Source organism: Pecten maximus, chromosome 10 (genome assembly GCF_902652985.1).
Source record: "Pecten maximus chromosome 10, xPecMax1.1, whole genome shotgun sequence".
Classification (NCBI taxonomy): domain Eukaryota; kingdom Metazoa; phylum Mollusca; class Bivalvia; order Pectinida; family Pectinidae; genus Pecten; species Pecten maximus.
Genome location: NC_047024.1, coordinates 33,971,843 through 34,043,931, shown reverse-complemented (window position 1 = coordinate 34,043,931; position 72,089 = coordinate 33,971,843). Strand labels below are relative to the sequence as shown.

The following is a 72,089-nucleotide window of genomic DNA, read 5'->3' as shown; positions in this document are numbered from 1 at the left end:
GATAGATTATTTTTAATACATGTGCTGTGCCAGTATGATGAAGCAATGACCAAAGACAATATCATTCGAATTCACGAGAGGAAATATTTAAGATGCTTTTGATATGTGAATTATACTTTTGATCATTAACATATTTTATATAATTGTAAGCTACCACCTTGGGTAATAAAAACCTTCATTTCAGAAATAAAAATGAATCGCACAAATTAGGTTTTTGAGTAATATCGTTATGCTATCTCATATTAAAATTCGAATACAGCAATTATGTTCTGAAGCAGAACTTAACATTTAACAGAGCAAGGGGGACAATTTCATCAGGAACACACAGTTACTTCCCTTTACCAAGATCATACTATATAAGAATACATGAATGTTGATAATAATCAATCCTTACAACGACACTATGGATGACAAAGTAGACAAAGTATATCGTTGGATGAGGGTGGAAAGTATTTGTCACGTTCAGGACCTAACGCCTTAGCTTCATTATTTGGTAGAATAAGATGTTTATATTCCGAGGAAGACTTTACAGGAACCTACTATTCTAAGATATACAAAGTATCTTCCTTTCATTAAATGTGAATAGCTACATGTAGTTTGAAGCTTTTCAATGAAATGATTGTACACAAAAAAAGCCAGACGGACTAATGAATATGTTATCACGTGTTGACATCAAGGACATAACATAATTTAAGTAAACTAATCTGGATTTGTTTAATCCTTAGACATTTTCAAAATACTAATTTTGTTTGGATGGTTATTATGAAGTTATGACCTTGTATAGCTAATATATGACCCAGGCATCCAGGAGAAACCAACAGCAAGTGTTATTCAAGAATGTACATAACCAGGGCTATATTAGTACGGAAGTCAATCGAAACCATTATCAAGAGCTATATAAGGACAGACATCAAGGCGAACCAACATCAAGAGCTATACAATGACCGATGTCAAGGCGAACAAATAATAAGAGCTATACAATGACGGACGTCAAGGCGAACCAACATCAAGAGCTATACAATGACTGAAGTCAAGGCGAACCAACACCAAGAGCTATACAATGGCGAACGTCAAGGCGAACCAACACCAAGAGCTATATCAGGACAGACGTCAAGGCGAACCAACATCAAGAGCTGTACAATGACGGACGTCAAGGCGAACAAACATCAAGAGCTATACAAAGACGGACGTCAAGGCGAACCAAATAATAAGAGCTATACAATGACGGACATCAAGGCGAACCAACACCAAGAGCTATACAATGACGGACGTCAAGGCGAACCAACATCAAGAGCTATACAATGACGGACGTCAAGGCGAACCAACATAAAGAGCTATACAATGACGGACGCCAAGGCGAACCAACATCAAGAGCTATACAATGAAGGATGTCAAGGCGAACCAACATCAGGAGCTATACAATGACGGACCTCAAGGCGACCAAACTCCAAGAGCTAAAAAATGACGGACGTCAAGGCGAACAAATATCAACAGCTATGCAATGACGGATGTCAAGGCGAACAAATAATAAGAGCTATACAATGACGGACATCAAGGTGAACCAACACCAAGAGCTATACAATGACGGACGTCAAGGCGAACCAACATAAAGAGCTATACAATGACGGACGTCAAGGCGAACCAACATCAAGAGCTATACAATGAAGGATGTCAAGGCGAACCAACATCAGGAGCTATACAATGACGGACCTCAAGGCGACCAAACTCCAAGAGCTAAAAAATGACGGACGTCAAGGCGAACAAATATCAACGGCAATGCAATGACGGATGTCAAGGCGAACAAATAATAAGAGCTATACAATGACGGACATCAAGGTGAACCAACACCAAGAGCTATACAATGACGGACGTCAAGGCGAACCAACATAAAGAGCTATACAATGACGGACGTCAAGGCGAACCAACATCAAGAGCTATACAATGACGGACGTCAAGGCGAACCAACATCAAGAGCTATACAATGAAGGATGTCAAGGCGAACCAACATCAGGAGCTATACAATGACGGACCTCAAGGCGACCAAACTCCAAGAGCTAAAAAATGACGGACGTCAAGGCGAACAAATATCAACAGCTATGCAATGACGGATGTCAAGGCGAACAAATAATAAGACCTATACAATGATGGACGTCAAGGCGAACCAACATCAAGAGCTATACAATGACGGACTTCAGGGCGAACCAACATCAAGAGTTATACAATGACGGACGTCAAGGCGAACCAACATCAAGAGTTATACAATGACGGACATCAAGGCGAACCAACACCAAGAGCTATACAACAACGGACTTCAAGCCGAACCAACACCAAGAGCTATACAATAACGGACGTCAAGGCGAACCAACATCAAGAGCTATACAATGACGGACTTCAGGGCGAACCAACATCAAGAGTTATACAATGACGGACGTCAAGGCGAACCAACATCAAGAGTTATACAATGACGGACATCAAGGCGAACCAACACCAAGAGCTATACAACAACGGACTTCAAGCCGAACCAACACCAAGAGCTATACAATAACGGACGTCAAGGCGAACCAACATCAAGAGCTATACAATGACGGACGTCAAGGCGAACCAACATCAAGCGTTATACAATGACGGACGTCATGGCGAACCAACATCAAGAGCTATACAATAACGGACGTCAGGGCGAACAAATATCAAGAGCTATACAATGACGGACGTCAGGGCGAACCAACATCAAGAGCTATACAATGACGGACGTCAAGGCGAACCAACATCAAGAGTTATACAATGACGGACGTCAAGGCGAACCAACATCAAGGGCTATCCAATGACGGACGTCAAGGCGAACCAACACCAAGAGCTATACAATGACGGACGTCAAGCCGAACCAACACCAAGAGCTATACCATGACGGACGTCAAGCCGAACCAACACCAAGAGCTATAACATGACGGACGTCAAGGCGAACCAACACCAAGAGCTATACAATGACGGACGTCAAGGCGAACCAACATCAAGAGCTATACAATGACGGACGTCAAGGCGAACCAACACCAAGAGCTATACAATGACGGACGTCAAGGCGAACAAATAATAAGAGCTATACAATGACGGACATCAAGGCGAACCAACACCAAGAGCTATACAACAACGGACTTCAAGCCGAACCAACACCAAGAGCTATACAATAACGGACGTCAAGGCGAACCAACATCAAGAGCTATACAATGACGGACGTCAAGGCGAACCAACATCAAGCGTTATACAATGACGGACGTCATGGCGAACCAACATCAAGAGCTATACAATAACGGACGTCAGGGCGAACAAATATCAAGAGCTATACAATGACGGACGTCAGGGCGAACCAACATCAAGAGCTATACAATGACGGACGTCAAGGCGAACCAACATCAAGAGTTATACAATGACGGACGTCAAGGCGAACCAACATCAAGGGCTATCCAATGACGGACGTCAAGGCGAACCAACACCAAGAGCTATACAATGACGGACGTCAAGCCGAACCAACACCAAGAGCTATACCATGACGGACGTCAAGCCGAACCAACACCAAGAGCTATAACATGACGGACGTCAAGGCGAACCAACACCAAGAGCTATACAATGACGGACGTCAAGGCGAACCAACATCAAGAGCTATACAATGACGGACGTCAAGGCGAACCAACACCAAGAGCTATACAATGACGGACGTCAAGGCGAACAAATAATAAGAGCTATACAATGACGGATGTCAAGGCGAACCAACATCAAGAGCTATACAATGAAGGACGTCAAGGCGAACCAACACCAAGAGCTATATAATGACGGACGTCGAGGCGAATTAACACCAAGAGCTATACAAAGACGGACGACAAGCCGAACCAACATCAAGACCTATACAATGACGGACGTCAAGTCGAACCAACACCATGAGCTATACAACAACGGACTTCAAGGCGAACCAACACCAAGAGCTATACAATGACGGACGTCAAGGCGAACCAACATCAAGTGTTATACAATGACGGACGTAAAGGCGAACCAACATCAAGAGTTATACAATGACGGACGTCAAGGCGAACCAACATCAAGAGCTATCCAATGACGGACGTCAAGGCGAACCAACACCAAGAGCTATACCACGATGGACGTCAAGGCGAACCAACACCAAGAGCTATACAATGACGGACGTCAAGGCGAACCAACACCAAGTGCTATACAATGACGGACGTCAAGGCGAACAAATAATAAGAGCTATACAATGACGGATGTCAAGGCGAACCAACATCAAGAGCTATACAATGAAGGACGTCAAGGCGAACCAACACCAAGAGCTATATAATGACGGACGTCAAGGCGAATTAACACCAAGAGCTATACGAAGACGGACGACAAGCCGAACCAACACCAAGACCTATACAATGACGGACGTCAAGTCAAACCAACACCAAGAGCTATACAACAACGGACTTCAAGGCGAACCAACACCAAGAGCTATACAAAGACGGACGTCAAGGCGAACCAACACCAAGACCTATACAATGACGGACGTCAAGTCGAACCAACACCAAGAGCTATACAACAACGGACTTCAAGGCGAACCAACACCACGAGCTATACAATGACGGACGTCAAGGCGAACCAACATCAAGAGTTATACAATGACGGACGTCAAGGCGAACCAACATCAAGAGTTATACAATGACGGACGTCAAGGCGAACCAACATCAAGAGCTATCCAATGACGGACGTCAAGGCGAACCAACACCAAGAGCTATACAACGATGGACGTCAAGGCGAACCAACACCAAGAGCTATACCATGACGGACGTCAAGGCGAACCAACACCAAGAGTCATACAATGACGGACGTCAAGGCGAACCAACACCAAGAGCTATACAATGACGGACATCAAGGCGAACCAACATCAAGAGCTATACAATGACGGACGTCAAGGCGAACCAACACCAAGAGCTATACAATGACGGACGTCAAGGCGAACAAATAATAAGAGCTATACAATGACGGATGTCAAGGCGAACCAACATCAAGAGCTAAACAATGAAGGACGTCAAGGCGAACCAACACCAAGAGCTATATAATGACGGACGTCAAGGCGAATTAACACCAAGAGCTATACAAAGACGGACGACAAGCCGAACCAACATCAAGACCTATACAATGACGGACGTCAAGTCGAACCAACACCAAGAGCTATACAACAACGGACTTCAAGGCGAACCAACACCAAGAGCTATACAATGACGGACGTCAAGGCGAACCAACATCAAGTGTTATACAATGACGGACGTAAAGGCGAACCAACATCAAGAGTTATACAATGACGGACGTCAAGGCGAACCAATATCAAGAGCTATACAATGACGGACGTCAAGGCGAACAAATAATAAGAGCTATACACCGACGGACGTCAAGGCGAACCAACATCAAGAGCTATACAATGACGGACCTCAAGGCGAACCAACATCAAGAGCTATACAATGACGGACGTCAAGGCGAACCAACAGAGCCGGAACTATGTACAAACGGCACCACGGAAAAATCAACAACAAGGGTTATATAAGTATTGGCGTAATGGAGAAACAAAGCTCCGTTTAATCTGATCTAACATGACATATTAATGTCGTGGCTGATTAAACATATCTTGGTATGTAAATGATGATTGTAAAACATCATACAAGCAAATCTAAACACCGGCCCATATACATGAGGAAATCAGACGTAATATTGACTCTCATCTGTCCATCAATATGCGAACAAAAACAGCTGACATCTAATCTACTTCTTGGGTTTCAAGAATGTAGTAAGGTCCAAAACAGCAATGGTACCTACCACAAACGCAAGGATTACCACGCCCACGACCCCTACCCCTACAGCGGACGGACGGCTATCGGGAACGCTGATGAATTTCCGAAGGTAAGACGACAGTTCTGTTACGTTTACACCGAGTTCAGCTCGCAGAGCTTTCAACCTCGCAATCAGCTCTTCTCTTGTCATATTAGAGAAGTTCTTACATCTACATTTACATATACCCCCGGAGACCGTTACGTGACTGGACAGGAGTGTGCTGGTCTCTACGGCACTTGTTTGGCCGTCAGGTGATGAAGAAGCTCCTGTGTTCATCGTTGGTTGGTCGGTGACCACAGGCTCAGTCTCTGTCGATGTTTGTTCGGTTGTTGCTGCGGCTGACCAATCTGTCTCTGTAGTTTCTGCTTCTGGGGTTGTAGTTTCTGCTCCTGTTGTGACCTCTGTAGTGTCTGCTGCTGTTGTGACCACTGTAGTTGCTATTGCTGTTGTGACAACTGTAGTTTCTTTTGCTGTTGTGACTACTGTTGTTTCTGCTGTTGTTGTTATTGATGATGTTATTGTTAGCAATCCATTCGCCGTTGTTGTAACTGCTTTCGTTGCTGTTTCTGCTTCTGTTATCGTTTCTGCTTCTGTTGTTTCTTCTACATTTGTTGTTGTTTCTGCTTCTGTTATTGCTTCTGTTGACAATGAACCATCAGAAAAAGGAATTATTTATTAAGATGAAGTCTACCACGATATAAATAATGCAAATTAATAATAACATAATAATACCATAATGAGAAAACATTGGGACAGCAAGATGAAAAACAAATAAGAAAATATGGAAACATGAGTTGTCTTCAGTATATCAAGAGCAATACGTAAGAACATTTATCATGGAAGGCAATATAATTTTAACCCCGGATATACAATAACAACACACTGCAGATAAGGAGTCGACGTTTCAGTCAAATGACTCAGAATCTAAGAAGTTTAGAAAATAAGGTTTAATAACATATAACATATTGGAAAAATAGTAGGATAAAACATGAATGCTAGATACGTTATATCAATATGTAAAGCGAATATTATACGTTGCATTCTTCAACCTTCCAATGCGTGTGTTTATAACTACATGCGTGATACTATATAATTATGTTATAACGAACAGGAAATGTGACTTCTTTCTTTTCATTAATTTAATAACTTCATTCAAAAGCTTAATCTACTCTTATTGCAGGAAGAAATGAAATGACATGATATGGTAATTCCTGATTTAAAAACTGGTGTTCCCCTTAATTTGGTTCCGTTGAATAAAGAACTTGATTTGTTACTTATAGCTTTTTACATTATTGTCATTAAGATATCACAAAGGAACGTAAGACCTAAATCAACTCACCAGACCACCAACCCACAACGGCAAGATAGGGTGCCGAAATAAAAGTTTCTTTGGAATCTGTGAAGAGAAACAATAATACGCCAAACATATGTGAAAGTAAACTTGATAAACAAAACCAACTCGTGATTTAACATCTAGTGATTTATAAATTAAACGTACAGTGTATCAAAACGACTTAAGAAATATGTACTACAGTACCTGACCAAAGAAGCTGAAAAGCATCAATGCTACAAAAATATATATTATGTATAAAAATGCATCAATGTTTTTGACTGGTTAGTTGTATACGTTGTGTTGTGCTCTTTGATTTCATTGGTACAGGTAACTTGATTTTAAATTGTTATGAAAATATCAAAAGCATTACGCTGAGCTGGAATGGAAAAAAAAGATTTTTACACCTAGGCTTATCTCTACATTTCACTGGTAAATTCTAAATTGGGTATGGATACTTGATAGTGTCTACGGTAATAATAAATATGTAATCTCTACTGCGGTTATTATGTGTGCACTGTGAGATACCAAGGTAGAATACACAGAAGTGAAATTTATTATTGCCAACAGTTTAATAAGATATTTTATTTCTTGCATTTTTCCTACTTAGAACTTCCTTTAAAATGACAGAAAACTAACCTAAAGATAATATACTGAAATGAATCACGTCTGTATCCAGATATCTAATGGTCAAATATATACACTTCTGTTATATAATTTGTGATTCCCTTATACAGTGAAATGTAACACTCACTATTTTGATGTTTCACTGGTAAAATATCAGAAAATGAAAAAGAAAGAAAAGAAAAAGAGGAATCCCCAACTTACCAATACGTCTTAGTTTCAGAAGTCCAGCAGTGCCGTTCGAGATATTGTTTATTCCTATCCAGAGACAAGTTGCCTCAATCAGCTCAACGGATTCGTATTTTAACGTAGAAAACTCCTGAAGTCAAGATAACTTGTTACAATGCTACAATAATAGTCTGGAACATTTCTTTAGGGTAATGCAATTAATATTATGATACTTAGGAGTGTGGTGTTTCGATGACTTCACTGTCACACATGTCGGTGATTCTTAACTCTCCCTTTCTATTTAGACATGTAGGTCATTATAAACCCTATCTTTCTATTTAGACATGAAGGTAATTCTAAACCCTACCTTTCTATTTACCCGTGTAGGTAATTCTTATTCCTACTTTTCTCTTAAGATATGGAGGTAATCCTAAACATATCTTTCTATTTAGATATGAAGGTAATTCTAAACCTTACCTTTCTAATTGGACATGAAGTTAATTTTTAACCCTTTCCTTCTATTTACACGTGAAGGTAATTGTAAACCCTTCCTTTCTATTTACACGTGGAGGTAATTGTAAACCATTCCTTTCTATTTACACATGAAGGTAATTGTAAACCCTTCTTTTCTATTAACACGTGAAGGTAATTATAAATCCTACCTTTCTGATTACACGTGTAGGTAATTCTAAATCCTACCTTTCTGATTACACGTGTAAGTAATTCTAAATCCTACCTTTCTTTTTACACATGTGGGTAATTCTAAATTCTACCTTTCTATTTACACGTGTAATTAATTCGAAATCCTACCTTTCTATTTACACGTGTAGGAAATTCTAAAACCTATCTTTCTATTTACACGTGTGGGTAACTCTAAATCCTACCTTTCTATGTACACGTGTGGGTAATTCTAAATCCTACCTTTCTATGTACACGTGTGGGTAATTCTAAACCCTATTTACACGTGTAGGTAATTCTAAATCCTACCTTTCTATTTACACGTGTAGGTAATTCTAAATTCTACCTTTCTATTTACTCGTGTGGGTAGTTCTAAACCCTACCTTTCTGTTTACACGTGTGGGTAATTCTAAATTCTACCTTTCTATTTACACGTGTGGGTAGTTCTAAACCCTACCTTTCTGTTTACACGTGTGGGTAATTCTAAATTCTACCTTTCCATTTACACTTGTGGGTAATTCTAAACCCTACCTTTATATTTATACGTTAAGATGGTTCTTCACCAATCCTTTATATTTAAACCCTTTATAATTTAAATATTACCTTGTAATAAGTCTGTGAGGAGACCATCACGGGTTTAATTTCGCTGATGTCACAAGGGTAGCGTTGTTTGTAGTACAGATAATAGGGAGTATACGCGCTGCTACCTAAGCTTAGGAAGATGTGCGTCATATAAAATGGTAAAGATGCATAACTACCGATGTCCACCTACAGAAAACCAGAGTATTGTAAAAACATATCAATTAATACCATTTGTTTGGATTTCTATCAAATGAAAAAAAAATGTTGGCTTAAACATGGCATCATCAGATACAACTTACATGACATCAAATACCACTTACGTTACCTCAAATACCACTTACGTTACCTCAAATACCACTTACGTGGCATCAAATACCAGTAACATAGCATCATCAGATACCGCTACCGTGATATCAAATATCACTGACATGACATGCAATACCACTAATTTGACCTCAAATACCACTAACATAGCATTATCAGATACCACTAGCGTGATAACAAATACCACTAACATAGCATCATCAGATACCACTAGCGTGATAACAAATACCACTAACATAGCATCATCAGATACCACTAGCGTGATAACAAATACCACTACCTTGACATCAAATAGCGTCAATTTAATTTCTACTAACATGGCATCGAATATATATAGCACTCATGTGATATACACTTGTAACACATAATTAGCATGACAACACCTTATATCACCTATAACTAACATACATGTAGCACATATCACTAATACAACAACATTTTATATGAGCCATTGCGAACCAAAATAAGAAAAAAAAATTGAAAATGGGTCACACAGATTCTCAGATAATGAAAACAAAACTAAGGTTTCTTTCCTCTACAAGCTTTGACGCGATATTTAGAAAATTTCATGAAAATTTATGACGTAAGTTATCGTTTTTCCCTGACGAAGCCAACAGAAGATTTTCCAGGAAATGTCACACTAATGACATGTGCAATAATATTTAATTGGCACATTCATTTTTATTACTAGCCGATTTTACATTGTAAATTGATTATCATAGATTTTTAAGATAAAGTAGTTGTGTATCAGAATATCTTACCGTTTCGCTTTCGAAATATAGAAACGTGATGTCTACGGTCTTTGTCGGTTGTGGAATATCCGGTTCTATGGCAAGTATTGGTGCTAAAAGATTTAACCTCAGTTCAGCTTTATTGACATGACAAAGTATTGGCTGTGTAACAGCGTAATAATACCATTATATACTCAGATTCTTGTAAAGTATAATTGCACCATTGTATACTCAGACTGTTATAGACATATGAAAATTTGTTTTTTAATTAATGGACATGTACAAGTTTGGAGTGATGTATTAATCTGTAAAGTTGCACGGTGTTAATGATTTAAAGACCTAGAATTATATTGACTTATTGATTGACTGACTGACGTATCGAAGTCTTGGCTTTTTTTTTTTATTTCAATAAATATGATAAAATCATTTAACTGTGAACGTGATAAAGAAATATGTCTTCATACAACATATTTTCACACAAAATATCAATTTTTTTCAATATTATTTAATTGAGAAAAATATTTCAAAGTCTTTCAAATTATGTGATGCATTGTTTATGGTTTAATGGTAAATTTACAGTTACAGTTAACATATTCATATACATTACCTAACACTGACATATACACAGCATAGAAGCCGATTAAACCTCCGCACGGATATGTGGTACCGGTACATATGAAGGTGTTACAGAATACCAGGCCCCTGTCAATTGGGTTGAAAACCGACGAATAGTCACCACAAAAACAGTCCTTGTTACGCTGAAACAAATAAGATTTAAGTTAGTTATAACAACACATACATGTCTTTCGCCTTACCAGTAGTTTGACTTGAAGAGTTTCCCATAAAAAAGATATATGTGATAGTTTTAAGTGTTATTTATTTATACAATGTAGCAATATTTGAATTTCGAAATTGTATGTAAGCGCTGCACAGCGGAACCGCTAACATATATGATACATACCTCTATCGCGAACAACTTTGCTGTTGTCCCGTCGCATGCGTCCGCGCATAGATCTAAGCTCATTACTCCCGAATTCACAAAAAACTGCGTCATATTCATATGGAGTGGTGTATAACACCCCTGATAGTGGTAAACACCTTGCACGCCTGAAATAATAATACAACTATTAACGTTAATTCTATATTTTAAGAGTGTGCACGTATTTTTGTGATGAAGAGTTTTATGTAACACCACCTTTTACCAAGATTGCCATGTTTTTGCATCCATTGTGGAGTGATTTTAAGAAATAAGTTTTCATGTAACTTATATGGTGCATGTACCCACATCTAGAGTATCATACAAAATATTTATATATTTACAACAGGGAATTCTATATCTACTTTGATAAATGTATTTAAGTTTATTTGATTATCAATATTTTTCATCAAGGAGTTGGCACATTTCCATGTACACAAAGTTGTTAATTTGAACAATAAAGATTTTGGTTGAATATATTCTCATTTTGAGAGCACACAAACACCTAAAACGCAGAGAGAAAATAAAAACAATTTAAAATTAACATCTAACAGGTAATTAATCATTAGAATGAGTTTTATATACGTACTATAATTAAAATGAGATTATCTAACAAATTACAGACAAAAATAGGTTAAAAACCTTTTCTTAACGGTTTGGCTTCGGTCCTTGGTCTTGGGAAGAGAAACTGAGGGTATTCTGGTGAGGACCGATCATCCCAGATCGACAAATATACATCCGACGTGTCATTGAGGGGGAGGATAGCCATCTGGTGGTTTCGAATACTGTAAGGAAAATAAATATTACAGCAAAAACGTTTACCTGGACCATATAGCTTATCATCACAATTCATTTAACAGGATATTTTGGATAGGATAACATAATTCAAACATTCAAATGGAATCGTAATTCAAGTTCAAAGTCGGAAAAACAAAAAAAAAACAAATCACGAACACAATACAGATTTACTGAGGAATCTTGAAACCGAATGAGTAAAAGCTATCTTTCTGTTTTATCTACCCGCCATGTTAATCTAGTTTAAATCCAAATTGCATATATAAGGCACATTCTCAAAATAATAACTAGGGCAGTAACAGCAGAACCCTAGATTTATAAACACGTATTAGATACGTTGGTCTTCATATCGCAACGCAGAGTATTTCCTAATGATGGCAATCATAAATTCACGAAACCAAGATCTCTCGAAGTGATGTTCATAGCACTTTTATAAGGAGACAGATGATTTTGATCGGCCTATAGGAAAATATTTGAGCCGCACTGTAATACTGCCACCCCTGTCAAGAGTCTCAAGTGAAGATGACTATTTGTGTAAAGGTTTCAGATAAGATTTCTTTTCAAATAAACGAAATGGGAAATTGCATCGCATCTTGTAGTTGGTGAAAACCTTATATAAAATGAAGTGTATCTCCATATTAATTACAAGCAGTAGAATGGACGTCCACTTCTGAATCGTTATAAACGTATTTAGGTTAAGTTTTTATCGCGGCAGGTCGACTGTTTCTATCTGACGTCTACTTATTTCCATGTCTAGCGATGAAGGTCAACGGTCGTCTTTCAGATGTTTACTTAGCTTCCTTGCATATCTTCAGATAGTATACATTTATGTCGACTAGCACGCAAAACAGGGCCGTAAAAAAGTAATCTTCAACAAGGGAAAGCAATAGAGTAACATCATAAAAAGTACATGTAAAAAGAAAAGGCAAAACCAAAAAAAAATAAAGGAGATTACAATATATACCAATATATTATAATTTAAAGTGGAACGAACCCGTGAATCCAAAATTAAGAATAATTGCAGAATATACATTCATCAGTTTTTAGATCAAGTGTATCTACATATCAACTATGTGTATTCCTTAAAATACGTGTACTTCTTAATTGGAAATAGGATGACTAGTGTCGTACTATAGTCCTTTCCGATAACTAGGTTATCTCCCTTAGCGAAACAGGTATCGCTGGTAATCGAGGAACTTCCGGGGGCTGTTGATGATCGATAAAGATGGCGGACAATAGGATTACTGAAGCGTGTGTAAACAATGATTATAGCCTTGAGAGATTTACTGTGTTAGAGTTGAAGGGTTACCTTAGCAGACACGGATAACCAGTATCGGGAAATAAATGTCAGCTCATAGATCGTGTCAGAGGAACAAATCGTCTTGGATTGCCTAGTTTACAGGACGTGTTGGCCAAGGACGAGACCGAATGTGAAAGTAGAAAGTTCACGAAACTTACGACGCCGTTGGGTGAGATTCTCCCACATCCAAGTTTATTGTCTTCATGGAATGATGATTTAGACTGCATGCCAAACATTACAGAAAATGAACTATATAATTACATTGTTTTGAAAATGAATAGTAAAAAGCAACTGAAATCCAAAGTTTTTTATGAGGATGGACATGTACATTCTATTCGGACATGTGAATTGGACGAAAATACAAGCCATTGTTATGTGAAGTGTAAGGTTTTACCATCATTACCATCGGCAAATAAACATGACACCCCTGATTACGATGTATGGATCATGCTTTCAAAGGTATCCGGACTTGTCAACTCTGCAGAATGTAATTGTACAGCAGGGTAAGTTTTTTACGGTTCTACTTTACAAATCTGAATATTAAAATTTGTGCAAGATCGTCGAACGTTTTCACACTCACGGAAATGTGACTTTATTGAAAATAATGTTTTAAGTTGATAAATTATAATGCTTTGAATGTTTGTATTTTTATTTTCAGATGACAATGCATTTAAATTATTAATGAAATTAATTTAATGTGGTGATTAAATTTTCGTGTAGAATCTACTGTACTGTAAAAACTGTTCTTGTCGATTTTAAAACTGTGAAGACTTGATTATTGTAAGCTTATATGAATAATTTAAACATAAAAATTCCTTAGCATTCTTTAGTTGAAACATCAGAAACATGCAGTGGTAAAAATCATGTCTGAACATGGATAGACTCATAAGGTCTAGCTACTAGTAATGAAATAAGCAAAGAAGTGTACACACCTACCGGTACCATCTGTCTATGCAGTAACAAGTGATACTAAACTTTATGTTGCCTTTATTTTTGTTTATGAATGTTCATTTTTTTTATTCAGAGAAGGAGAGGCCTGCAATCACATATCAGCACTATTGTATGCCATGGTCGATATTACCCAGATGAAAAGGGATGGAAAGCTGGCACCAACATCTAAAAAGTGTAAATGGAGCAATCCACGAAAGAGGAAGCTAAGTCCCAAGAAAGCTGAGGAATTACAGTTTAAAAAACATAAATTCAGCAGTAGTAGCGACACATCATCATCAAAGAGTGTTAAATTATTTGACATCAAAAAGTCTACTTTTGATGTGTCACGTTTCAGGGGAAAACTTCATAGTTTTAACTCAAATGCAGGTTGGTTAACCAACTTTTTGAAGGACAGTACCAGTACACCTGTAGAGAAACTTCCATTGCTTCATAGCATAACTTTCAATTATGCAGATCATGTAGACCTGAAGCAACCCTCTTGTGTTTTAGCAATGGATAGTTATTTCAAATCTCTAGAAATGTCGGTTGAGGATTGTTTTACTGTTGAGAAACTAACCCGAGAACAGTCTGGGAGCGAACTGTGGATGTCTGCTAGACAAGAAAGGATAACATCTTCAAACTTTGGGAAGGTTTTTAAGCGAAAGGACTTTAGAGAACCAGATGCATTACTGCGGGATCTGTGTGGCTATACACCATTCTCTAGTAAATATGTTGATTATGGGAAAAAAACATGAGGTGGCAGCCACAAGGACATACATTAAAAGTGTAAAACTAGCTCATCCTGGACTTACCATAAAGAAGTGTGGTTTGTTTTTAAACCCTAAATACCCTTATTTAGGTGCAAGCCCAGATGGACTTGTGTACTGTACATGTACCAATTGTAAGCCCTATGGTCATGGTTTACTGGAGGTGAAGTGTCCAGCATCTATGGCATGGAGGATGCTTACACCTGAAGAATGTGCTAGAGACCCTAAATTTTACTGTTTTTTAAATGATGATGGAAAAGTGATCCTAAAAAGACACCATAACTATTTCTATCAGGTTCAAGGTCAAATGGGAGTTACAGGTAGAAAGTGGTGTGATTTTGTTGTGTGGACATGTAGTGGGAAAGTGTCAGTTGAGAGGATTTGCTGTGCTGCATGCTATTGCGGTCTTTCATTTTCTTTTTCTGTTTTATTTATAAAAATGTTGATTGAACGTTAATGTTTGTTTACATACAAGAAAACAAAACAAACACACACACAATTTAGTGTTAACTGTTCGCTGTCGTAACAATGATAATAAAACCACGCTAGACGACAGTGTGTACCTACCTCCAGTTTACCGTCACATTTGCGCGTGGAAAATAACTCTTCACCATATCCTCAGGTCTTGACAGTGCTGTCAAATTTCTGTCGTTGTTAAGGCTTTGGTTAAAATCTGTCTTCCATATAACGTTGCCTTGCGAATCTAATAGCTGCAGGCTTATCTAATTCGAATAGAGAAAGACAGGTTGTTATGTTCCCTAGAAACTTTACACCATGCTGGTCAAAACGTATATACCAAGCGCAACTCAGACAAAGATGCATCACATGTCCAATAGATATACAAGTGTAAAAGGATATTTCTGCAGTTTCAATAACAAATGGTAATGTTTTTTGTTTGCCTTTTTCTAACCCTCTGACGAGTTTAATGAATTTAAATGACACGGATGTGTCGGAATCACTAGCATTTTTTGCAACCATTTTATCAAAATAGAAATAAAATCTAAAATGGCAATATTCGCAATTGATTTGTCCTTTGGTGGAGAACGATTTTTATAACACTAAGATTTAATGACATCATAATTGAAACAATTTACAGCTTGTCTATCAAGATGTTTTGATACGAGTTTATACTATGGTGTTAACAAAATGTATGTAAACGTGTTAAGAAACCAATAGGTAGTTGGGTTAGAGATTATCAAAATGCGCTGTGTCAGTATTCATGTAAGATTTAAACTAGTGATGTTTGTACACCTATTCCATCACTTACACAATAACGCATACACGGGGGTAAATATAAAATATCAATGAAAAGGCCTACTCTGAAGGCATGTTTTTCTCTACAAATACAATTTCGTCACAATATAAATTAATAATGATAATGTAAGGTATCTTATGATACTGATGACGGGCGTATTCCATGGTAGAACTCAGCAAGAAGTCTCATAGAATTTCTTTAAATCCAGTTTTGATAAAGAGACAGAGAATAAAAGCTTCTACATAAAAAAGTACTTTGAAGAAATGTATGTCTTCTTTTCATTACCAAAACATACATTTCATTTCAATGTGTATCTATTATATTTAAAAACATATGTTATATCGAAATCATTATAAATATTGAATTCAATATTTGAAATACACTGTTGTTATTAATGAAATGTGTTGAAAAAGAAAACTGTAAATTACATCACAAGAAAAGCTAAAATGATCTTGTTCTTAAATAGGATAAGGCAACTAAAACGCCCTGATACATCAAGAGGTTACAACTATATTTCAAATATAGAAATTCAACAGACATGGATGGAATGACAATATACGACATCCCGCCATACAACGAGATATATATACAACAGTTCAATGAGAACCGACACTGGTATATTACTAAAATGTATACCATTGTCAAAAAATAACATTCAATTATCTTATTGTTATATTAGCGGTATACTGTTCATATTGCCACAGAGGAATAAAAATGCCAATTTTGAGAATAATATTTTTTGAAATTATTGTTACTAGCATTTTTATGTCACTTAAAATCGATTTTCAAAGATATAACAATACTCAATTATTCATAAGATTTTTACTGGTTTTAGAAATATAGAGCGAACGTGATTGGATTTATAATCCTCAGAGAAATGATCAAGGACTTTATGCTTAGCCTATGGTAATATACAATATTATCTATTAATGTTGCTTGGAACACTAGACACTGGATTTCCTTTTCAATACGCACTAATATAGTTTTGTAGTAACATTCATTAAAGATGAGACCTGTTACTTGCCTCACCCCGGCCTCCCAAACCTTACCCTCTTACATACTTAACATAAAAAAATCAACCTCTCATTGTGTTATCATTGGAAATGCTGTTAAAATGATTGCTTCTGCGCCTGATCACCATAGTGGTGCGGATTGCCATATTATGTTAGTGTGTCGATAGGCTGACGAATTTAGCTACCTAATTTTAAGTTAATGATATTTTTTATATTGCAAATTAATATCGAATTGATTTTGAATCCGTGTCTCTAATCATAATAACCATGCAATGACATGAATGATACATGGCAATTCTATATTTGCAAATTATGGAAAACCTCAGGGACTAAAATGCCATCATCAGATCTGATAAAATATTCCGTATGATATCTATTAGCTGTATCAAACATTCCCCAGAGACATACATATACCGATTTATGCATATTCAGGGACTCAATATAGACAACACTTAATTACGAAGTCCCGAGTTAATTGCCGGGTGTCTATTTTAAAAATCAATAGTCGATATCATTGTTAAAAAGTTGTGTTTCTTTGTACGCGAGTAAGGTTGATCGATATTTTGTTAACGCAATCAGTAAGGCACTTGAATAGAACAAATTCAAATGCTTTAACTCAAAAAAATGGTGTTACAATACGTCTGGTTGATGTTACTGACACTAGAATATGTCAGTTATACTTCCGCGCGCATCACTGTAGGTGACGAGAGGAGGGGTCACTAAGTACACCAGTATTTATAACGACATCCTTTCTCCCTAGGGTTAAACACGAGATATCAAGTTATAAGATTTCAAGTGAGAATCAAGAGAAAATAATACCTTAAACAAGAGGACGGATAAAGGTCCATTATTCAACTTACTTAACATGATTTAACAAAGACTTTACCTTAAATTTATAAGGTGTGTCATTAATGAAGAAGGGGCGCTTTACCCTTCGGAACACCTGGTGTTATTCTCAAATATATATTTTTTTTATATTTGTTTTATCATCCTTTTATCGATTTTTGGGTTACGGTATCGTATGTTCTCTGTCAAAACAATATTACTCTTACGGATAATGTACTGTGGATTACAGGTTGAATCCACACACTCTACTTAACTAAATTGTTAATATTGGTAATATATAGTGTGTTTGGAATACAATTTAACAGCATGGACTCCTCGATCGTTTCGACATGCATTGAGCTAGACAACCCACTCATGATACACAATTATAATGCCCCTTCATGATCCACAATTATAATACGCACATTCTTGATATACAATTATGATACGCCCATTCACGATAAACAATTATAATACTCAATTCTTAATACACAATTATATTACGCCCATTCATGATACGCAATTATATTACGCCCATTCATGATACACAATTATATTACGCCCATTCATGATACACAATTATAATACGTCAATTCATGATACACAATTTTTATAGGCCCATTCAATCATACAGAGGTTACACAACGAGTGGTTGTGGGATATGGTATTCAGTTTATTCGAGTTAGTTTTTAAATGTGTATATTTACATGTGCTTCGCATTTCCCCATTGACACAATGCTAAGAGGCAGTTGCCACCATACGCCTATAACACCCAGTGCCTCAGGCTATAACACCCACTGGGTCATGTGACATTAAAAAAGGCGGGATTTGTTTTGCTGGTTCAGTTTTTTTCAAAGTTGACGGAAATGATCAGACAATGTAAATATAAGTATTGAACAGTGGTTTTAATGTTGTTGTAGTCGATATGGCAGCAAGATGTATTGTGGGCAAATGGCATGGGAACCCGTTAGGGTTCCCATGCTACATTTGCCCACCATACATCTTGCTTTCATCACACAGAGGCTACACAACGAGTGGTTGTAGGATATTTTTTAATACATGAGTTCGCTGATATATGCAAATAAGGAGTAGAGATATTATAAACTTTAAAAATCTTTGAGGAATATTCAAAATTGGATACTTATAGATAGTTTACTGTTTTCAAATTTATTTAGACAGGAACAGCTATATGACAACCCAATGGTAGTTAGACGTCTTTCGAACTAAGCAATAGTGCACTAATTGAAACTTATTTATGTGTCGAAGTCTGAGACATCTCTGAGAGACTGGCCTGTTGTCAATGTTTATAATAAATGCGCCACTGTTTAGAGGACCAACGTTACCAACAGCTTTTGTGCTTATTTCTAAGGCAATTAAACCTTCAACGGCAAAATCATCGAGAGAATCTTTGTCGGACAGATCGTTACATGGATCATGAATATTATTTAACAGGTTGGGAGAATGTAACAATATCCGATACCCTGACCAATTCTGATTCAGGAGAGGTGTGTACATAAAGTACATAACATCGAAGCGAGTCTTGGTTGCATCAATAAAATATCACGTAACACGATGCACGCGACTGAAAAGCAGTTCGTGTCGAAATTCAAAATATCAACCAATCAAAAAACCGGAAGATCATATACCAATAGTGGTATTTCGTTATATCTGTATTCGCCTGTCAGCAAGTTTACGCAATGGTCCGGCAGAGGAATGGCGGTAGAAACTTATAACCGGAGTTAGTTTAATTAAATAACCATATATGGTCACACTCATTATATGGAGTTACTAACATTTTTATGTTACTAGTCACTTTCGTCCAGGTGTTAATTATAATTTGCCTAACGTTTGCTATTAGATCAACAAGATCTCAATGTTTCAATTGGTAAAATCAGTTCACGTATACTCCTTCCTCCAACTGTTAGTATCCGCTCTTGCCTCGATGTATTACATGTCGTAAAAAATGCAGATTAAAGTTATAAGATATTTATTGTTGTTATGTTTGTATGCCATGATTGAAAGGCGAAATTCCTCTTACAATTCGATGATTTGAACATTATGTACGTGGTTGCTTCAGCATTTTACATACATCTTTTTAATGTATATTGATGATATTGAACGTTTCCCCATTGAATGTACAAAATGTAATATATATAATACATTTTACGAGCATGACGGAATTGAAAAACATTGAAATATTCTGGTATAAGAGAAACCATTTAATTTTCTTTTCATTGCATTTTAAAGCTAAAAAAATAATTTAAAAAAAAACATCGATAATTGATATTGTTAAAGAGTACCGGAATAAGTATCATAATTAATGACGTCAACTTTTTGTGACGTTACTCCACATCAACATGACGGTGTCATATTGAATTTCTTTAACCCAATCAAGTAAGTTATGTAAAATATTGTTATCAATTCACTTTATCAGTAATTATTTCGTGGAGGCTTTTTTAATTATTTTTTATCATAATAATATTTTTTATTGAGGGAAGGAGTGTTATCAATTATTGTTCATTTGAATATGTGTAGAAATCCATAGGTCTTCATAAGATTATATATGTGAATAGATCGTTTGAATTTAAATTAAATATGCTAGATATAGTATTTTACGCCAATTCATAAATATGGGTAAAAAGACCTCTGGATACAATTATGAGTCAATGATGATATTTACTCACTTTCGCCAGTGGTTTGTCAGTTAGGAAATCGACTTCTCGACTCCTGAATACTTCACGCGGAAGGAGTTTATTGATGGGAAGAAAACTCCCGATTCCATCAGTATCCTGAATGCCACCTACAGTGTTCCATTTATCCAGTACATTTCTCTGCTCGCCATTTCGAACCAAAAGGAGAACGTTTTCGGCCAAACCTACAAGAACAAAAATGCAGTTTGTCAGACTGAGAGTGCAATGAGGATTCGCCTTTGTTCATTACTCTTACATGGCAGGAATGATCTGACGTCGTAGGTACGGGAATTATCTAAAATATATAGTATTAATAGTATCAATTATCGGCTCTTAAATGGCAGTCATTAAGGTAATGAATATTTCATACTCATGAACACATTACTACTAATTTTGTCCTGATCTAGTGGTACTAGTCTTATATATTTGGGAGTGATTATACTCCAATGGCCACTGCCTGTAGAAATGTTGCAAAAAGACAGCATCTGAAAGCGCTACGGGGAGTGTAAAATATGTGATGTAATGTATCCTTATAAAATGTATCCGTTTCTGCCAGATAAGACTCAAACTCTCCTTTATCGTTTTGGGAAGAGATTTGCAAAAAAAAAAAAAATGTAGTAAAAACTAAAAACATTAGATGTAAAAACACAATTACTTTACACTTGACATAAAAGGTCATCGGGCTTGATAGAACCTTTTCATAAATATCACATTCATCATAAAAATCGCGCTCCTATTGAAGCTTGTTCCACAGTGTGTGCATTGTATAAAGTAGTTTCAGAAAGGAAATATATCTAAAAATCTGTATTTTACTACTCCAGTCAAAATATTTTCATTTGATGACAGGGACTGTAAGAACGTAAATTCAACATTTGAGTAAAAACCTAGAGAGATCTTACCTTCAAAAAACAAGGTTGATATGTATCCTAGAAGAAATAAAATCTTCATTTTCAAAGGCGTCTCCACACTGTCACCGAGACGATTTGCGATGTGTATCGAACAAGACTGTTTTATACTAGAGCGGAGCAGTCACAATGAATAAAACATAACTTCAGGTGCCAGATACATTAAAGCTGATCAGCAATGACGCGAATTAACAATTTCTGATTGAATTGAACAAGGTACAGGTTCATTATTTCTATGTATCACTGATTAAATTTCATGTAACGCTAGGTTCCAAAAATGTGTAATTCCATAAATTTAGATGGACATGCATTGCCGATATCAATCGTTGAGATGACGAGATAACATAAAAAAATTAAGCTTGCATATAAGGCTAATCAATCCGAAAATGCAGTGCGAAAGCTGACGTTCTGATGTTAAAAAAAGTCGAACGAAAGCGTGCTTGAAGAAAACAGTTTGATAGATATAGAGTCCACAACAAAAACAGAAAACGAATATGACACAGGCAGTATCTCAAGATATCTATAGGAGCTAAAGTTTGTGATTTTGAAGGAGTTACTAATCAAAATTAACTAAAGGTTGATTTTTAAAGGTACTTGAAAATTTTAATTCTGAATATATCAGACATTACGCCACACATTACTTCTTCAACAGCTGATTTTATAGGTCGCCAGTTGGGGAATTATGCTCTTCTCCAGTAGCTCAGTCTGTTATTTCATACAATCCAAACTAATAATCGCGCTTAATTAACCAAGTCTGATCTTCCTCATTCCTTTCTAATACTTCTGTTTGTTGTAAGATGATCTGTTACCATACAAACTGGATCAGTGTTGAAATTTAGCCCATTGACAGCTGTTACCCGAGTAAGAATGTCATGATATGAACAAGACTGTATGAGGAGACGTACATCTCAGCTTACCAGAAGGAATACACCAGTCCGGTAACAGGTGGATATCGTGTAATTTAGGACGTGTAAGGTGTGTTCGGGTTTTCAAAAGATGATTACCCTTAGAACAGCTGATAATGCTCAATTACCTTTCTTAATCTCATTTGTCATCGAGAACATGAATCTAACGCGATAAATTAATCGAATTGTTTATTATAAACATAAACTATTTGGCTTTTCGATAATTAAACTGCGTAAATGAACACCTATCCTGTAACAAATACATCGTGTGTCACATCCCGGCTTGATAATTTTACAAGTGAAATATATACCTTCGCTGACAGGGATTCTGTCTGTCATGAAATATCAAATTTCGTAAAAGCACGTGTTTCCAATGGCTGCAACTTTACATAAATATAAGTCGATGTTGTTGTTTCATAGATATCTTGTCCAAATCCAACATCGTCGTCATTTGCATCTTTAGCACAAGAAAAACTTCCAACCTGATATCAACCTCTTACAAAGACAATTCATCTGAACCGCAAGGCTATTGTGAGTATTTAATATATTAGAGACCATTTAAACATATTAATGTATATTTAATAGAAAACTGAATATGTGATACATATGCCTCAATTTTATAATGAACTCAGTCGGGCGCGGTAGAAATTGGTTTTGTTATTCTTCAGTTTAGATTTTCTTTCCCCACGACGAGCATAATTTATTATTTGACATGTTTTGTTATTACTCTTCATTCTACTTCTACTGACACGCTTCCTGGTAAGTTTTTTATCAATGTGATAACGATAGTCTGTCCTTTATTTCAAAATGTTTATAAAGCTATCGAATCCTTATATTTTGTCATATGTATATATATATATATATATATCATTTACTTTCCCTGTCAACGTGTTTGTGTAATGTATTACACAATATCATCCAAATTTCTACATTTCTGGTTCCGTGTTTAATGTACTTCATGTTACATTTCCCATTGCATATATAAACTAGATACACGCCGAATTGCATTTCTTTTCGTTGACGAGTCAGTGAATGTGATCGTTTCAAACAGTATGTCGATCAAATTGATCATTTGTTCTCAATACATATCTTACTCTCTGTTATCAATAGACAGTTTGTTACTCGAATATGCATCTATGAATCTTTCAATACTCCAGACGTTTAGACCTTCTTCTCTAGAATGGCTTCTATCCTTTGTGTATTCATATTTAAACAGTGCCTTCAAAAAATATTTGTTTGGTTGTGTCAATTCTAATAATTCCATTGAACATTGCTTTCACTGGATGTAACAATGTTACTAGATAGCAACGCCCCTATGCCATTATGTTGGCATGACAACGATCTTCTGATGATAGCGTCATTGACCTCGTGTTTACAATTTTGGGATAACACTCTAGAACCATAAATGATTTGTTCGCGTTAAAATACAAGACACCACGCGACAGGGATTTCAGTAACATTTCAATTCTACATGGTAGGTACATACTGAATATTTCGTTAAGAGCTATCTGGCTCTACAGAAATAATTAACCTAGTTTTCGTCAGCATAGAGGAAATTACGAGCGGCATTTTTCAGGCTGTCCCGTTCCCAGTGGTGACCCAAATTGAGTAGCTGCAAAGGGACAAATATATTTCCATGTCAATATATTACTCTTCTACCAACCGAAATTTAGAAAGGCGTTACGATTTAGTTTTTTTATCACTATCTTAACGATATATCCGGCTCTCAACTTACCCTCTCTCCGTTTCTATTTTCCGTACAACTTGACATTCGCCGGTTCACTCGTGCATTTATATGCTGAATTGTAACTGAGTCAGGTATCTAACGTGTTTTTATGAGTACGATTCGCTAGCCTCTAGACACGTTATATTTTAATCGGTGTATTCTTAACATTTGTTAATCATAATTATCTTTATATTCTCTTTTTATAGGATCGACATGTTCTTAGTCTGCGTATATATTTAGGTTTATATTTTCTTGCCTGCCAAAACTGGACCTTCCTTCTGGAATGATGTATCTGTACCCATAACGCCTCGTTAAGACTTCACAAATCATTCCGAATTACATGTATCCACAATCACAGCAACACATGGAATACATAGAAATATTTCGATGCCCCTACTCGAGATAAACAGGCAGGCATTGCTCGACTCAATACCCAGGTCGCACGTGGTGTACGATTGGTGTATCCACGTGGATAAAAAAAACTGTATGATTTATGAGCTTGATATTTTTTCGGTGTAGAACCTTCTTCTTCGTTCTACAACCTCATTGTTTATCATCCGGGTATGCCTGTTTTTTGTTGTTGTTCTTTTAGAAATAAGGTAATGCAAAAGAAAGCAAGAGAATATTTGAAAATAATAAAGATAATAATTGATATTTTTTTCTATCGGATATGCCACGTGTTTCAATTATCACAGGACATTCTACATTATCGTTATACTATGGTTTGGATGGGGAGATTTCTCAACAACAAATGCAAGATGCTACGTCAAAAACCCTTTGATAGCTTAACGTCAAATTGGTCAGCGGGGCATAAAAACTCAATTATCTACTCCGCTTTATCAATGTGATAGGAACTCTGCCTTATGACACACACTAGCATTTGTTTCTAAAAAGTTTCTAGCCACTAAAATGTCTTCATATTCAAACACCTGAATCACACGTGTACTGCTACGTTTTATTTCTTTATAGTACGATATACACTTCCTTAACTGATTACATCGACATTGATGACAAGATAGTATGGACTGGTTTACATCAATGTATGTAATATTGTCCGTATTGTCAGGAGCAGAGTCAGATGGTACGTAACTTCGCTGTTCTGTATGATATTTCCTTTGTTCAAGTTGTATTTCACACACAAAAAAGTCATAATTAAGATGTGCTGAAGGGTATTATGGGAAGTTTTAGTTTTTCCTGAAAGGCGACCGGTGGAACAATATTGTCGTCAACAATACCTAAACATTTCAGAGTTACAGAGATAACTCCAAGACGAAGTACAAAAATGTACACTGTTAATATAATTGTGAGGATGATCGAATTGCTTTTTGTCGATTCCAATACACATGTACCTGTCGATTAGATTCACATACCCTTCAGATGATGTATCAATTGATTTTTACTGAAACGTCATACGTGATTTCTTACTGGTTGTGCTGTTTTTAACACACATATACTTTAATCAACAGCAGATTTGTTTTTATAAAATAGTAATGTACAATGGTTAGATCATTGCGATAATGTTATTATAACAGTTTTGGTTTTTGTATGTGGCAACCGCTATATATTTCATTATTTGCTTTAGTATTGGTCTAATTACTTAAGTATGTATTTCATAACCAATTTTACACGACATAATTGACATTAAGATGTTCAATCTATATGAATGTAAATACATTTTCTATTTTATCACTGACACAATTTTTCCAAATTAGGCTGACAGACTTATGCAAGTGGTGACGGTTGCAAATTTCAATTTTTATGCGTTCCAAGATTTGACGTTATATTATTTTAGTCAGATAACAACGGTTTGAAAAAAATGAACATATTTCGACTTCGGTTGCTTATTCATGTTTAGGCATATGCTAAAGGTATCAACAAAATGTTACTTGTTTAATATAGAAAAAAGGTGTTAATTACGTAAGTTATTTTACCATCCTACATACCTTGATTCCCAGTGATATTCAAATATGATAAAAATCAATTTTAACAGACGATTGATGTATTCTTTAGTGTCATGTCCAGTCGGTACTTACTATGATGGAAATGACACGTGTATACCATGTCCAAGGGGAACCTACAGTATGTACCGTTCAGTTGACGGTAACATCACAATATCATCACAATGTGAGAACTGTACTGACGGCAAGACGACAGAAGAGGTTGGCAGTATCAGCGTTTACAACTGTTCTATAGGTAGGAAGCCACATAGGTTGTGTCTACATATTCTATAATAACAACACTTCGTAGGTAGGACGCCATTTACTACGTACATCTCTAGGTAGGGAGCCACATCTCTAGGTAGGGAACCACATCTCTAGGTAGGGAGCTACATCTCTAGTTAGGGAGTCACATATATTCTCCCAATTTTCTACTTACATCTCTAGGTAGGGAGCCACATATATTCTCCCAATTGTCTACGTACATCTCTAGGTAGGGAGCCACATATATTCTCCCAATTTTCTACTTACATCTCTAGGTAGGAAGCAACAGGGGTAGTGTCCTTTTTGTCTATGTTGATTTCTAGTTAGTTTCACTCTGTATGGACAAAAGAAGCTACATGAATACTGCAAAACATCGCATGATGTGGTAGACGGATAACGTTATGATATATGTATTAGGAAGTCAGGAGTCAAGATATCCTTGTTTATTTTATTTTTTTACTCGAGGACCGATGTTGATCCCTCATTGATTTGAGTTTTTGAATTTTTGGGGAAAATAATGAAGTGGAATAAAAGTATATTTGTCATGATAATTTCAAATGTTTTAAAGATTGCAGTAAAAACTAATGTCTGTTAACTCTTTTAGTACCGTTGTCGACTATATTCGACATAAAAATGTGCTCCCTCTTCCCCGTTGTCGACTACAGTCTACATAATTCCAAGCTCCCTCTTCCCCACTATCGACTATAGTCTACATGATTCAAAGCTCCCTCTTACCCACTGTCGACTACAGTCTACATAATTCCAAGCTCCCTCTTCCCCAATATCGACTACAGTCTACATAATTCCAAGCTCCCTCTTCCCCACTGTCGACTATAGTCTACATAATTCCAAGCTCCCTCTTTCCAACTGTCGACTAAGCTGGCATTATTTCAGTGTTGATTTGTTGAAAACAGTACCTGACACATACAATTATCTGATACAATGACATATAAAAAGTGCTCAAGACTTTTGTAATACAGATTTTTGTTGATAATTTTGTGTTTATTTCGTTCAGGTTTCGTTTTTGTCCGTTAGGGTAAATTGTGATATTTTCTCAATAGGTTGTTCAAGTAAACAATTTGGCGGCTTGCTACATTTTAATTTTAGATGTCAGTGTTAGGATGTTTCATATTGTTCAATGCGACATCTTGATCTAATTTAGTTAAATATTTCTCAATAATGTACAAAGATAATACTAACCTTTGTGTTTCTGTATAAAAAACAACGAGCCAAAATGCACATGTAGTCTACCATTTTGTGTAAACTTTTGGGGACGAGCCTAATAACTACTTCCGGTACGGAATCCGGAAAGAACACAAAGTACGAAAAGGGTTAATCTTAAACTTATCGACAAATCACTATTATTGATCACCGCTGATATAGGTATGTTTTATTATAAATAAGTATCGCCTATAAAAACCCATGCAGTATACATACGGGACCGCTGTTTCATTTTCGTCCCCGCGAAAAGGAATATAACACTTTTATTTTACTGTATCATTTATTGTCTGTCATTGTTTACAAAACACCTTTCATTCTGATGTGCCTGTACAGATATTTGTTGTACAGGACAGGAACTAAATGACAGCGGTACCTGTGTAAACTGTGGCCACGACTTCTTCCAGGAAATCGAGCGACCGACATCAAAAGACAGGTGTAAACCATGCGATCCTAATGAAACTACAGAGCACACGAACTCAAGTTCCTGTAAACGTGAGTCTTATGTACCAGTATGATGGTTATACAATGTTAAATACCTATTCTTATTTGTATTACGTTCATTATCCTGTATAACATAGATACTGATATAATATTTCCCATGGTTATACCAGATTTTCCTTACTTAAATTACATTACCACCATGTGGTACATATAATGAGTTATGTTAATGTCGGATGATTGGTTGGTGCGGTGTTAAGCCTATTTTAACTTGGCAACAAGGTTCGATTCTGATTTTGATGTTACAATCTATTGGGTAAGACCCCTTACATGCGTCCGTCCACACCAACAAGAGGGATTTTTTATAAGATAAACAAGATAGTATCACTTCGTTCGTAATTATTTAAAGATTAACAGTTTACATGTCATCAAATGTTAAATAACTTATTGGGATCGCGTTATTTTGTGGACGCCTCACCAAAAAATAACATGACTGGAGCAATATTGTATTGTCTTTGTTAAAACTGTGTAATACACTTACATATCAGGCTATTGCGGAGAACCAGGTACGGAGCTGGACTGGGAAGACAAGTGTGTTCCCTGTCCGATAGGGACCTACCGTACCATCGACGGCCGATCGCAGTACTTCACACCCTGTATAAACTGTACCAGGGGCAGAACAACAGAAGGCGAAGGCAGTGTTAGTATCGACAACTGTACTGTGGGTAAGTGCTGTTAATTATCTTACTGTCAATACCACTTTTCCAAGCAGCTGCCATTTCCAACTTCCAAAATTTAGTCTTGTTCTTTCTAAGTCAAGCAATTAAACCCGATATGATGCCCGTCTATACACATGACCTTGCAAATAATACTTAGAATTAGGCCTTTTTTCTTATCTATTTTTTATTTATTTATTTTGAAAGACGCACTGTGATACAATATGATCTTTAACACTACTTCATCATTTCGGGAAAACGACGGATAAATCCAAAACGAAGTGTACTGATGATAAGATTGTGAGGGTGATTGCATTTCTTGTTGACAATGTCTTGGTTATGTTTGATATGTATATACCTATGTAACACATAAATGTTAATTAACAGCAGAAAATGTTTCCTAAAGTGTGACTCTTCATTAACTACATCATTAGGATAATGTTAATATAATAATTGCGGTCTTTGTATGTTGCAACCGCTACATATTTTAACATCTGCTCTAGTATTGGTGTAGCTATTTAAATATATATTGTATAACCCTTTTTATCCTTATTCGAAAGGCATTTGGAAGTACACTGTATATGTATGTAAATACATGTTTATTATATCACTGACGCAATTCCTCAAAATCAGGTAAACAGAATTTTCATAAGACCCAATACAGAAGAGATATATTTAAAATTTACACCCAGATGTTAATACACTTCGATGCAGCTACAAGAAATAAGAAAAGATCCTTACATTTACACTATATCACTATTAATTGTTTTTTAATACGAAATAAAGCTAATTCACATCGTTGGAACAGCCATCATATTAATAGAACAGCCAAATGTAACACAAATTAATAGGAGGCGCTGCCGTATTGTCATTGACAGACAGACAGTTAATAAAAGTAATTCGGAAAGAAAATAATGCAATCAACATCTTTCACAATGTTTAGACATTGCTTTTTATTTTTTTTTGTGTGAATTCAAAATTCATCATTGATATATATTTATTTGATCGTATTGCATAAAATAGTAATTTACCACTACGTAATACTTTGACAAATGCGTATCGAGGCCGCCCGATATTGATGCTCAAGCCTAATCGCCGTGCGTAATTACCGAAAATTAATAACATTGGGCTTGATAAACTTCTTCTAGTAATACTGCAAAGCAAGTGTTAATATATTTGTGTGATATTATTTTTAACCGTCGATTGTATTTAAGGTCAAATAGAATCTGTGTTTATATGTATATAAAGTCAGATCCGGTCAAACCAGTACTCCTGTTGTGTGTTATAGACACCTGTGAGCAGAACGACATGGTTATTTTGTGTAATATATGATACAAATGAGATAATTTTGTCCCATTGAAACATGCATTTTTTGCATGATTTGTTGAAATTCATAAACAGTTGAACAAATTACATATCAACAGCAAAACCCATTATAAGCATATCATACATGCTAACAATTGATCTGTTCAATGACGCCATGGTAGGATATCACTGGATTTACTATTTAGATTATCCTTAAAATCAAACATTAAATAGGGGCCTTAACAATTGTCACGTTGCAAAATTATAACTTTCAACTTTTGATGATATATTTTGATCAGATAACAACGCTTTGAAATTGTATTCAAGTACATGTTCGAAATAACAAAGGATTCCCGGTGATATTCAAATATGATAAAATCTACTTTAACAGACGATTGATTTATTCTTTAGTGTTATGTCCAGTCGGTACTTACTATGATGGAAATGACACGTGTATACCATGTCCAAGGGGGACCTACCGTTCAGTTGACGGTAACATCACAGTATCATCACAATGTGAGAACTGTACTGACGGCAAGACGACAGAAGAGGCTGGCAGTATCAGCGTTTACAACTGTTCTATAGGTAGGAAGTCATAACGGATGTGTTTACATATTCTATGTGTACTATAATATAAAGATAGGAAGCCACAAAGATATTGTCCATAATTTGTACATCACTTGGTATGAAGTCACACCAATATTATCCACACATTCTATCTGTACATACACACATTTCTGGGAAGGAATCCAGAGAGATTTTGTCTACATATTTGATACGAAGAGCAATAGGTAGGTAGGTAGGACGTCGCAGAGAGTGTCCTCATTTTCTATGTACAACTCTGTATAGGAAACCACAGAGAAAATGTCAACATTGTCTATGTTCATTTATATGTAGGAAGTAACAGAGGTAGTGTCCATTCTTCCATGTACAACTCTAGTCAATTCATTAAGTATAAACAATTGTAAATTATACTAGAAAATACCGCATATTGTGGCAGACGGATAGAAAAATGATATCTGTACATATGTAATAGGATGTTGGGAGTCCAAATATTCTTTTCTATTTCGACTAGCAAACCTTTATTATACTTTTTAGCCTCTGTCATTCAAACATTCTATATAGAACGTATCACATAGTATTTTCTAATAATTTTGTACAGATTAACGGGCAAAAGGGGGAGTGGAATATAATATACGTCTATTTTTATCGTGAAGTCACGATTACAATGAAAACTAGTGTCAGTTAACCTAAAACCTATCGAAATGTCACTATTACTGATCACCACTGATATAAGTATTTTCTATTTTAGCTGAGCACCGCCTATGAAACGACTATAATATATACTGGACCACTGTTTCTCAGCGTAAATGAAAAGTTTTATGTTGCTGTATCCTTTCTTGTTTATAAATGTGCATAAAACACCTTTTATTCTGTTGTGCCCCTACAGATATCTGTAGTACAGGACAGGAACTAAATGACAGTGGTACCTGTGTAAACTGTGGCCACGACTTCTTCCAGGAAATCGAACGACCGACATCAAAAGACAGATGTAAACCATGCGGTCCTAATGAAACTACAGAACACACGAACTCAAGTTCCTGTAAACGTGAGTCTTATTTACCAGTGGCATGGGAATCCAATGTTAAATGTCTATTCTCATTGGTATTATGTATAATGTTGATCAAAAGTTATCCATGGTGATACTGTAAACGTGGAAATTTACGCGAGGGGGAAATAAATGCTAATTACGCGGATCCCTTTTGATCGCGAAAATTTCCCCCGCGTGTATTTTAATTGATACTAATTTGAGTAAACTCGAACTACAAACGAAGTTGGCTTGATCGCGAAAATTACCCCCAACGCGTATAGTTTACGTATCGAAATCGCGAAATTAACCACCTGCCAAAATAACCACGTTTACTGGTTGTCTGGTTGTTCTTACTGACATTAAATTACCATCATGTGGTATGTGTAATAATTAACTTATAATAATGATGTATGATTGAGTGGCAGATTGCTAACTTACTCGCCTTTCACTTTGTCGGCTGTGTTCGATTCTGATTTGGATGTGAAAATGTATAAGGGGTCACCTACTCGATCACGTGGGGTTGTTTCCCGGGTACTACGGTTTCATCCCACAGGAATTTACCCACGCTTCCATCCAGACCTACAAGAGAAATTATCATAAGATTAAAAAGATGATGTCATTTATTTTGTGATGGTTTAAAAAGAAAAAGAATTCGCATTATTAAAACTATGTAATACACTTACATATCAGGTTATTGCGGAGAACCAGGTACGGAGCTGGACGGGGAAGACCATTGTGTTCCCTGTCCGATAGGGACCTACCGTACCATCGACGGCCGATCGCAGTACTTCACATCCTGTATAAACTGTACCAGGGGCAGAACAACAGAAGGCGAAGGCAGTGTTAGTATCGACAACTGTACTGTGGGTAAGTACTGTTAATTATCTTACTGTCAATACCACTTTTCCAATCAGCTGCCATTTCCCACTTCCAAAATTTAGTTGTGTTCATCCCAAGTCAGGCTAATGTAGCCGGTATGTCTATACACATGTCCTTGTTAACATTTCGCGCACGTTCGTGTTCAAAACACGGCACGTCCTCAAATGACCATGGCTGTTAATAGAACGTTGAATAAAATAAACCAAAGGTCGTGTTCATCGGAAAACATTTTGTGGCAGATGATGGAATCTTAAGTGTGTGCAGAACCTATTTGTCATATAAATATCTTAGCTATTATCAAGAAACAGCCTGAGCGTTACCATTTAGATATCGATATAGTATAGTAATTACTGAGATACAACCTGAGCGTTACCATTTAGATATCGATATAGTATAGTAATTACTGAGATACAACCTGAGTGTTATCATTTAGATATCGATATAGTATAGTAATTACTGAGATACAACCTGAGCGTTACCATTTAAATATCGATATAGTATAGTAATTACCTAGAAACTGTCTTAACGTTACGATTTAAATATCTAAATAGTATTAGTACTTACCCAGAAGCATCCTGAGCGTTACAATCTAAATATCTATATATTATCATTACTTATCTATAAACAACCTCAGCGTTACCATCTAAATATCTATATAGTATTAGTACATACCTAGAAACAATTTGAGAGTTACCATCTAAATATCTATATGGTATAATAGTACTTATCTAGAAACAGATTGAGCGTTACCATTTAAATAGTATAACTACTTATCTACAAACAACCTGAACTTTACCATCTAAATATCTATATACAGTATAGTACTTACGTAGAAACAGATTGAGCGTTACCATCTAAATAGTATTAGTACTTATCTGCATACTGCCTGAACTTTACCATCTAAATATCTATATATAGTATAGTACTAACCTAGAAACGACCTGAGCGTTACCATGTAAATATCTACATCGTATAGTACTTACCTAGAAACAGATTGAGTGTTACCATTTAAATATCCACCTCATTGATACCGTATGTAGCTAATGTATTTTCTGTTATATGTTGATGAAACAGAAAGTGTCATTCTTTATTTTTTGATACAGGTGTTCCCGTGGTTACCATTGACCGTGACCAATACTTTGTCATCAGACATCATACCGTCATTCTTAGTTGCAAGGTGTTTTCTAACCCAAACCATACTACAGTGTTCTGGCAGCGAACTGACAATGGAAAAACCAGTAAAATCATAATTGATGGCATCAAATACCAGGGAGTAACCGTAAACGCTCCCGATCTCATAATAACAGCAGCGGTTACAGGCGATCAGGCATCTTACACCTGTTCTGCCACCAATACATTAGGGACCGGGACCAGTGAGAAAACAACACTCACAATTACAGGAAGTAAGAAATTCTGCTTAACGAGACATTTTTACCAAGTCTAGAATTGTCGTTTGGTCTATAAAATCATTTTTTCTATTATAATTAATATCGGTTATCAGTTCTATCATCATTTCCAATCTCAAATTAAATATCATAACCAACAAGAAATATCTTTAAAAAAGATAAACGGCATAGTTTTAATGCTGGTGGTTATAATGTAAAACTGCTGGTGAAATAAATTAACGAAATAATTAATAAATGCGCAGTTTCAGCACGGATAACAAAATTATATCGGTTTGAATCATTTTGGTGATAATAAGACTGCATTTGAATCAGGAATAGGATTTTATTAATGTGTCATTTGAATAGATACATCCACTTATTGAGCTTGCATTCAATCTTAATTTTGTTTCGTCTTTAACTGCATATCTGCATTTTGCATTTACCGCTACATTGACCAATCACATACTTCAGCTTGACCAGTAAAGCCACCTTTCGTGTCATATCTGGGGTCAAAAGAAAATATACGGCTATGCCGAAAATTACTATTATGCAACTGAATTCCAAGTCCGCTGCTAACAGCGAATTTGTTATTTGAATCCCAAATAACAAGTAACGAATCCGCTGCTAACTTTAGTCCGCTCGTACTATGTGTAGTGTAACAGGTCTCGTTCTATGTGGAGTGTAACAGGTCTCGTTCTATGTGTAGTGTAACAGGTCTCGTTCTATGTGTAGTGTAACAGGTCTCGTTCTATGTGTAGTGTAACAGGTCTCGTTCTATGTGTAGTGTAACAGGTCTCGTTCTATGTGTAGTGTAACAGGTCTCGTTCTATGTGTAGTGTAACAGGTCTCGTTCTATGTGTAGTGTAACAGGTCTAGTTCTATGTGTAGTGTAACAGGTCTCGTTCTATGTGTAGTGTAACAGGTCTCGTTCTATGTGTAGTGTAACAGGTCTCGTTCTATGTGTAGTGTAACAGGTCTAGTTATATGTGTAATGTAACAGGTCTCGTTCTATGTGTAGTGTGTCAGAGCGCGTTTTATGTTTTGGTATAACAGGATGGGTTTTACGTGAAGTGTTACAGACTGCCTTTTATGTGAAATATAACGGTCAACATTCTATGAGATAAAACAGGATGTGTTCGTTGTAAATTATAACAGGAATCGTTCTATGATTGGGTTTTTTCTGACAGCGTTATATAACAATTGTGACAGGCATCGTTCCCTTTTTGACTGATAAACAATAAACCCATAGTAAGTCTATAACTTAGTATAGACGTTGTAGTAATATATATTTATCACAATGGTATATGTCATACACAGATCTACCTATAGTCACTATCGCCGACACATCCTATACAGTTTTCAAGGGACAAAACGCCACACTGGAATGTAGAGCATCTGCTGATCCACCACTTATCAAAGTTTTCTGGCAGCGAGTCAACAACGGTATAGCTTCCTCAATACTTATAACGGGACAGAAGTATTCGGGATCTACCATCAAATCGCAATCTTTGTTTATCTCCAACACAACGACTTCTGACATCGCCACCTACCTTTGTTCCGCAGGAAATGACGTCGGGACAAGAACCAGTGGTCCAATCAAGCTCAACGTCACAGGGGGTGAGTATTATCTTGATTCGATGTACAAATTAAGTTTAATTTGTTAGTAAGCATGCAGTGTTTGGTATTTGGTAAATTAATATGACTGGCAATAGCAAATTAACTTCTCAATAAAGATAGTTTAGGAAGCAGAACATACCGTAGGTCGAAAATACACGTTTACAGTTAATAACAAATGTTGTTTTATTATTTCTATGAGCACTCCAATCGGACTTGTTTTTGCTTGAAGTTAAAAGGTTTTGAAGTATGTGTTTAATATAACAAAAAATATTATGAGAATACCTTATAATCAGAGGTACATTGGTATATAACCTAATGGATGATGATAATACCTTTCTAATGGATGGTGAGAATACCAGAATACCAGAATATGCCATATTGTTTTTTTTATATTTTTCTTCAGGGAAAGACTATTTTTGCATCATTTATAATAAAATATCGAAAGGAGGTCTTGACAATATTTAGCTTGTGAAGATACATCACACAAAATCAAATCAAACAGCGAAAATGATTTTAAAATTACAATCTTAGAAAGATGATTATTGTTTCAATAAGTTAGATAGCTTGACAAATAATCATTCTTCAGGAGAGAGGGAAAGAACAGCAAATAATCTTTCAGCAAAGCTTTGGGTGAAAAGTTAATGATAAACAATCTTCTGGGTTGGGGAAGGGAGAGCCAATAAATTCGCTTGTTAGCAGTGTCAGAGGGGACTACCATACTTTTAGTAGCTTGACAAATTCTCATTCTTAAACAGGAGTGAGGGAAGGAACAGCAAATTTGGCATCAAACCTTTGTGCCAAAAAATTAATGATACCCACCCTTCTTGACTGGATATGGGAGAGCCAGAAAATAAGACATCTTTATATATGTTCGCTTGCTAAACGTCATAGAGGACTAGGTAATTAATTGTTTTGTATTGTTTTGGAAACAGATATACCTATGGCTAGCATAGCCCCAAGTTCATACACAGTACTCAGAGGAGCCAATGTAACACTTGGATGCACAGTGACTGCCATACCTAGCCATACCCGTGTTTTCTGGCAGAGTATAGACAATGGTGTACCTACCAAGCTTAACATTGACGGAATAAAGTACAAAGGATCAACGGTCAACACTCCATCCTTGACCATCACTAGTGCTAGTTACAATGACAACACAGTCTACACTTGCTCCGCGTCAAATATCGTTGGAACTGGAACTAGTGGTAAAACCACGCTTATAGTCAAAGGTAGTTAGATAAATCATATAATATTAAGAACACTTGATCACCCTGAGATATATCTTAACAGCAGTGTCAAATGCAAACTACTTGTGTCTATATAGATGTGCAACCAATATGTAATGAATAACACTGCATCAATGTCATGCAGCATACATGTATATCTCCGTTACTATAAGAAGTGTTTGCTTCTTACAGCCAAAGTGTTAAAAACATTTTCGAGAATACCTTCCCAGTAACTTCATGAAGCATGATTATTATTGCTGTTTAAATATTCATAGGTGTCCCTTTGGTAGAAACTGCCCGGAATGCGTATACAGTTTTCGAAGGAGAAACAGTCATACTTGGATGTACCGTGACTGCCACACCTACCCATACGAATGTTTTCTGGCAGCGTATATACAAAGGTGTGCTTACTACTCTAACTATTGACGGAACTAAATACTACGGATCAACGGTCAATACTCCATACTTGACCATCACTAAAGCTAATATCAATGACGAAGCATTTTACACCTGTTCAGCTACAAATGCTCTAGGAACTGGAACCAGTGTTCAAATCACACTCGGAGTTACAGGACGTACGTATAGAATATATCAAACTCTTATTTAAATAATGTTCATTTTTGACGGACCATTGTCTAAGATATGAACGGACTTTTCTTAATAGATGGACCATTGATTTTTTTTTAAATGCCCAGTTAAGACATAAATTACATATTTGTCATAATCTAATTTTCTAAATCTAAAAACATTGAACTTGAACTCATTTTCATCTTGTTTTGTAAACCGACATCAATACAGCTATCTTATTAGCGAAATGATAGAATCCCTCCTTAATAAAGACACCTTGGTTCTGGTTGTTATTTTTCATTTCAATAAGGCATTAAGTTTGTTTTGATGTTCGAGGCTATAATCTAAGCCCACATCCCTATGGGTCTATATCTGCCAATACAGGCTTGTCCGGTGATTTTGCGCATCCGGTGATTTTGCGCAGTCGAAAGTTACGCCCATCTGATGTCACATCCGTCAAAAATACTACGATGTTTACGTTTACTATATTCGTGTCAGCTGTAATTTTTTTTCATCAGAAGTGACATTTGTGCAGAAACTAAAATCTGGTGCAGAAGAAACGAGATATTGGTGAGTAATTACTCCCTTCATGCAATAATAATTAAGTAAAACCATCATTAACACATATATATCAACAAGGCCTAAATGTAGATGGTCGCCGCCTCCGGCGAGTTGTAAACATTGCGTCATATCTCATTATATCACAGGAAAATCCTATTTCACAGATTTCTTACCTTATTGCTGCAAACTGATTTCGCTTACGTCCCATATACTTCAATAAACTGGAGCAAATAATCCAAAAATGTGTTTTGTGCAAGCTATAATGCACGTTTGTTACTACCGAGCAGACGACGTTCAGTTGTGCCTGCGATTCATGAATGAAAAATGAGGCCCCGAATCAGCATTGCATTCAAGTGGCGGGAAACTCGTCCAAAATTTTAAAAAAAACTATGGAAGCCCATCAGCTCCAAATCATAACGTAAAATCATAGTCAAAGAACGGATTGAAATCACTGTTTTAAACACATCATCATCAAAATTTACAAATATAAACAAAAAGAAAAAATAATAATATTAAAAAACATGCTGTTGTAGAATAAGTGAAGTAACTAAGATTAAAAAATATTAAAATAAAAAATACAGTACAGTCTTCTTTATTTTCAGAATTTCCGTCAGTATGCCTTCTTCAAAGATAAAAACAACTTATACATATGCAATGATGAAAGAGGCCTATGCTGATGTCAAAACTAAACATCATAAAATCAGAAGTGCAGCAAAAATTCATAACATTCCAGAATCAACTCTAAGGTACAGACTTAAACATCCAGAAGGGACAGATGTAAAAAAAGGCGGCCCTACAATTTTCTCTAGAAAGCAGGAAGAACTTCTTGCAGATCACTGCATTGGAATGGCCCATTTAGGCTATGGATTTACCAGATGGCAAATTATTGAGATGGCAAAGAATATTTGTGAGGTTGTTGGGAAGGAAAATATTGAGCCTACAAAGCATTGGTTTTATGGTTTTCTAGGGCGTTTTCCCGAGTTGTCGATGGTGAAGCCAAAGAAAAGAGAAGTTGCAAGGGACAAGGCAGTGACAAGTGATATGCTGTGCACATATTTTGCTGAGCTGAAGTTGATCCTAGACAAATATCAGATCATGAACAAAGCAGAGCAAATCTGGAACGTTGATGAGTCTGGGATATCTTTAGACCACACTCCACCTAAAGTCCTAGCAAGAGCTGGAACAAATCCATATGCTGTTACTCAAGGCAAATCGGCGAATACGACCCTGATAGCTGCTGGAAGTGCCATTGGTGAGACGATACCACCGTATATCATTTTTAAAGGAGAACGTCTGTCAAAAGAAATGAGATCGAGTGGCATTCAGGGTACTGAATATCGTGTTTCTCCCACTGGATGGTCGAATTCTGTGTTATTTTTTGATTTTTTCAAGAACCACTTCTTGAAACATGTTACAATACGGCCTTGCATTCTTCTTTACGATGGACATTCCACACATATCAATATTGATGTCATTGAGGCAGCAAGAGAAGAGGATGTGCACCTATTTGTACTCCCTCCACACAGCAGTCACTGTTTGCAGCCACTGGATGTTGCTGGTTTTAGCCCTCTAAAATGCAGCCTTAATGCACAGATTCATAAGTTCTTACACAGTAATCCAAATTCTGTCATAACCCCAAAGGATTTGCCCAGTTTAATTGGCACTGCGTACAAAAGTGCATTGACTGTGAGCACCATAATGTCGGGTTTTAGAAAGACTGGAATATTTCCATTCAATCCATCTGCCCCATCAGTTGAACCACCTGTTATCACCAAACAGACAGAGAGCAAAAACATCAACAGAACAGAAAGGCAAGATAACAGAAATGTCAAAATTTTGTTTCAGGAAAAGTCATCTGAATACAGCACGAGGTTGTCAGAGAAAGGAGAAACTAAAAAGAAAAGAAAGGCGTTTGTACCACCTTATGGATGTGCGATTACTGAGGATGAATCCTACCAAAAAAAGAAAGAGATGCAAAAGAGAAGTGGAAATGAAAAGGTTAACATATCAGAAACAGACAACGTAAAACACACTAGTACGGCAAAAAGAAAGTCATTTAAACCACCATTGAAAGAACAAATTTGCAAAGAGAATCAGGGAGAAGATGTAAGTGACCCCAAAAAACCCAAGACTACAACAGGCAAATTGATAGGTAAAGGAAAGGGACCACATAAGAACTCACGAAAAGGAAAAAATCCGTGTAAAAAGACTTCGGGAAAAAAAGAGCAAAGGGCAAATGATAGACATAGTGACACCGAGGAGGAGGACGATGTATGTGTTGTGTGTGGCAAATGGCAGCCTGTTGGTCTACAACTGCAAACTAGCATCAAATTTGTTAACTGGGGCCAATGCACTCGATGTCAAAATTGGGTGCATTTAAAATTTTGTACAGACATTGACAGTCTTTCAGAAAATGACGACTTCCTGTGCCCCAACTGTGCACCTGAGATATAATTATATAGGGTTGAAGTACTTGTGTATCTTTTTATTGTGTTAATTCGTTAGAAAATCACTTTGTTGAACATCTCCACGTTTTTGTAATATAAAAAAATGAAATGACATTTAATGAACATATATCCACTTTAAATGCATCGTTTGTCGCTTGGACAGTAGCTTTTTGATGGTTATGGGCCACCGTAGATACTTTTTCTGTGCTGCCAGACCGGATATAAACGACTGCGCAATATCACCGGACATGTTGACGTTCTCTAAACAAGGGGGGTAAGCACACTCTTCGTTGATTAGTAAGCGTTTGTTCTGTAAATACCATTTTTTTCTTTGACATTCGGAAGGACAAACCATTTTTTATTTAGTATACAGAACTTTTATCGATCATATTCATTTAAAATACAACGAATCAACAACTCTGCTCTTAGATGCGCAAAATCACCGGACAGCATTGTATACTTGATTCGTGCTGCAAATATATACATATAACATAGTAACACAAATGACAAAGGAAGGCGATTTTACGACTCGCTAACTGACAGGGCCCGGAACTCACAAACTACGGCACCTTATCGCCTTGAATCTGAAACATACCCGCAGCTTATACCACTACGCCACATCCATGTTCTTAAAGAATAACGTTTCAATGGCGCAGTGATGGTCGGCCCGATACCCTGATATGATCATAGTGACAAGTCGTTTATCAGATAATCTAAATACCTGAATCGCATTTTATATGCATACATGGGTGCGAATAGTACACATATATAACAACAAAACGACGAAATAAGACATTTTACAGCACGTTCCCTAGCCTTAAATACCTGTACCGTATAGCGCTGTGCCAAATCCACATTGAATGAGTTCAATAATTTGTTTAAGGTTAGTGTCATAAACAATCATTGAGTGAAAATATTACTTAACATAATGTTAGACTCTGTTTATAACATTACTTATATTTATTAGAATATAAGCTTTCAAATTAATTCAAATCACTCGAATGTCGAAGGTATAAAGACAGAATCGTCATAATAGTTTTATTCCACACTTGTCTTATGATATTTATGACATGGTCGGACTGCATGGTAGAACGGGCCAGTTGTTGTGATAAATACGTTAATATTACTTGATATAAAAATAAATATGTGACTTGTCTGATGTCTAACAGTGATGGTGTTGATATCATTGCTTCGGAAGACTCATAGTGCTGGCTACAAATATTTTGTTACTACTGAGAATGGCTTGTGCTTGTACATCTGTCCTTTGTTTTAGATCCCCCCGATGTCAGCATTACCAGAATCAATTACTCCGTTTTTATTGGCTATGATGTCACATTGATGTGCTGGGTTTCATCAAACGCTGCCAACGTTTTCTGGCAGCGCACATCCAGCAATGGTATTACCGATATCCACGTTAATGGGATCAAGTACGAAGGATCAGATGTCATGTTTCCGTCCCTTACCATTTATAGAGCTGAACAAAATGATGAGGGAAATTATATCTGTAACGCTGCTAATAATTGGGGACCTCGTCAAAGTAAAAGAATCTTCCTCCGAGTCACTGTTCGTAAGTGTCAAACCAAACAACAATGTTTCATTTTTATAATTATTATTTTTATTTTTTGAAATAGTCCTTAATCATGTAACGTTCATCTCAATGTAATGGACTTTTTTATTTGGACCTGAAACAACACAGGACGCGTGTAAACAATATACCGGAACGGCATCCTGAGACCCCGGATTTTAATCCCAGCATAATAGCTTCTATCAGGACATCAGTTTGTACAGCTAACACTCACCTCGCATCCATCATCAGTTTGTACAGCTAACATTCACCTTACACATCCATCATTAGTTTGTACAGCTAACACTCACCACACATCCATCATCAGTTTGTACAGCTAACACTCACCTCACATCCATCATCAGTTTGTTCTCGCACATTAATACCACTATGGTTTGTTTGTGATGTCGTCGTTGTAATGTTGTCGTTGTAATGTTGACGTTGTGATGTCGTCGTTGTGTCGTCGTTGTGATGTGGTCGTTGTGATGTGGTCGTTGTGATGTTGACGTTTCGTCGTGTTGATGTCGGTCGTTGTGTTTTGTAATGATGAAGTTGTCCTTTTAAGAAGTTCCTAGAGTATGAGAGAGAGTGTAAGAACAGGCATATTTGTTAAAATGTGAATGAATCTTGCCAACTTTGCTCGGTATATAATGTATTAAGTATATTGGCATTGTATAGACCATGAAATTTACATGATGTCTTGAAATGTGTGATTTTTATACAATTGATATTTACACATATCCTTGAATACATTTGTATAAAACGTTTGCTATGTATACACATTCGTTGTTTAAGTGTGTACCAACGAAATAACCTGAAAGCTCGTATACAGTATATAGTCGTATAATTTATGTTTCACGTATTGCATCCTATCATAAATTTGCGTGATGTTTTTGACTTACAATTTGTACTTTTATGTGTTCACCTCATTGTTATTTTATTTGTTTCTACAATGGACATCAACGTGAAGAGGTAAGAGTAAGTGAAAAAAAACATAACATCAGCATACTTAGTGATTAGTTCAAAATATCCGGATTATATCTATTGTATTTTAGTATTTTCTCTGAATAATTGATGTTAGTACAGATGAATATATATGCTTAGATTGTCTTCGTTTTGATAAATACACATATGTACATAAGTTAATTGGGGACTAAATGGTCAGAACACTGTATTATATTACGTATCAGAACATACTACTTTCAATTTATATAGAAGTCAATTGTGAATATGCAATTGTATATAAAAAAAAAATGTGATAATTTTTTGTAAACAAAAATATCAACATTCTCTTTAGGATATGCACATGTACTCAGTGATATTCAAGTTGATAATTTCAGCAGATGTTTTGTTTTCAGAACTACGGCTCGTGTTCATCATATCGGCAGCATACAATGGACCAAGAGATACAGTAAAGCGCACGATACAGTAAATAACACATGACGTTGGCATTTACCATCATTACTAGGATGACGCTACTTCTCATTTCTAACTAGTTACATGGTCGTCACTTTGTCCTAACTAGTTACATTGTCGTCACTTTATCCTAACTAGTTATATGGTCGTCACTTTATCCTAACTAGTTACATGGTCGTCACTTTATCCTAACTAGTTACATGGTCGTCACTTTAACATAACTAGTTACATAGTCATCGCTTTATCAAAACTTGTTACATGATCGTCACTTTATCAAAACTAGTTATATTGTCGTCACTTTGTCCTAACTAGTTACATAGTCGTCACTTTGTCATAACTAGTTACATTGTCGTCACTTTGTCCTAACTAGTTACATGGTCGTTACTTTGTCCTAACTAGTTATATGGTCGTCACTTTGTCCTAACTAGTTACATTGTCGTCACTTTGTCCTAACTAGTTACATGGTCGTCACTTTGTCCTAACTAGTTACATTGTCGTCATTTTATCCTAGCTAGTTATATGGTCGTCATTTTATCCTAACTAGTTACATGGTCGTCACTTTGTCCTAACTAGTTACATGGTCGTCACTTTGTCCTAACTAGTTACATTGTCGTCATTTTATCCTAGCTAGTTATATGATCGTCACTTTATCCTAACTAGTTTCATGGTCGTCACTTTGTCCTAACTAGTTATATGGCCGTCACTTTGTCCTAACTAGTTACATGGTCGTCACTTTGTCCTAACTAGTTATATGGTCGTCACTTCATCCTAACTAGTTACATTGTCGTCATTTTATCCTAACTAGTTACATGGTCTTCACTTTATTCGTCACTTTATCCTAACTAGTTATATGGTCGTCACTTTGTCCTAACTAGTTACATGGTCGTCACTTTGTCCTAACTAGTTACATTGTCGTCACTTTGTCCTAACTAGTTACATGGTCGTCACTTTGTCCTAACTAGTTACATGGTCGTCACTTTGTCCTAACTAGTTATATGGTCGTCACTTTATCCTAACTAGTTACATGGTCGTTACTTTGTCCTAACTAGTTACATGGTCGTCACTTTGTCCTTACTAGTTATATGGTCGTCACTTTGTCCTAACTAGTTATATGGTCGTCACTTTATCCTAACTAGTTACATGGTCGTTACTTTGTCCTAACTAGTTACATTGTCGTCACTTTGTCCTAACTAGTTATATGGTCGTTACTTTGTCCTAACTAGTTACATTGTCGTCACTTTGTCCTAACTAGTTATATGGTCGTCACTTTGTCCTAACTAGTTACATGGTCGTCACTTTGTCCTAACTAGTTACATTGTCGTCACTTTATCCTAACTAGTTACATGGTCGTTACTTTGTCCTAACTAGTTACATGGTCGTCACTTTGTCCTTACTAGTTATATGGTCGTCACTTTGTCCTAACTAGTTATATGGTCGTCACTTTATCCTAACTAGTTACATGGTCGTTACTTTGTCCTAACTAGTTACATTGTCGTCACTTTGTCCTAACTAGTTACATGGTCGTTACTTTGTCCTAACTAGTTACATGGTCGTCACTTTGTCCTAACTAGTTACATTGTCGTCACTTTGTCCTAACTAGTTACATGGTCGTCACTTTGTCCTAACTAGTTACATTGTCGTCACTTTGTCCTAACTAGTTACATGGTCGTTACTTTGTCCTAACTAGTTACATGGTCGTCACTTTGTCCTAACTAGTTATATGGTCGTCACTTTGTCCTAACTAGTTACATGGTCGTCACTTTATCCTAACTAGTAACATTGTCGTTATGTTATCCTAACTAGTTATATTGTCGTCACTTTGTCCTGACTAGTTAATGGTCGTCACTTTGTCCTAACTAGTTACATTGTCGTCACTTTGTCCTAACTAGTTACATGGTCGTCACTTTATGAAAACTAGTTATATGGCCGTCACTATATCAAAACTAGTTACATGGTCGTCATTTTTTCGAACGTGTAACACTATCATCATTATAACATGAAAACTAATGAAATAGTCATTACATTTTACTGACAGTTCACTAAAAACTAACCTTGACATATTTTTTATTTTGCTTTTCAAAAAGAACCGAATAGGTTTTCGTAAAAATGTGTAGAATTATCGGTGAGAGCGCGGAATCCTAACCACTAGACCACTTGGGATATAAGTATCTAGAGATATTATTTAACTTGGAAGGCTTCACGTAGGGTTTGGCGCTAAGTTGAAATCTTTACAACATTTGTTATAATTGCTCACACATTTCCATTTTCTTTCGAAACATAGATCATTCAGGCATAAGAAGCGAGAAGCAAGCGTCAGAACTTAACATTAATTGGAAGGTGAATGCATCGGTGCCTATTGATTAGATAGTTATGTGTGGGTTGGGCAATACATGTACATTTAGATGTGAAATATATAGTAAAAAAAAAATTTAAACATTCTATTTACAGGTTTCCGAGATGACATTCTTCCAAATTATGGCTAGTGGACCAGTGTTGAAAACTCCATTTAAGCAGGACAGTGGTAAACGTTATAACATTATCGTCTATGGGAAATCGTTTGGTTCCCTGGTTCCTACAGGACACAGCCGTGTACGAGATTCATAACAAGGGAGAGACAGACAAGTATTTGGTGGACCACATACATACCACAGAGGTGATTAGTAACTCGTTATGTTAACGAAATAGCTTCCCTCATATTTGGTATCTTCAAAAGAATACAAACAGCTCTGTAGACAGCTTCTAACATTTATCATGTATCCAAATGACAACAATCGTAATTGAACATAAATCACTCTGTAAGATGGTATACAATGACATATTTGTTACAATCACAGTAATAACTAGATATTTTGTCATCTTGGCATAAAACTTATAAAGTCAGTTACTGATCAATGACGTTAACAACGATTATAAAATTTATGCATATAGCTTATCCAATTTAGATATGGATTGAATGGGTTTTTTTTCATTTTCATGACAGCTATGAATAGCAGTAGCTATCCACATATCCCGTGGTGGTTAACGCCCTCAGAAGATATGTAGATAGTTACTCTATCCATAGCCGCCATGAAAATGAAAAATATCCATTCAAATTCCATTAGGGTTATTTGAAAACAAAACAAACAAACAAAGAGCAGAGTCATTTTTAAATTCAAAACCTTTTATAACTTTATACGAAAAGATGCTAAATTAATGGAACAGCCGGTGATCCCGCCATTGCACCATTGTTTACCGTGTCCTTCCGCTCCGCAACTTCCAATCGATTTTTGTTTGTTTTTGTTTTGCCTTTTATTTCAAACAAAAATACATCAAATGACATCTTATACATTAATTCGTGTTGAATTAGAAATGTTTGATGTGAATAGATGACAAATTGATGGCAAAGTAAACACAATTTACTGAAATGAAACGGGGACTATATATTTCGGGGCGCATTATTGTAATATTTTACTGTAAATCAGCACGTGAAGCGATGTTTCCATACTATATTCACAGTGCTTTCGTGGTCATATGTTTGTTGTTTTCACCTGGTATGTTCATAGAAAGAATTAACACTCAGAATGTAATATTATTTAATAAACACAAGGCGACCTTGACAGCGGGAGCGTAATTTTTAAGGGACCTGTAGGTAATTATAATGAGCTAATTACCAATAATTTTGACCACCAGTTTGTCTTTAGTCACCAAATTTAATCAATCGGGTCAATTGGGTCTGTTTATTTCAGAAGATGTAGAAAGGTTGATATTTATTCAGTCCAAGTCCTATGAAACATACAGATTCAACTCTATAATTTGCAGGTAAAACTTGTAAACAGTGGTGGAGAATTGATTCCTTGGGCCTCCATACCAAACTATATCAGAAGGACTACATGTACGTTATCCTGTAACATGGCTGATAAATGAGGACTCGGTTACCTTATTTAGTCTGGATTTCATTCACCAATGTGTTGACATTGTAATACATTTATAGTTGTCAGATATGAGGAATCAAAGTTTGTAATATTGACATTGACGTGACATTTGCACTTCATTTGAATCAGCCAGGAGCGTAGCTGCCCAGGTAACACATACATGTACATGTATGCCCGGGCTTGCACATCATTTCCCTAAGTTTGTAGATTAAAGTCGAGAAATTTTGATATTTTTCGATGTTTGTTCTTAATTTTTAAACTTTTTTTAGTCATCAGAGTATCAAGTACAGTAGTACATGTTTGATATATATCGACTCATCCGGACAAACATTGTCGGTATAGGGGTTTGGTAAGCTTTCTATGAGAAGTATTATTCAAAAGAAGTTACCGAAACATTATCCAAAACTGCAGTATTAAGACGTAGAAAAAATGGTTGAGAAAGATCACACTGTCAATCTGAGCATAGAAAAAGTAATTTTGACAAATATGTCGGACGACGCATGCATACCAATTCCCCGACAGGTACTGTACAGTGTCTTATACTGATTTGGAGTAAAATACCTTGCATATTCGTCAGATATTCATAGTAAGTTAATAAAGCATATTCATAATTACTTTTTACGTACTCCAGTCCTTTAAATGTATGTATATTACATCAAAGCAAGTAAAACATTTAAGAATGATACATTTGACGATAATTATTTGTATAGAATGTGTAATGACAGCTCACACACTGGTTATCCAACTAAGACCGTATCACCCACGGGGGGCGGTTTGGGGGGGGGGGGGGGGGGCGTACCCCTTCGAACGTCCCTTCGAACGTACGCTCGCAATGGTTGACTCCTCATTCAAGCACCTAAGACTAAACACACTAGTGAAAAACGTTCACAAAAATAAATACACAAAAAACTACACCACAATCTAAAATGGTTAAAAATCTAATCAGTTAATCAAAATATAAACCCCTATGCAAACGAGTTTGTAGTCACCTATCATAATAGATGGTAAAAAAAGAATGACAGCGAAGCTGTGAAAGGCAAACTTTTCATAGTAAGAAATGTTAATAATAATCTACCACGTATTTGTTTTAAATGTAGCCTATCTTCACTCAGCGTACAGTAAAAATATATGGATGATTATACAACAATTGTGAGAACAGTATATAAATAATATTATGCAATGAAATGTAAAGATTAGTTACTTATTGTGATGAAATATATAAAATATTCTGTTTATTTGAGAAGAAAAAATTAGAAAATAAATTATTTCCCAAGCGGGGAATCGAACCCCGGCCGCCGCGGTGAGAGCGCGGAATCCTAACCACTAGACCACTTGGGATATGAGAAACTGTTGGTAGGATTATTTTGCAACTCTGTCGATGGCGGAACAGGACGAGCGAAGACGTTAGGCCACCAAATCAGATGTTTGTACATACTTGCTAACCAAGACAAGTATCGCACAGTACTGAACTCAGCAAAATGCCAACTTCAAATTATTTTTGTTATTTTTTCGTTCAGTACCAATTAAAACAGTGAACACTTCTTGATTATCGTGAAATTGGATGAATAGTTGGAATTGCAAATGAGTCGGTATCTGCCGTGATAAATTGTCGATATCAAATTATCTAAAGGGTTAAGAACTTAAGAGTCAAATGTCTACCTAGTCAGAAATACTCCCCATAGAGATCAGATAACATGTCATATACTGTCTGTCTTTACTTTTTTCCGAAAATCAAGAGATACACGAATTGTTTATGCACTAGCGGATCCCCCCTCCCCCCACGCATAACTTATTCATGTATTCGTATTCATGTTTTGAAAAAAGTCATAGATTGGTTGCAAAAACAAACAAAACTAAACTTTTTATTCAATTAAATTGACAAAATGAAGTAATTTTTTTTTAAATTATCGCTGTTTCGTCAACAATTTGTCTAACTTAGATGAAGTGTGCCAGTCTCTTGCCTAATTTCGCGGAAGTTTTCCATTTTCCTGCATATGCAACGTTGCCAGTGATGGTAATCTTTTCGTTGTCATTTTCACTCTGTACTTGTAGTGGTAGGCATGACTTGAACTATGCGAATTACATGGGGATTAGAAACATTGACGGAATTTGTTTAAGAGACATATATGACTAACTGTAAATCAGGTATTTGTTGTAAATTAGGTATTTGTTGTAAATTAGGTATTTGTGAAATAAAATCACCAATTGTTTACTGATTAAAAGTGAGCAGTATCATACTTTGTCGTCGGTAGGAGAGAACGACGAACACTGTCGTTCTTCAGTTCGCTCTCTGAAATGACGTTTATATAAGGAGGTTTTTATTCGGAAGTTTGAGATTTGCATTGAGATGTGTCGACAGACATAGTACATGTATCAGAAAGACTGGTGTTTTTGTTTTCACTTCCTAAATTGTGATCCCATGGCAGATCAACATGTCCTGCTAACACTAAAAAGTTCGGTAATGTTACGCTCTGTCATCTTGATAGTGTAGCGGGAATAAAAATGTATAACCTGAATATAGGATCGTTCCAACAACAAGAGGCCAAGAGGGCCTGTATCGCTCACTTGAATATTCAAGTGCTTAAATATTGGCAAAATCAATTTAAGTTATTTAACTTTTTGTCGGTCTGTTTCGCTGTATCTGCCAACTTTGTTTTAAAACAAATATGGACCAAACCCACTGTCATTCCTCAAAAATGAAGAAGGAAAAGGATGATGTTTCTGACCATATGTTGTTAAAACCCATTCAGTTATTTGTGACAAGTAACGATTAAAAGGACGTACCTTTATTTCTCCAATTGGGTCCCGTTCCTTCGACTCCAAGGGAGGGGGGGGGGGGGGGGGGGGGGGGGTCAAAGTGTCACCATTTATTCTAAATCTGTTCCATTCTCAAGGATCTCTCTGACCAAATTTGGTTCAAATCCATTCCGTACTTTATGACTACAAATGTAGTAGCAATTTGAATGAATATACCTCTATTTCTCCTATTGCGCCCCACCCCTCCAACTCCAGGGGGTCATGATTCCCATTTATACAAACTCTATTTTTTTCTCTAAGGATTTTTCTGACCAAATTTGGTTCAGATCCACCAAGGACTTTTTGACAATAGTGATTTTAAAGAATTACCTCTATTTCCACGATTGGGCCCCAGCCCTACAGCCCAGGCAGGGTCAGAGGCACCATTTATAATATGTGCAAAATCTGTTCCCCTTTCCACAATGATCTTACTGACTGTATTTGGTTCAAATCCCTTAAGAGCTCTATGACTTACAGCAATTTGGAGCAAATGTTGACGGACGGACGGACGGACGGACGGTTAATAGAATTATCATTATGGGTGAACTGACTTCGAATAAAGAATAATAAAGAATAAAAATTAAAATCATTGTATTAACGTCTGTAAATAAACTTTTTATAAAATAGTTTTGTTATGTTTTCACCCATATGTTTGTATCAATTCACAATGAAAGTTTTTGCCTTCATAGTATTTGGAAGAATTCAATGTAATTCATCTTCTTAATATGCAATTCATAATAGGAAACTAAGCAACATTTGGTTTTATCTGACTCATCCATTTCGTGTTTCATATATGAGGATAGAGTTATGGTAATAAGAATATTGAATGCGACATTTGAGTTAGATTCAGCGTACAAGTTTTATGTCAGGGATTACTGATGGCATTGAAAAAAAATTTTAACTGTACTGTTATACGATGAAATAGATATAATAAAATCAGCATACCATTTACTTAAAAAAAAATCACTTCCCAAGCGGGGAATCGAACCACGGCCGCCGCGGTGAGAGCGCGGAATCCTAACCACTAGACCACTTGGGAGATGCTAGTGTGCAAAGCTCGAAATGTAGAAGACAGGAGGTGAGTACTCTATAAGAGTTACTTCCCTTTAGCTTGACAACTAATTGGGGTGAGAATGTTATCAATGAGTCATATTTAAATAAAATAATACTATTGCGAGAATTACTATACTATTACTTTTATCTGTTATGGCCTTGTTAAAAGGACACCAATAGTCGGACTGTACTGTAGTAGCCGTATTTAAGTCTCTAGACTACGATATCAAAACTACATTACAATCAGGCGCGGATCCAGGTATTTGAAAGGGGGGGTCCAATAATTTAGTGGTAATGCGAGCGCCGCAGCCCCGTACCATTGTGTGGTATAGTTTACTATTGTGAGGTTTAGTTTACTATTGTGAGGTATAGTTTACTATTGAGTGGTATAGTTTACCATTGAGTGGTATAGTTTACTATTGTGTGGTATAGTTAACTATTGTGTGGTATAGTTTACTATTGTGTGGTATAGTTTACTATTGTGAGGTTTAGTTTACTATTGTGAGGTATAGTTTACTATTGAGTGGTATAGTTTACCATTGTGTGGTATAGTTTACCATTGTGTGGTATAGTTTACCATTGTGTGGTATAGTTTACTATTGTGTGGTATAGTTTACTATTGAGTGGTATAGTTTACTATTGTGTGGTATAGTTTACTATTGTGTGGTATAGTTTACTATTGAGTGGTATAGTTTACTATTGTGTGGTATAGTTTACTATTGTGTGGTATAGTTTACTATTGTGTGGTATAGTTTACCATTGTGTGGTATAGTTTACTATTGAGTGGTATAGTTTACTATTGTGTGGTATAGTTTACTATTGTGTGGTATAGTTTACCATTGTGTGGTATAGTTTACTATTGAGTGGTATAGTTTACCATTGTGTGGTATAGTTTACTATTGAGTGGTATAGTTTACTATTGTGAGGTATAGTTTACCATTGTGTGGTATGGTTTACCATTGAGTGGTATAGTTTACTATTGTGAGGTATAGTTTACCATTGTGTGGTATGGTTTACTATTGAGTGGTATAGTTTACTATTGTGTGGTATAGTTTACCATTGTGTGGTATGGTTTACTATCGAGTGGTATTGTCTTCTGCATTCCTAAGATTGTATGTTGTTGTACATGTATATGTATTTCTGTACTATCAACACACCTCAGTCTGGAGTAATTTAAACCGATTATTAGGCAAAGACCTCTTCAGATGTCTGTAGCCTTATTTTTTTTTATCTCGTTAGAAAACCTTATTATTAAGTAGGTAAGAACGCATTTGCAGATTTCTAGGCTATCTTAATGGATGGTAGAACAAGTTCAATCAAATATTTTATTCATTCATTTATTCAATTCTATTTACTTATTGATTAATATAGTTTTTATTTGATATTTATGTTCTTACTTTTGTTCTGTTTTTTTATCAATTGAATCATTAGTGTCAAAATTCATAGATGCAATGGACAATTATATTGTAGTAGCTTCGTGACCTTAATGTTTTCTATACTTTATACATATGAAAGTTTCTCAAGACATGCTTTACTTAATCATGACTAGTATTGGGTCAAGTAGCGACTCGTGAGTGGTCTATACGAGGGTCGGTATATCGTTATATACTTGTATAATATTGTTAACTGTTAAACACCCATATAGTATCAATCAATCCATGACTATTTACGGCCTTTAGGTCAACACTTATGATTTCTTAAAACTAACACCGGGGTTTTCCCTCTACAATGTTTTTTTTAAAAATCGTTTAATTTTTGTCCACAGTGGATTTATATGCATTTGCAGGACGCTTAATCTTACGTGGCATGTATGAGGTAAAGAAAATATATGGCTGTCAATCCGTCTCATATACTCAGAAGGACATTTAAAGTCTAGACGATGACAAAACATTGAGAGTGTAGAGTAGTTCCACATTACCACTGACATGTTCACGATATTTACAAAAGCATTCGCACTTAAAACCCTCGATTAAGACACCACAAGATTAGTTCCACTGTTGATGAGATTAAGTAATGAGGTAATTTGAAAATCACTGGCAGGGGATTCAATATATTGTACTTTATTTGTTAGCCAACGGACGTTAATGTATGAACAATGGAAACATCGGAAGACTTAATTGGACCAGGTGCTTTTAAGAATATCCATACATGCAGAAGCAGCATTCAAAGATTCAAACAGACTCGGCATTCTCAGAGTAATCAGTTCTTAGGACTTTAACGTATCTTCGTGAAGGAAATCAAGATCGATGAGGTGTTGGTAGGTTTGCTTGATTAGCAGTCAATTAACACTTGGTCTGATATGTAACGGTGTTTACACATTAACAAAGACATGTACAATGTATTACGTTTAAATGGCAGTCGATTATACCAACATGGCATCGTTATTTACAAAATAAACTCTCTACATGGGGATAAAAAACAAAGAGGAAAGACGGGAAAGAAAGAATGGGGAAACAAACATAGATAAGATAAAAATGTTATTAAGATAAATAATTATAAAATAATAAACTAGAATTTGTTTTCGAAGAGTCTCCCTTCCCGTCCTTATCGATGATCGAATGTGGTTGATCAATTACAACAATATTTGAGGATAGATTGGGGTAAGGGAGCTCTTGCCATAATTTAAGCTTCAGCTTTAGACTATTTGTTGAATATACAAATATTGAAATACCAGACTATATCACACTTAATTCTATATACAATGTATTGAACTACATATGCACTGTACTGTATCCTATTTGTTTTGTATTATACTTCTTTCGGGAGGAGTGGGGAAAGGCTGCTTACAACTCACTATGGAAGTATAACATTCGCGTACGCAAGTTACCTTACATAGATATGATCATAGAAAATATCTGGTGTAATTGGAATAATAAAGCCTGAACTTTTGTTCAGGTATTAGCAGGTTTAACGGGATTGCAACAGTTGAAGACGTAAAATCTGACAAAAACAAGAAATTACTCCATCATGGACTGGATTAATAGTGACCTCTTCAACACGTCCGAGTTAGATTCCTTAACATTTAAGTATACTACTAGGCATATATATACAAGGTAAGGATTGAACAATAGACACACTTGCTATTATCACCTTTCAAACCAAATCAATTGCTCGATATACATATGTAGTCGAGCCAAAATTTATTTTACTACATCCTACAACTGTTGTGCCCTTCTAGGATACGTCCATGATGGTAGGAACATCCTACAACTGTTGTGTCCTTCTAGGATACGCCCATGATGGTAGGAACATCCTACAACTGTTGTGTCCTTCTAGGATACGCCCATGATGGTAGGAACATCCTACAACTGTTGTGTCCTTCTAGGATACGTCCATGATGATAGGAACATCATACAGCTGTTTCGTATTTCTAAGACGTGATCAAACGAGGCGACCAAAATCTCGAAATAGATAAAATGTCAAAGGAGAACGCACAAGTCGCGGATTTAATTAGTCTGTTAATGCTAACGGACATAATCTATATCCATAAATATGATGATAACACAATACAGAAATAGTGATAATGCTTTATTGAACATAGATATCTTATAACATATAGGAATAATCCTACAAGCATCCCGGTACCAGCTACATGTACCAGATCAAGCAGGATAAAATAATATGATTAAAGTAAAATGACAACAAGCCAGAAAAATATATTTGTAATGATTTCATACAGATAAGCTTAACACTGTGATTTTTTAAAAGGAAATAAACAAAGGTGTGGGCTATAATGTACATATTGTATATGCTAAAATCAAAAGGTATTTTCTTTGTCCTGTATTGGTATGGACATTGTCGATAAATAGATAAATACACAATGACAAGAATAACCTAATATATGTTTAATAATATAGGGTTATTAATCAGCCAATTCCATATTGGGCTGATTATTAGGCCAAGGTCTGTCATACTGGCCCGAGGCCGCAGGCCGTGGGCCAATTTGACAGACCGAGGCCTAATAACAGGGCCAATATGGAATTGGCTAATTAATGACTCTTTTATTAATTAACTACTTGCATATTGGTAAAAATATGAAAAAACGCATATTTTTGCCAAATAACATTTAATGACAACAATACATGTAATAATCAGTTCAACAAATTTAATGACAACAATTAATTCAATAAAAACATTCTAACAAGAATCATTATAATGAGTCAGTTCAATTAATTTAATTTATTCTTGAGAGCTGGATAGAGATCTAGACTGATGGGAATATTTCATTTGTTTCCGTGGCGGCATAAGTGTTTGCACCAGATAAGAGAGAGAAAAGGGCAGATAACCCTGTTCAGAATTTGCAATTGATACTGTACTACTGGATGCTATCGAAAAACTGAGCCAATACGAGAAAACTGGGCCAATATGATATTGGCTCAGATTTGCCCATATTGGCCAAGTTTTCCAGTGATATTGATTGGGCCGTTTTTTCATATTTTTACCAATATGCAATAAGTTAATTAATAATGTATATTATAATGTTCCTTTTTGCTTGAAACAGAAAGACATAAATCGCTTCTACATCTAGTCTTTCCTTTTCTTTGCCAAGCATAAACTTTCTATTGTGCGATGCTAAAAATAGAAAATTCAAAATGAAAATATATTCGTGGTAAATAATAATAAACATGTACTTATCTTTAATTTTAGTTCATTACCGTATTTAACCAGATTAGCACAATATTGAAGTGGCGCGCCTTTGAAAGCAATATACTGCACTTAGGGCAATCATTCTTTAGTGGAGTACTTTCAGCGCGCAAAACAACGCTAAAATATAATACCGCTAAAAATGCACTTTCTGTAAAACAAAAATTACCGATATAATATCTAAATCATTATTCAAACTCAAAATCGGTTAAATGATGCAAAAATAAAAACATAGATTTACATGAAAACTCCTGACAAAGGTCAAGGATAAGACCAGGTGCTCTGGAAGGGTCAAAGGTCAAATAAGGGTTAAGTCACAATAACAAATACGAGTTAGGGTGGCGACAACGGAGCTACTAGGCATATCAAAAAGGATCAAACACGTTTGACTTCTTAACGTATAAGGAATAAGAACCTTTCCAAATGGGATCATGAAAGCAACCATTTAACTTTTCCGTGGTCTACATCAACGTGTGGCTCTCGAAGCCTTACGCTTATGTTGTTAATTTCCTGTCAGTTGTCGATATATCTCTAAGAAATTGTGGCAATGGTAACAAGCCCTTGAATATCGAACCAATAGCAACATGTTAACTCCGTAGATAGAGAATGCAAGTATGTTACTATCTAGAAATGGAAAATTAACGTTTGAAATTGAAACCATCACCCTTATCATACGGCATAGTTACAAGCTGCCCCTGCTACTTCGTTAGTAAAGATAGAGGTAAGTGACTGATGTTAAAGAGTCTGTTGTGTCCCTGATATCAAATTCTTCAGGGCATTTCCGATCGACACGATCAACAAAGTTTTTGTTGCACATGGTCATTATGCCTATAATTGGAATTGAATGAACACTGTTACCTGCTCTTCAATATGATCAAGTTAGTATGAAAAAAGCTTGTTCAGAGTACTTTATATCAAATACCTGGTATACAACAATGAGAAGGAATACGGTTGTTTACAAACTACAATCTGTAGTCGTATACTAATATATATCTAATGGTGGTTGGCACAGTGGCAACACACTTGTTTTTTACCTATGCGGCCGGGGTTCGATTCCTTGATCGGACGTGAAAAGATATGGAGTCATCTGCCCGACCCTGTAGGTACTCCGGTTTCCTCCCGCAGATAGACCCCTTGCGCGCTACCATCTGGGCCAACAAGCGGGATTTATATAATTAAGTTGATATATCTTTCTTTAGAATTTTGTAAAAAAAAATGACGTTTACATCTTATATATTCCACACATTATACGTACTGGTTATCTGAGTATTGTCACTGACTGCACGACAATAACGTATTACTAGTTATAATATATACATATACAACCATCTATTGTTAGTTCATACTAAAACCATTATGTTGTCTCAACCATTGGGTATCATATATGTATGATTGACTATTGCTATTTTGTCCCTTGAAATTTGTAATGTTTATGTCTTGAAGACATAAGTTTACATAAGTTTACATAAGTTTAAGAACTGTGATTGATTCATGATTCAATCTTCAAAATCCATACGTATGCACAGAATGTTCACGCCTGCGATTACTATGCCTAGTAGACGTCAAATTACAAAAGGGTATTTATTTCATCTTTCAACCCTTGAGTTTTTTTGAAACATTTCACCATAAACAGAAAATGACTTGATATTTCCCTGTTTGTAAATTATTATTCCTAAGAAATATTACTGTTGCAGGAGGATCCATCGTTATATAAAAAATCAAACAAAAGTTATTTATATTGTGGTTTCTTCAGAAACTTTGCCCTACCGGTAGAGTATTCCTAATGTACCACTATCATGCATTTGAAACTGTAATGAAAAAAGCAAGACACATTACAACCATCCAGATCATACAAGACACAAATGTGATTTTGTCGAGGGCGTGATTTACGTGTCTCCATGTCACGTGAGGTTGCTCTTCGACTGGTAATGGATGTACTTCCGGTTTTTCATCAAATATACTTATATCTGTGTTCCGAGCCTTCACGTTCATTACTGTAGTAATCTGTCGCCTCCCAGTGACAATTTTCCTGCTTGGAGGAGGTTTCTTTTCCTCTACGTCATCAAACCTGAGGTGAGGAGAGGACAATGTATCTGGGGACGGTGTGACACGTTCCGTCGAATTTCGTTTTCGGTTAGATCCGCAGCTGAGGCAGACGACCACGCGACAAAGCCACATTGGAACAGGTCGATCGTCGATATAGTAGATCCGTAATCCTAGAATGGTAACAATAGACACGACCGAACTCATTATAAGATCACTCAAGAGGAAGTAGCATAAGATTGACATTGGCTGAGACGTCTTTGGCAAGTTATCCCCGACTAACGTCAAGAAAACTGCTATTGCAAGCAAAACTGTGATGGCATAAGATACGCGCTCGCCACTTTCGACTGGTAAAATGAAGACAAGGGAATTCAAAAAGGCCATGAACAGAATAGGCAAAACGATGTTTACGACGAAAAACAAAGGTCGTCTTTTCATTGTTATTTCCACGTTGTAATAAGACAACCCACCCGAGATCACGGATTCAGTTCTAGCTGCTAACAAATCCCAGGTACCATGGGAAGCATAGAACGCGAGATCAGCCTTTTCAGTAGTAGCGAGAAACACCATTTCCGAGCTTGGGGATCCCCATGGCATTATACGCAAAATACATTTCTGTGTGTCAAAAGGGTAATACGTCACGTCAATGTCGCACGCGCTACTCATCACATCACCAGGTGACCAGTAAGCAGCACCATTGAACATGTATCGGATCTCCATGAAATCCTCACCAACTTTACTTACGGAATTAAATGGGTTAACCAGGATGATATTTGGTTTCCAAACTTGATTCCCAAAAAAGGGAAGATAATATGTGTGGTTGTAGGCTGTGGGGTTCCATGTCATACGACTGTCGGTCCACGTGACAGACATAAAAGAAGTCACGGCAAATTTACCAGTCACTTCATCGAAATCTCTTATTCCAACGAGAAAAAATGTGATGTTGACATAGACTGGTTGATAAGTGTCCTCGGCAGGCCGTAAATACTTATTATAGCCTATTAGCAGATCCGTCTGTAGCTTTGTCACGTCGGACAGAGTCGACCCCCGAACTAATGACGTCACGGCCAGCAACGTCAGCACTATGACATTAACAACATTAACACTCTTTGACATGAGAGTCATTTTGTTAGATAAACAAAACTTACAGAATCAGTAACTCTAATCATGCTACACATTAAATTGTATGTGACGAATTGGAGTCCTTCTGTGGTGCTGTTTACCGATAAGGTAACATGGTGCTTTGCTCTCTTCAGTTGTACAATGTACTACACAATATATAGCGCCTCGTCCTTCTCTTGATTCTATTGATATAACAGTAAGTATGTGAGAAACGTCTTCAAATAAAAGCTGGTAAATAAATTACCCGGTCTTTTCCAATTGCAAATACTTTAATTCACTGTATCAACAACATACGTCAATTATTTTACTAGTGATCTTGTTGACCGGATAAAATACACGGATGGCTTGCTGTGTAGTAATACGGGTTCATCGACGGAGTAAAAACGCGAACCTTCTCACGACGAAAGTAGTTAGATCGGTACCATTTGACTCTTTCCTTTGTGTAGGAATACCTTAAGATCAACAGTAAGTAAAAGGTTTTAATATCCAAACCGATAAAGCCGCAAGTAAAACGAGTTCCATTTTAAGCTTCCATGTGTTTAAATTCCTCGTAAGAATTCCAATAACAGTTTCTGTTAAAATAACATTTGTATCTATATCATATGTCCAGATACCATGTACCACTTCACAAATGAGGACATGTATACTTCGAGTATTCTGAATACCAAACGACAATCTGATGGATCGTAATAGTATAAGCCCTAACTGAAGAAATCAGCAATCGGAAAGCTGTGATAGGCCGTTTTCCGGTAGTAAAGCTAAATAGACAGATCAATTTAAGTACGTGGCTCGCCAGTATAGATCAGCCTATCCGATCCTCACTCTGGTAGTGGTATACATAATTTATCTTGACCATTCATCCATTCGGTTAATGGATTGATTATTGATTATGAAAATAGATAAGTCACATTTACTCTCAATCAGAACTGCAGATATTAAGTTAAGTAAACACGCATGATGAACAGTAGACGATGACATTTTACTGAGAACGTTGATGAATGAACATTTACAACACAAAACATATACATGTACAATAAATAAACCATTAATTTACTCGTACCTGGTACCATGACCTCAATTTGAAAATCCATCATCGCAAAACATATTTCTCACAATTATCTTTTCAAATAATCGAAATATGTTACTCTTAATTCCGCTGTTCTATACTCACGATAATTAGATCGACAATGTAAATATCCGCTTAGAAACATAATAAAAAGTTAAAGCACACACAAGGTGTCCATTTCACTTCGCGTCCTGTGTACTTATAGATAGGATTTCTCGATACTACATTTAATTACTGGCTCAAAGCCGTACTTAAGTGTTCTCATTTGACCTACGGACAAGTCCTCCTTTATTGTACATCCCAATACAACTATGGTCCAACTTGTCTCCTAATAGCTTGTGGTCTCCGCATTACCAATTTAGATGCTAAGCTACAAGACCTTTTCATGTAGGGTCTTAATTGTCTCCTTGTATTAAATGTAGGGTCTTAATTATCCCCTTGTATTAAATGCGGGGTCTTAATTATCCCCTTGTATTAAATGTAAGGTCTTAATTATCCCCTTGTATTAAATGTAAGGTCTTAATTATCCCCTTGTATTAAATGCGGGGTCTTAATTATCCCCTTGTATTAAATGTAGGGTCTTAATTATTTCCTTGTATTAAATGTGGGGTCTTAAGAATCCCCTTGTATTAAATGTAGGGTCTTAATTATCCCCTTGTATTAAATGTAGGGTCTTAATTATTTCCTTGTATTAAATGTGGGGTCTTAAGAATCTCCTTGTATTAAATGCGGGGTCTTAATTATCACCTTGTATTAAATGTAGGGTCTTAATTATTTCCTTGTATTAAATGTGGGGTCTTAAAAATCTCCTTGTGTTAAATGTATGGTCTTAATTATCACCTTGTATTAAATGTAGGGTCTTAATTATCACCTTGTATTAAATGTGGGGTCTTAAGTATCTCCTTGTATGAAATGGGAAATGAATTTCGAATGATGCATTGACTACGTGGAGGAATACTCCAGGGAATGAGTGGAACGATAGCATGATGCATTTAACTCACTTTCGGATTGGATTGAATAATTAAATCCCTCATGCTTGAAATGCTATTCAGCAAAATCTGAAGCAAGTCTATATTTATTCTGGTGACAAGGCCCGACTTACCAATATGTATTATATGTATGTGATTATATTTGCAAATAAAGCATCTTGCAGATAAAGCATCAATTTTATTCTTCTCTGAAAATAGTCTAATATTCCCTCCTTGTAAGAAAAAAAATGCAATGTTACACAAATAATATTCAAAGACGAACTACTACGTATCTAAAATATACTTTAAGATCAGTGTTTTTAAAGTACCTGTTGATGAGAATGACGAGTGTCGCCTCGTTATATTCCATTCTAAAAATATAGAAAATTTGCCGATTTGTCTGATTAGAGATCAACCAAAAAGATTTATCAAAATGCTGCTTATCATTGTTTACCTACTACTGTAAACGTGGTTATTTTCGCGGGTGGTTAATTTCGCGAGTTCGATACGTAAACTATACGCGTGGGGGTAATTTTCGCGATTGACCCACCTTCGTTTGTAGTTCGAGTTTACTCAAATTAATATAAAAATAATACACATGGGGGGAATTTTCGCGATCAAAAGGGATCCGCGTAATTAGCGTAAATTCCCCCCTCGCATAAATTTTCACGTTTAAAGTACTTCATGCATTAATGATAGGGGTTGTTAGAATCATATTATGATACTGCATTCCATAAGTGTAATTTACTGCGAGTTTTTGGAGAGTGTTATGTTGTTATTCTTGGTGACTCTTCTATTAAAACCTTTCACTTTCCGACCTTTTTATTTTGTATATAACCATATCACTTTTCAGACTTACGGAAAGCCTGTATTTTATTATGAGAAGCTTCCTTCTTCATGATGACCAAACGTCGATTCAAGTATATGATTGTGAATTATGCTGCAGTTAAATACAAGACTAAAACAAATATAAAATAAATGGATCCCTGGACACGATATTTTCGTGACTTCGATGATCTTCCAACAGACGATTGGCAAACCTATGGGACGACAATTTTGTAGGAAGATGAATCCATCGAGGAACTTCTTAGAACAGGTTACGTATCCTTTGTCAAGCTCCTCAATAACACGTTTGGATATATTGATGATGTGTTGTCTCTAATTAACCAGACTTATTGACTACCGGTATATCGATCAGATTTACTTTCAAGAATTTTTAACCAGTGAACTACACACTCTTTTTATCAGCTTTACCTTCATCTTTCACAACTCAACTGCATGGTATTAATCATTTCAATCTATCGATTGTAACTTTTCCAGTCTGGATATTTGTATTCCATTCAAAGCTTTCATAGTTATTCACTATGTATTCAACGTTTGTATTTGTCAATTTGTTTTAAAATATTCTGTTTTATTAAAACTAATGTATAGTGGTTCCGTTAATTTTCACCACCGTAGCTCTCATTTGAGATTGTTACATAACCTGAATTTGACCTAGATTTGTATGGCATGTGTCGTCGTGACCTAGATTTGTATGGTGGGTGTCGCCGTGACCTAGATTTGTATGACATATGTCGTCGACGAAACAGAAGACGCTAACTATTCCGGAGCACCTGGTCTGATTCGACTGTACTTTTCGCGAGTCTCCAATCAAATCTATATTTTTGTATAAATTTTGCCCTCGATTAATCAAGTTGAGTTTGAATTATGGTTTCGTCATTGTGGTACAATGTAGTAGTTTTTGTGGTTTTACGTCACTAGGATTGACTTTAACTCTTTCTTATCTCAATTCGTTCTGGCGCGAACACTAATAAAATATTTTTATCCAGCGCTATTAAACATAGCGTTGATAGGGATATTAGTATGATATAGCGTGTTAGTTTCCTTTCATTGTGTTTTTCTATGGATGACGTATAATGATAACAGTAATGAATCCTGAAAGGAGTCAATGGCCCCATGGTACAATAAAAATATTATTTGTTTGACTTCCTCGGTCGATTGTTTGAATAGGTGTTTATTTTCTATGAATTATTAATCATATATTGTTTATGTTGAGATGCACAGGATAGAATGCTTACCCTGATCTGTATTTAGTATTTTCCATATCATTTTTAGCTCATGTACACAGAATTTTAATTAATACAGTATTTTATCATTTGATAGTTCTCTTTGTCTTGACGGAATGTAGCAATTTGTTGTGATATTGATATAGCGATTATTGACACGCCATTGTATTTTAGTGACGTCATAACTAATAACGTAATGCTTTTCTTTGAATAGAATTTGAAAAATCGTCAAGGAAAGAATTATTGTCAAATATCTTATTTGAATTGATATACTATTCTTACAGTTTGTAACTGTATTCTTACGACACTGCATTGTCGACACCCATGTCCGTATTATTAATGTAGTTTCATGTTATTAAACAAAAAGAAAACTATAACTAACATCAAGTGTTATTCCAAAAACAATATATAATTGATATTTAGTTGAAAGATCATACTATGGTACCACAAACGACGGTGAAAATACTATGGCGTCGATCTATTAATACTATAGATTTTACTTTAAGATTCGACACAACAATAATCTCTCTTTACATATATGGTTATATTAAACAAACAATTACGAAACAATTGAAGTCAAACAATTTCTCAAATCATTTCTCAATATATAATATGCCAAGTAATTACCGGAAAAGGGTGCATCACTTTTTGTCTTCAAGATTGTTTCACATATCCATTGTGCAATATTTACCTACAGTTTTGAGCTCATAAGTTTCAGCAAATCGTTCTCTTCATACTATAAGATCATTTGACAGCATATGGCATTATTTTGATAGTTTTTTTTTTATAAAAAGTTAACGTTGTTGTACACTTGAAGGGCAATACTTAATAGGCAGCAGCATATGCCCCTGATACCTTTTGATTCTTTTAACATACCTCATGGGTTGTCCCAATGGTTGCTACAAATAACGCCTGTTTTTGGTCAAATTGTTGTGGTTATGCATTGGAGTCGTGTGTGATTAAATTACGTCAATGCGCACCACAGACGGACATATTGATGTTTGGAAGAAGGCTCCGGATTTCGTGTTGGGGGATGTACTCGGCATAGTGACATATTGATCGACGACTAAGGCTATTTCTGTAGAAATGATGTTCGAACTACAACTACAGTAACGTGCCAAAAGTATTCGGTTACGTAATATGTTTTGCTATATATTTCATGCATTTTGACAAATTTTCAATTAACTTTTATGAATCAATATCAATAAATATGTGTTGTGGAATATAATTAGAAAACCATCTTTATTACACGAAACATTAGCCACCACTGGAAGATAAAAGTTAAAAGCGAGTCAAACTTAATACGAATCCATTTGTCAAATAATGGCTATTACAGTATTATTTACGACACAAACCAATTTGTCACTTCCTCTGAACAATGGCTAATCGTTTCCGATTAATAACATGGTGAAACAGCAATTAAATGAAACATTTTATCAATTATATACTGCAAGTGACACCTTGCGATAACCGGGAAACGCAACATACGTGGTATACTGTTTCATCTAAAACCCACCCATAGACCAATGGCAATTGGTGTTACCAAGCGATGCATATGCATATACCTATTTAAAAATAAATTAAATCAATCGACAGTGGCGGCACCTATAAGTGCAAGGACAACAGAAAAATGCTATAACCTACAACAATGCATTTATATATTTAAAATGAGCGGTTCACAATGGAAAAATAAAAAAATAAATATATAATTTTGAGCAATGGATTTAGGGATCAGTATTTCTTTGGTGTCGATTGGCTCCCTGGGATTTAAATGTATAAATATTCAGAATTTTCCACCAGACTTAATCTTCCTTAGAATATTTACATATAATTCACCTTTTTCAATCGTAGTAATATCAATCAGATAAAATCATATCAATACTGTAACAAGAGGGCATAAGCACAAAAGCAACAGACGATACCGACATAATAACAATTATGATTTCAAAATCCATTTAATGAGGGGGGGGGGGGGGGGAATAAATGAAAGATTTGCATGGAGACCCTACAAAATTTGCAAGGAGAATAAGATTATTGTTCCGGAAGTTAAGCGTCTTTCGCTTCATTAATGACAACTGGGTTAAATGACATTCTCAAAATAATACTGGAGTAGTGGGCGCGGAAGCACCAGGCTTGTTAAAAAGCATCGAACGTGCGGGGCTTCATATCTCACAATAAAGTAAATCTATTCAAATGATTATTTGTTTGTTTTTGTTTAACGTCCTATTAACAGCCAGGGTCATTTAAGGACGTGCCAGGTTTTGGAGGTGGAGGAAAGCCGGAGTACCAGGAGAAAAACCACCGGCCTACGGCCAGTAACTGGCAACTGTCCCACGTAGGTTTCGAACTCGCAACCCAGAAGAGGAGGGCTAGTCATAAAGTGTCGGGACGCATTAACCACTAAGCTACCGCGGCCCCTAAAAATGAGAGTATGATGTTGACCATAAAATTGTGTCCTCAATCTATCAATCTTCATCTCTCGAGATATTATGTCGTCCATTGGCTGTCATTTGTCGACATCTTGATAATGAGAAGTCTTTGAATATCGAATGAACTTGAAAACGCAATAACAATATTTAGGGGAAACAGGAATGTTACTATCTAGAAATTGAAACTTAACAATTGGGAAATTGAACTCATCACTGTAACCATACAGATTGGTTGTCCCTTCTGGTAACGTTGTAAGTATAGATCGATGTTAAAAGTTAATGACCTTGATTATAAGTTCCATGAGGTATTTCCAACCGAAATGGTCATCGAAGTTTTTTTGTGATTTTAAGATAACGCATCGTGTATATTCCTATCGGTAAAATTGAAGGACTTTGCAAGGTCTTAGTTAGCATTTCTGATGAGTTCTCATAATCAGCCTCGTGTGAAAACAAAAACAAGGCGGCCACAGAGAGGTACAATTTGTCCCCATGGTTATGCCATTTGTCTGTTCATTGAACTCAACAAAGGTATAGTTGATTAGAAATTCGATTATTTTCTATAGGCCCTAGCCGTATGTTTTACTATTAAAACTAAGAACACTTCTAATCACGAAAAACCCCTTTTGTCGTAGAACCGTTGATACTTTGCTGTCTGCCATAAGAAATCATATCATCATAACTGTTATTTTTTTCATCGCCGTGTATACCCATTGCTAGGTTACAATAAACATTATATATTGAATTTATTGATGTGTTTGGTTTTCTTATTAGAATACGGACCAGGGTCTAAGGGAACTGTTATTTTTTTCAAAGTATCTCCCGATCATCAATGGAGAAACCAATTACTTCGCTAGTCATTATCATAAAGAATAAATTGGAATGTATTCTTAGTGAAGTATTTGATATCGATAGTGATGTCTGGTTTGTCGTCTTAATTTTGTGAACTGACCGCAAATAACCTTCGAGTCAATAAAATTTGGCTTCATCCATGTTAATTATCACACGGGGAGGATCAGGCTGGGGTAACCTTTCACCTTAACACTTGACAACAATACATACGTACTTCCTCCCATAGATTATATTGATAAGTGAGAAGTGGCTGAGGCTTTTCACCCCTATCCGAGTCGGTAGTAAGGGACTTTTAACAAGGTAGACTATTCCTTTGATTAACCAACACTTCCACAAGCAATAAGTTCCCATCCCGATTTTCCCAGTATCAAAAGGGTGCCTGTAGGAGCAAGGGAAAACTAGAATAATCAGGCCTTCTATTTAGAAATCTTAATTAAATTAACTATAGAAATTCTCCTTCCATTCGTTTGTCGTAATAATTGATATCGTATATCACTGTTGGTGGTGTGGAGAAAGGGGATTGAGACATCTCTACCTTAATCAACGCCATATCTGAAACCATTCTTTAGATCAATTAATATCTTGCTTACTAATGATTGATGACCCTACCACTACACCATGACCGACTATTGACGAAATGACCCTATTAACTATAAAGGATATACCGTATTTCACACCAAAGCCTTATATCCCAGAGACTGACGGATATAAACAGGAAATTATCAAAGATTATCCTCGTCACGATAATCTGAAAATAATTAATATTGACATATATTCACACACACTCTGACAATAGCAATATTGATAGTATGGCTCGAACGAACAATGAGCGGGTAAGTCGTGTTTTATTAGGACCACTGGTGAAGTGAAAGGAATAGATTGATCTCGTTAACAGGTAACGAGATTCATTGTGTATTTAACATCGTGTTTATTGTGGTTATAGATGTATCGGTAATGATGATGAATTAGGCAAACTTCGGTCGGATGAAAGAATTATTCAGTCTGATCAGAGAGTATAATCATAACCTTGCTGATCCTAATGGGTTAGTGATTATAAATCATCGGATTATTCTGAGAACCTGTTATAAGCCATAATTTATTTACAACAAATCGTAATGGAAGTGGTCTGTTATATATCAGTAAAATCATTATCCGGTCTTCAAAACCGTACTACTTTTATCTTAATCAAAGGTCAACAATATCTAAGACATGGTAAACGTAGTATCAGATAATGATTTCTTCGCCTTATCTTCACCTCTGACATGATACAAAACTGTGTTGTCTTCATCAATCTTAATCTCTGACAAGATACAACCTGTGCCTATATGTCTTATATTAATCTCCGACCAGATATAAATTGTGTCTATTTTTGTCTTCATTTGTCTTAATCACTGCCAAGACACATACTGTGTTTGTTGTCTTTATCGATCTTAATCTCTGACAAGACACAAACTGTGTCTATGCTGTCTTTATCGATCTTAATCTCTGTGGTCTTCGCTTTATCTTAATCATTCGTTAGATACAACACTATGGTTTTAATGTTTCCGTTTAATCTATAACTATGTTATCAATAGTGTTCACGTTTAATCTTAACCATTGGATGCACAAATTTAAGAATGGTGTCCTCGATTGAACAAACGGGTCGCCTTTCGCATTGACCAACTAATCTGGACATGAATCGGCCTTTCCATAAAATGTATATGAAAACTCCAACCTTTAATTATCACATTGCCCCGCATCAGTTTAATTGTTTTTAAAATGAGAGTACAAATTGAAAACCTACAAATTATATGATCAAGTATATCACAAGATACTTTTTCCAAACACCTCAAGTTTTTGTCTTTTTTTCCCCTTTCCCCCCTCCTTCTCAATTTTACCAAAAAGACAGATATATAACTGCTCGAGTATATATCACATGAAGCAGGTCTACTATGAAGTCAGATCGATATCGCAATCCATACTTGACAAATGTTGAACAAAATTGGAATCAATTGAATCAACAGTAAACAGTATTGAATGAATAAGTGGATGATATGCAAGCGAGAATTACACAATACATGCAGTTTGGTAGTTTTTCATTTCCAGTATTTCCTGTGAATGCATCCCCGAATGGTGGCGTATGTCAAAAATGATCGATGTTTTGATATGTGTGTTGTCTATCCACACCACACTATCGAGTGATTGAAAATATACAGTGAAGTGCCGACACAAGGGAGGTACGTCGGTACAATAGGCATGCGTTTGACTTCCGAAAAGCTTCTTGCGACATTTTTTATATACGCTTATACGGTAGTACTTTCTAAATAATCACCATCGTGTAACCTGGTACGAGGACATCAATTTTGATGCAGGTCAAGGTCATTCATTTTAACAAACTGTGTAGCCCTTCTGCCCAGGATGCCACAGGCCTAATATCAAGATGCCAATGGTCTAGTTATGTTAATGCGACATCATTTCACAAGAATGTCAATCTAGGATAATATGTACAGATATTCGGCATACTCACTACCTTATGTATAAATCACATATGTCCAAATTGACAATACAAACCCGATATCCAACCCACATCGCAAACACCAAAAGAACATATATAATCGTGTACACGTCTCTGCAAATTTGATAAAATAGCAAATCTATCTACCCAGTTGTAAAATAAACGTTCTCGTTACATTTGTAGTTTTATAGTGCTTGTATAACTTTGTATATATCGCCACTTCTGTCTCCATACAGACGATATCTGTAGAATGTGACAAGGCATGTAACACGTGATCGCTTTTTTCCCATGGTTCCTTTCGAAATACTGACGTATGTGAAAGAGAAAAAACAACAAAGGTGTACTTTATAATACATAAATATATTTAATAAATTATAACAATATTCAATATGAATCATACCACACATTATGATGTCACATACACATGTATGTTGAAATAAATCATGAAATTTCGAAGTGTCAAACATGGACTTCTTGGATAGAAACCGATATATTAATTTATATATACACGGAAAGGAAATGTGGGTATAAGTGGCTAACAACCGTGAACTGCTTTGCGGTATATACCAGGCGCCGTTTACAGTAGACGACGTATTTGACGATTATGGTACACTTGTTAGATGTTAAAGTTCGTATTTCATCAAATAATGATCGGAGGGCCAAATACGCAAAGTAGAAACAACGGATAATAGGATACTAACTAAACAACAAATACTATGGAGACTGGAAAACATATAAGACAGTTATCAAGCAGACAGAGTACAGAGAGGAAACAACAGTTACTACCTAGAATGACCAAATACCTGACACTAGCTATAGGATACTAATCAAACAATAGATACTAGATTAACTAAACAAAAGCTATCAGGAGACTAACTAGACTACGGATACTAGGCGACTAAGAAATATATTTAATTATCGTGCAGTCCCGACTCGCAGGGGAAACAACAGTTACTAGCTAGATTGACTGAAACAACAGATACTAGCAGACTAACTAAACAACAGATACTAGGAGACTAACTAAACAACAGATACTAGGAGGCTACCTAAACAACAGATACTAGCAGACTAACTAAACAAGATAATAGGAGACTAACTACACAACAGATACTAGGAGACTAGCTACACAACAGATCAGAGGAGACTAAGTAAACAACAGCTCAGAGGAGACTAAATAAACAACAGATCAGAGGAGACTAAATAAACAACAGATCAGAGGAGACTAACTAAACAACAGATACTAGTAGACTAACTAAACAGATACTAACTAAACAACAAATGCTAGGAGACTAAATAAACAAGAGATGCTAGATGCTATGAGACTAACTCAACAACAGATACTAGAAAAACCTACTAAACAACAGATATTAGTAGGATAATCAACGGATATTAAGCGACAATGGAAAAATTAAGAGGTTACAGTGCAGACCGAGAACACAATGGAATCAATCGGTACTATCTAAACTTCAGATATAAGGAAATATATCAGGCAGTTATCGAAGAAACCCGAGTACACTGGGTGGAACTAATATCAAGTGGAATATAAGGAGAAAAGTCATCTAGGCGACGAGTACACATTGGGAGAAAAAATTGCTGCGGATATTAATATCATGGTACGATTACAGATAAGTGACAGTTGTTTTGGATACCGAGTACATAGGCGAAACAACAGTTGTTGTTGAGACCCGAGAACATAGGCGAAACAACAGTTGTTGTGGATATTAATATCGTGGTACGATTACAGATACGTGACAGTTGTTGTTGAGACCGAGTACATAGGCGAAACAACAGTTGTTGTGGAGACCCGAGGACATAGGCGAAACAACAGTTGTTGTGGAGACCCGAGGACATAGGCGAAACAACAGTTGTTCTGGAGACCCAAGAACATAGGCGAAACAATAGTTTTGTGGAAACCCGAGAACATAGGAAAACAACCGTTGTTGTGGAGACCCGAGAACATAGGAAAACAATAGTTGTTGTGGAGACCCGAGAACATAGGAAAACAATAGTTGTTATGGAGACCCATAGGGGAAGCAACAGTTGTTATAGATATCCGAGTACATAGGGTAAACAGCAGTTGTTGTGGAGACCCGAGTACATAGGGGAAACAGCAGTTGTTGTGGAGACCCGAGAACATAGGAAAACAATAGTTGTTATGGAGACCCGAGTACATAGGGGAAACAGCAGAAGCTATTGAGACGAACTATATCTAAACGAGGAAACATCGAGTTAATAAACCTCGTGCAAAGTGGAGGAGCAACAAGTTGGATTTCCGATTAAACACATCTGATTATTTAATGAATCAACCAAAACATTATTCTATCACGTTAAAGCTCACGGACTTTAAATGTTATTATTGTAAAATAAAACAGCTTATATTGTCGATAGATATACAAAAAAAAAGACTTCCAGGAAATGTGTGATCATGTTCCAAACAGAAAACCTTTCATCAACACTTAATGATTAGCACGTCACTTGTACTTTAAATCGTTTGTATATACACATGCGTTCATTTCTTAATTCAGGATTTTTTCAAAATGCATTTAAGAAATAAAATCCTACAAGCAGGTGAAAACGTCGTTACCAATACCTAAGATCCAAACAATAAATTATAAATTATTGTTGATTCAGCATTAAGATATTGCATAGAAATACTTGTAACTGCATTTATGGATTTTAAAGTGATCTTCTTAAAAAAAGAAAAAAAGCTTGATAGACAAGCAAGACTTAATTAGATTGCCTCTTCCTTGTATGAAATTACCAGAATCGTTCAGCATGAAACATACAGGAAATATATAGAAAATGCATAATACATACAATGCATGACCTATCTCGTTATTTAACAGATAAGTAAAATCGAATTTACCAGATACTTGGTACGGTATTTTGTATCCTTTTGATCACAGTTTGTGTCATAAAAAGCTATTTTTGGGACTTGGATTTCCCACGGGGACTTCCCCCTACATAGCCTACTATTAATCAACATAAATACTAAACTTGCTAGAAAGAAGAGTTACTTCCCTTGTCATGTGGCTACACTGTACAGGTTTGTATAAAACATTTTTTTCATAACAATGAAGGTATACTGGAATGCCGAATCAAACTATAAAACAAAATACAGA

General features: G+C 36.0%; 2 protein-coding genes, 1 long non-coding RNA gene and 2 other non-coding genes across 5 annotated transcripts; 1 reads left to right on the top strand and 4 right to left on the bottom strand.

Annotated features, from left to right (window-relative positions):
- Positions 1 to 5,799: 5,799 nt before the first annotated feature.
- On the bottom strand, positions 5,800 to 11,359 carry LOC117336642 (pheromone-regulated protein PRM7-like). Its single transcript, XM_033897252.1, has 4 exons — positions 11,267 to 11,359; positions 8,027 to 8,141; positions 7,208 to 7,264; positions 5,800 to 6,506 (listed from the first exon to the last, which is right to left on the bottom strand). The coding sequence occupies exons 1-4, from the start codon at positions 11,357 to 11,359 to the stop codon at positions 5,800 to 5,802; spliced, it is 972 nt and encodes a 323-aa protein (XP_033753143.1).
- A 30,466-nt stretch (positions 11,360 to 41,825) lies between these two features.
- On the top strand, positions 41,826 to 47,577 carry LOC117336771. The gene is made up of 3 exons (XR_004534650.1): positions 41,826 to 43,538; positions 45,975 to 46,179; positions 47,325 to 47,577. It is a non-coding gene; the product is annotated as an uncharacterized LOC117336771 (long non-coding RNA).
- Positions 47,578 to 48,703: 1,126 nt separating this feature from the next.
- On the bottom strand, positions 48,704 to 48,775 carry Trnae-cuc. The gene has a single exon. It is a non-coding gene; the product is annotated as a tRNA-Glu (tRNA).
- A 2,425-nt stretch (positions 48,776 to 51,200) lies between these two features.
- On the bottom strand, positions 51,201 to 51,272 carry Trnae-cuc. The gene has a single exon. It is a non-coding gene; the product is annotated as a tRNA-Glu (tRNA).
- Positions 51,273 to 54,797: 3,525 nt separating this feature from the next.
- LOC117336451 (neuronal acetylcholine receptor subunit alpha-7-like) lies at positions 54,798 to 59,758 on the bottom strand. Its single transcript, XM_033896970.1, has one exon. The coding sequence runs from the start codon at positions 59,096 to 59,098 to the stop codon at positions 57,725 to 57,727; it is 1,374 nt and encodes a 457-aa protein (XP_033752861.1). The 5' UTR covers positions 59,099 to 59,758; the 3' UTR covers positions 54,798 to 57,724.
- Positions 59,759 to 72,089: the final 12,331 nt, after the last annotated feature.

What these genes read in the sequence shown, in the direction of transcription:
- LOC117336642 (XM_033897252.1), bottom strand. Translation starts at nt 11,359, where the DNA reads ATGACGCAGTTTTTTGTGAATTCGGGAGTAATGAGCTTAGATCTATGC. An exon ending in CAAAGTTGTTCGCGATAGAG is followed by an intron (nt 8,142 to 11,266) that starts GTATGTATCATA and finishes TCTTGACTTCAG; the next exon opens with GAGTTTTCTACGTTAAAATA. An exon ending in CGTTGTGGGTTGGTGGTCTG is followed by an intron (nt 6,507 to 7,207) that starts GTGAGTTGATTT and finishes CATTGTCAACAG; the next exon opens with AAGCAATAACAGAAGCAGAA.
- LOC117336451 (XM_033896970.1), bottom strand. Translation starts at nt 59,098, where the DNA reads ATGACTCTCATGTCAAAGAGTGTTAATGTTGTTAATGTCATAGTGCTG.